Source organism: Myxocyprinus asiaticus, chromosome 26 (assembly GCF_019703515.2).
Source record: "Myxocyprinus asiaticus isolate MX2 ecotype Aquarium Trade chromosome 26, UBuf_Myxa_2, whole genome shotgun sequence".
In the NCBI taxonomy this organism is placed as follows: domain Eukaryota; kingdom Metazoa; phylum Chordata; class Actinopteri; order Cypriniformes; family Catostomidae; genus Myxocyprinus; species Myxocyprinus asiaticus.
Genome location: NC_059369.1, coordinates 8,900,811 through 8,967,958, shown reverse-complemented (window position 1 = coordinate 8,967,958; position 67,148 = coordinate 8,900,811). Strand labels below are relative to the sequence as shown.

The following is a 67,148-nucleotide window of genomic DNA, read 5'->3' as shown; positions in this document are numbered from 1 at the left end:
TATCCCTCTCGGGCTTAATCAGCCTAATTCGGGGCCGGGTGTGCAGAATCATGACTCGGCTCCGCCCTCCGCCCTGCCACATTAAGTAATAAAACTTCAACTGAACCAGATATTCATCGCAGCACAGTTGTAATGACTTTATGAATTTCTTTACTGATAAAATTGAACTCATAATTATGCATCTGTCTGCCTTTGCACCTCAGAAGACAGTGTCTCAAATTATTTCCTATGAGCAACTTCAATCCTTTGCTGTTATAGGTCAGAAAGAGCTACTGTAACAAAACTTATCAAAACATCAAAAGCAACAACATGTATGTTATACCCAATACGACTAAGCTCCTAGAAGAGGTGTGTCCTGTAATCTCAGAACCTCCTCTTAATATTATTAACTCCTCATTATCTTTAGGGCATGTCCCAATAAATTTTAAGCTGGCAGTTATCAAAAAGCAGCTTATCAAGAAACGACAGCTTGACCCAGGAGAGTGTGCTTATTATAGATGATCTCAAATCTCCAATTTATTTCAAAAATACTATAAAGGTAGTGTCCTCCCAACTATGTTCAGTTTTACAGAGAAATGGTTTACAGTATATGAAGAATTTCAGTCAGGATTTAAGCCCCATCAGAGACAGAGACTGCCCTTATCAGAGTTACAAATGACTTGCTTTTATCATCTGATCACAGCTGCATTTCTTTTCTAGTGCTTTTAGATCTTAGTGTTTCCTTTGCCACCACAGATCACAACATTCTCTTGAATAGGCTTGAGCTATGCTCTCTTTTTCTGATGCGGAAAAACTAATTCATGTGTTCATGACCTCAAGACTAGATTATTGTGTTCATGACCTCAAGACTAGATTATTGTAATGCATTAGGGGAGGATGTTCTGCTGGTTCAATAAATAAACTTAAATTGGTTCAAAATGCAGCAGCTAGACTGCTAACTAGAACCAACAAATATGATCATATCAGCCCCATTTTATCATTGTTACATTGGCTACCTGTTAAGTTTCGTATTCATTTTATAATTCTGTTAATTACTTACAAAGCTTTGAATAATTTAGCTCCACAGTACTTAAGTGACTTTCTATCATGCTATAATCCATCACATTCACTACGATCACAACATTCTGGCCTGTTAATAATACCTAGAATATCTAAATCCTCAACAGGAGGGAGATCCTTTTACTATTTGGCTCCTAAACTATGGAATAGTCTCCCTTGCAGTGTTCAGGACTCAGGCACACTCTCTCAGTTTAGGTCTAGACTAAAGACTCATCTATTCAGCCAGGCATACACCTAATGTATCACTTAACTCATGGTTATGCTGCTTTAGTTAGGTCTGACGGAACCAGAAACACGTCTCTTATTCTATAACCCTGCTTTAAAGTGAATGGCATCTACGATAATATTTTTCTATTTGTTTCCCTATCTCAACCTCGGGATATATTTCCCAAGGATACCAGAGCCTGCCGTATCTAGCTCTGGTCCTGCCTGATATCTGACTCCCACTGCTATGTGTCGCTGAGTGATGACGACTAACTGCAGCATGTGCCAGCCAGTCGTCACTTCAGTCTACTATGATGGACTTCACAGAGGTTGAATTGATGCCAACTCCAAGACATGGAATACTTCATGTGCCATTGCCTGAACCTTGGACTCAGGATGGACTTCACCAGAATTACCTGCCATAAGCTTCCAGCTGGACTGCGATGCCCCTCACAGACTGTTGCTTGTATCGTCTTGGTCAAAGGATGGACTACACGCTCTTAAAATGGAATACATAGACAATAAATTAATTGCCAACTAAAGCCTTCATCAACCAAATAACAAAGGACACTGCATTTACGTGCACTTTCACAGTTAATACAGGATGGACTTCAAAGACTTTGTCACTAAACTTACAGTTCATAGAAAATAATTTGTTTAAACATTGGCCTCTAACATTTACTTTATTAATTTAAAGGAGACCTATTATTGCCCTTTTTAGAAGATGTAATATAAGTCTCAGGTGTCCCCAGAATGTGTCTGTGAAGTTTCAGCTCAAAATACCCCACGGATCATTTATTATAACATGTTGTAAATGCCTCATTTTGGGTGGAATCAAAAACACGCTGTTTTCTTGTGTGTCTCTTTAAATGCAACTGAGCTGCTGCTCCCCGCCCCCTTTCCGGAAGAGGGCTGTGGCTTTACAGCTCATGCTTCGGATTCTACAGCAACAACAAATCAGAACCACTTTTAGTACAACTCTCTTATGTTCACAGAAAACGTACATAGTTTTCAAAAAGACAATCACCTTATTGTATTGTGCATAATAAAGGTGCGGTTATGAATTACGTGAATACAATCAGAGAAAATGGTAACTGACAGTAAGCGTTTTCGGGTTAGAAATTTAAAATAACGGCATACCTCTGTTCTCCGTGAATACATGCATGAGAATAAAATTTTTGGAAAGTCCTGCTTTATATTGACCCTCATTCACAAAGCAGTCCGGTGTAAAATGATTTGCATAAACATACACAAATTTTGGTATGTTTTGGGGCACATTTGCTTCAGAAACAAAACTTGTCCACTGCGTCTTCAGTGGCTCTGATGCTGGGAGTACATGAAGACACTTATGTTCACTTTTACAGCCAACAACAGAACACTTATGACGCTTACGAAGCTGAGACATTATTCTTCTCACCGCAGCTGCTCCAGTGCGGGAAAAAAGTGGCGGACTGTGTGTAGATCACTCAGGGGAGGATCTATGATAATAGGGTAGAGTCCGTCACCAGTTGTGGGCGAGGCCTGCTCTAACGTGATGTAACGTTAGAGCAGAAACGAAAACCAATCACTCTGAGACACTGTTTTAGATTAATAGAAATATAAGAAAGAGGAGTGGGTGGACTTTTAACATTGTAGGGTGGTTGTGTACACACACTGCCGACTCACATTTATGTTCAAACACCATGTAAAAGGTCCCCTTTAAACCATGACTTCTGAGCCTTGATTCTCCCAAGGATATTTTTCTCCATTAACCAACATCTTATGGATTTTTTTGTTCCTTGCCACAGTCGCCTTTGGCTTGCTCAGTGGGAGTCTAAATACAACTATTATTTACTTATTAAGGCACAACCTACAATCACATTTTTATCAAATCGGACAATGACGACTTAGACATTACAGCTTTATTTTCTGTTAAAGCATAATTTCCTATGCAACTGCTTTGAAACGATTGAGAGCTATACAAATAAAAATGACTTGACATGACTTGACCAGACTAGAACACATGCTTTCTTTTATAGAATATTTATGTAATGTGGCGATATTTTATAATAAACCTTGTGTTTTGTCTAAATGTACATTATTTAATATGTATTTATATAACTGTGACTGTTATATATCCTTCTACTAAAAATAGCAGTGAGGTCTGGCTATTTTTGGACTAAGCGCATAGTAAAATATTGCATGAAAAGATTTGTTTTCAATCAGTGGTGTAGTAGTGTCTGAAGAAGTGTGCATACTGTGAATTTATGAAGGACCCCTCATGAATATATAAATAAATAAAACATGCATCCGGTCTCTAAAATTCATATATTTACAGTTATATACAGTACATATGTAAAATGTGTAAGAAGTATATTTTTCCATAAAAAATAAATAAATAAAAATTTACTTGTAACTATAGTCCCACATCAACTTACAAAACATACAGTATATCAGGGTAAGTTTCTTGTTGGCAAGGTGTACAGTACACTACTAAGAACCATGGTGTTAAATATGTATGTAAATTAATAGGTGTCATTAATGTTCCTTTCATTAGGCTACTATGAAAATTGTTAATGCTTTATAATTACTATAATTAATAAACTAATACATGCATTATACGCAATAAACTGTTAACTAGTGTATAGCTAATATGAGTGAAATAATGTTCACGTTATCTTGTAATTCCATATAAAGCATACATAAGAATAAATGGTTATTTGTGTATAATGTGCTTTTCTGTGTATAGTATATATATATAAACTCAGCAAAAAATGAAACATCCTCTTACTTTCAACTGCTTTTATTTTCAGCAAACTTAACGTGTAAATATTTGTATGAACATAAAAAGATTCAACAACTAAGACATAAACTGAACAAGTTTCACAGACATGTGACCAACAGAAATGGAATAATGTGTCCCTGAACAAAGTGGGGGTCAAAATCAAAAGTAACAGTCAGTATCTGGTGTGGCCACCAGCTGCATTAAGTACTGCAGTGCATCTTCTCCTCATAGACTGCACCAGATTTGCCATTTCTTGCTGTGAGATGTTACCCCACTCTTACATCAAGGCACTTGCAAGTTCCCGGACATTTCTGGGGGTAATGGCCCTAGCCATCACCCTCCGATCCAACAGGTCCCAGACATGCTCAACTGGATTGAGATCCGGGCTCTTCGCTGGCCATGGCAGAACACTGAAATTCCTGTCTTGTAGGAAATCATGCATAGAACGAGCAGTATGGCTGGTGGCATTGTCATGCTGGAGGGTCACGTCAGGATGAGCCTGCAGGAAGGGTACCACATGAGGGAGGAGGATGTCTTCCCTGTAACGCACAGCATTGAGATTGCCTGCAATGACAACAAGCTCAGTCCGATGATGCTGAGACACACCGCCCCAGACCATGACGGACCCTCCACCTCCAGAGTACAGGCCTCGGTGTAACGCTCATTCCTTCGACGATAAACGCAAATCCGACCATCACCCCTGGTGAGACAAAACCGCGACTCGTCAGTGAAGAGCACTTTTTGCCAGTGCTGTCTGGTCCAGCGAAGGTGGGTTTGTGCCCATAGGCGACGTTGTTGCCAGTGATGTCTGGTAAGGACCTGCCTTACAACAGGCCTACAAGCCCTCAGTCCAGCCTCTCTCAGCCTATTGCGGACAGTCTGAGCACTGATGGAGGGATTGTGCGTTCCTGGTGTAACTCGGGCAGTTGTTGTTGCCATCCTGTACCTGTCCTGTAGGTGTGATATTCGGATGTACCGATCCTGTGCAGGTGTTGTTACACGTGGTCTGCCACTGCGAGGATGATCAGCTGTCCTTCCTGTCTCCCTGTAGCTGGAAATGTCCCACCCCTTACTGAAACAGAAAATATGATTGGTTAAAAAATATCCAATCTCGTCTGAAATAAACGTTCTGATTGTTGGATAAGCTTAGTCGGACTGTCGGTCTTACCCGTGCCATCAATTGTGCTACTTACGTTTTAACAGAGAATCTCTGTATGCTTTAAAAAAATAAATACAATTAATTCACTCAACAGTGCTGCGGCATCAAGTTAGTAGATTGAAAAATTTCTGGGTCAAAAGCTTACTTGTTGTTCTGGTTGGCCATAAGTATAATCACTTATTTTAGGTGGGCATCCGCAAAATCCATATGAATGCGTATGCCCTAGACTACACTACTGTATTCAATTTATATGCAATATTCTAAAACAAGAGTAGTTCAAACGAATTGCCTAAACCACAATGCTACTTTTAATGCTAAGATAACACCACACAAGGATTTCTGTAACAGTGCTCTTTTACTCGTCATGCACAAGAAACCTTGAATTCAATATACATATGCAATAATTAAATAACGCAAAAGCTGTGTAAAAAAAAAAATAAGACTGTGAACCCGTGTTTTTTTTATTTTTATGATTTTTGTAATATTTTGATGCATCCAGTGCTTTAAGTGGAAGAAAAAAAGTGCAGGTACTCTCCTTGTTAGTATTAAACTTTTATTTGTATTATTTTGGAAATAAAATTTACTCCGAGACTGTTTTTGTTCGCAACATATGTTTATTTAAAAATAAACGTGGGGTTTTATAATCTGAACTGGGGCCAAAATATCTTTTCTGTATTTATCTTACTAACACTTTTATTGTAACTAACATGTTAACATGTAAAAACAAAACTGTTACTAATGTGTTTATTTACATTAAAATATTATTTAATTACATTAAAAGAGGTATTTAAATAACATTTTCGAGGTCTGGCCGTACATTCCTTCTTAAGATCTGGCTGAAGAACAAATATGACCTCACATTCTCAACTAACAAATAGGTTTTGATTAACTTTACTTTGAAAATAAAAACATACAATGTAGGATTATTGTTTATGAAAACTGAGAAAGAATATTTAGACCTGCTAAAGTCTGTATCTTTGACAATATCTACACACATAAGATAACAATGGCAATCTAATGTAGAACTCTCTTTTTACACAAAATAAATGTTGCCTAAAACTGAAAAAGAACATTGTCTTTTTTAAATTTTTATGATCCTTCCATTCAATGAGGGCAAAACTTGCCTTCCTTGTCCTGCACACATGCATTTGCACACAGGAGTCAGATACTTGTGAAAATAATAATCTTTAGAAATGGTGAACAAACTAAGTTTGTAGTTTTTACTACACCCAGCAGCTAAGCAATTTGCATAAATACATGTAAGATGCAATAAAATATGCTCGCCCAAAAGTTGCTGGTTCATGTTTTGGAGAAGAGTGTAACTGAACTACGCCCACACAAGCTTAAACATGTGGGCTCTTCTGGAACTGGACCACGCTGATGCTGTTGCACGTGTTGAGTGTTGTTAAACTCACCACTGAGTTTTGCTCAGAGAGCGTTCGGATGTTTACTGCGATTTTATCAAAATCATTTGGAAGGTCAGATAAAAGTGATTGGTGGGCCGCATCAAATCACTGACTTGCATTAAATAAAGACATTACAGTACATTGTACTGGAAGACTCAGAGAAGTGGTGGTAGCCTGCAGAGTAAATTAGAGAAGTGCAGATACTGCGTACCGTAGAGTACCCACCCACTTCAAGCACTGGATGCATCATACTTTATCTACATTATTCTATATGTATTTATATCACTATAAATTGTGTTATATTATCCTGGAATTAAATATAAGAGAACTTGGGTTTGTGTGCTTGTTTGGAAAATAGGCTGCTTGTAGCAATAAACAGTATACTGTGTATACATATATAAAGACACTGCAACAGTGCTCTTTACTCATTTTATTCACACCAAAAAAATTTATAAAAATATAACACAAATTCCATATTCCTCAAAATGCATAAAAAAATAAAAATAAAAAAAAAAAACAAAGAAAAACAACATTAGTAAACAGTTAAATATATTAATCTCATGCATTGGCAGCTGAATGCTGAATGGTACATGGAGTTAAAACAGAATATACTGTATTTGTTTGTAGAACAATGCCACTGTAATGAGGTAAGGTGGGCAAGGAGGAGGCGGGAACCGGCTAAACAGTCAATGTAAAGTTTAAAGATAACACTCAACATAAAACAAACATTAACAAACAAAGACACACATGCAACATACGTCTCTCTCGAACTGGCACCTTTCGGCTAGTCTTTATCCCCCTCCCGGCTGATTAGCCCGATTCAGGGCCGGCCATGTGTCCTCATGGCCTGGCCCCGCCATCCTCCTCATCACAGCCGCCTGCTATACAGATGTGAAATTGTTTTTAATTTTATTCATTTTGGACTCGGCGTGGATCGACATTTTGTCAGCAGTTTGTCTCGCAAATTTTTCTTGGATTTGATGTGAACAGGCCTTAACACATACATTATGGTCCAGAGAGAGTGCACACTGTTTATCAGCCATGCCAGCTTTGCTGCAGCTGCCAGTGTTTAGAAGATATGCATGCTGACTGAGTTAAGTTTGAGTTACTCCAACGATTATAATTAAAGGATTTAAAAATTCCACTCCTGCGTCTCCTCTCTTCCACTCAGACACCAACGTTACAACAGCAGATATTCTGACATGACTTTTCTAAAGGTTGATTCTGAGGTACAGTAATTTGATAACATTTAATAACTTTTAAGTGAGCAATGCTGCACAAGAATGAGGGCTAGATGTGAGAATGTGAGTATCCCTGAATACTTTGTCATTTTCAGTTTTGTTCAAAGTCAAAAGTTTTTCAATAACTGTCCAAAGAGTGAAATAATAGTATTTGGAGTAAAAAGCCCCTTTGTTGCAGGGGCTAAAGACCCTGATTAAAACAAATTTTTATTTTTACCTAAGTTTAGGGGAAAATATCTGTTATGAATGTTCAAAATGGATATTCTTTTTGTTATTAAAGTTTTTATTGATTCCATATAACATATAAAAATAACAGAATATTTGGAATCGCATATTTTTTACAACCCTTCCTCATGAACATTAACCACCCCAACACAAACAGATCCCCCAGTGGTCAAATACAATTGACAAAGACACACAAACAAAAAATAAAACAGAAGAAAATATTTAGAAATACATAAAAAAAAAAAAATTATATTCAAAAACAAAAAGGCTACAAACACATTTAGAACAACACGTCTCCCTCCACTACCCCTCCCCAACAGCACTCCAAAAAGGCCAAATAGCTGCCCCACCTCCTGATGAAAATATCCATGTTGCCTAGCCTTCTATATGACAACTCTTCCCAAGCTGCCACCCTGCCCATCTTTTCGCACCACTTGTGAAACGAGCGGACTCCAGCTGACTTCCATCCTCTAAGGATAACCTGTCTGCCCACCATAACACCGGCCAGGATCCAATTCTTCATGTATTTATCTCCTACATCAATGACTGCCACGTCACCCAAAATACCCAATACGTCGGCCATAGAATTCTGAACCTTCAACTAGAACTCCTGTATCTTACGACACCCCAAAATAACATGGGTGGTGTCTCCATCTTCTAAATGGCATCACCAGCAGGTGGGTGTGTCCTTAAGACCAAGCCTATAGAATTTAGAAGGGGTCCAATAAAATCTATGTAGCATCTTAAATTGCATAATGCGCACCCTTGCATCTCTAGATGCAGACTTGACGTTTCTAAGAATCCTATACCACACTCCCTCCTCCAAAAACAAATTTAAATCTTTCTCCCATAATCTTTTGAGGGAATTTAAAGCTCCGTCCCCCAGACTCTGAATTAGCAGGAAGTAGTACACTGATGCCTCATGACCTTTTCCAAAAGCAGTAATCACCACTCCCAGAGTATTTGCCATACTAGTGGGGTGCATGCCACTCCCAAAAACAGTGCAGAGTAGGTGGCACAGCTGTAAATACTTATAAACTTGAGATATGGGAATCCCAAAATTTTGAACCAAATTTTCAAAAGGTCTCAATGCTCCACTCTCATATAGGTCACCGAGTGTATTAACCCCCCCACAATCCAACCTGACCAACAGAAAGGGGACTTATTAATGCATAGTTTAGGGTTCTGCCATATGCTCGAGGCTACATTTAAATAAATATCCGAATTAAACGCTTTGAACACTTTTGTCCATATTGAGTGTATATACAAAATAACAGGGTGTGACTTAACTTCTCCGATTAATTTGATCGAAAGGCTATGCAGAGGCGAGATAGGGGTAAGAGCTTCCTTTTCAATACAAAACCAGGGAGGGGTCTCTCAGGTGGAAGCGACCAATGAGCTAAATGTCTGAGACCGAATGCATAATAATAAAACAAAATCTTGGTTAGGCCTAACCCACCTTTGTCAATCGGCCTATGTAATTTATTGAAATTTAATCTGGCACGCTTACCATTCCAAATGAAGGACTTCGCTATGCTATCAAATTGCTTGAAATAAGAGAGGGGGACATCTGTAGGGAGAGATTGTAACAGGTAGGTGAATTTTGGAATAAAATTAATTTTAATTACATTAACCTTACCAATCATTGATGTTTAATGAAGCCCACCTGTCCACATCATTCGAAAACCTTTTTATTAAGGGATCAAAATTAACTCTGACTAAATCAGACAAATTGGCTGGAAATAAAATTCCCAAATACTTAATGCCCTGTTTGGGCCACTGGAAGGCGCCCGGCTGAAAGACCGTTAGTGGACAGTATGCTGTCAAAGCCAAAGCTTCGGATTTAGACCAATTGACTTTGTATCCTGAGAACTTGGAAAAGGAATTAATAAATCTGTGGAGGCAAGGCATAGATCTAGTTGGGTCAGAGATGAATAATAAAATATCATCTGCGTAAAGCAGAAGCTTATGCGCCACACCTCCTGCAATCACCCCTGGAAAATCATCCTCCTTTCTTATCGCAGCTACTAATGGTTCCAGGGCAAGACAGAACAATAATGGGGAAAGAGAGCAACCCTGATTAGTGTCCCTATTCAGAGTAAAATAATCTGAAATTAATCCATTTGTTTGTACCGCTGCTACAGGGTGTTTATAAAGTAACTTAATCCAACCAATAAATGTACTGCTGAACCCATACATTTCTAAAATCTTAAAAAGATAATCCCATTCTACCATATCAAACGCCTTTTCGGCGTCAAGTGAGATGGCAGTGACCGGAGACTGATCATTCGCTACTGACCGCATGATATTGATGAGACGCCTGATGTTATCAGAAGAGCTGTGACCCCGAATAATCCCCACCTGATCTATATGTATAAGAGATGTCATAACCTTACTTAATCGGTTAGCCAAAATTTTTGACAAAATGTTTACATCTAGTTGGATCAGGGAGATTGGACGGTAACTTTTACACTCGCTTGGATCTTTGTCCTTTTTAAGAATCAGACTGATCCGGGCTTGTGTCATGGTTGGAGGAAGCTTTCCATTCTTTAATAATTCAGTATAAACTTCTAACAAAAGTGGAGCCAGTTATGTAGCATAGGATCTAAAAAATTCTGCGGCAAAACCATCTGGCCCCGGAGCCTTGCTAGAAGGTAGGGACTTAATTACCTCGTCAAGCTCCTCCAAGTTTATCTCAGAATCAAGAGCTTTTTTTTTTTGCTCAGTCTTCAGTTTAGGAAGATCTAATGGTTCCACAAAGTTTCTAATATCTTCATCAGTAGACAAAGACATGGAACTATAAAGATCAAGAATTCTTTAAAGGCATTATTAATATCAATGGCTGAGGTAAAAATTTCACCACCAGCAGATTTCACTGAGGGAATGGTAGAAAAAGACTCTCTGCTTTATATATCTAACCAAAAGCTTCCCTGCTTTGTCCCCCGACTCAAAGTATGACTGTCTTGCCCTGAATAACCAAAACTCCACTTTCTGTGACAAAATAGTATTATATCTATATTTCAAACAGGTCAATTCTCTGAGGCCATCAGATGACATACGGCGCTTCAGCTCTGCCTCTGCTCTTTTAATATTTCCTTTCAACTCCACGAGTTCTCGTGCTTTGGATTTTTTGATGAATGAGGCATACTGTATGATCTGACCCCTAAGAACCGCCTTAAGTGCCTCCCAATCCACACCCACAGAGGATACTGAGGACCAGTTGGTCTCTATATAAACACTGATTTCAATCTTTAACATTTGTTGGAAATCAGGATTTTGCAAAAGGGATACATCAAGGCGCCAACTATATGATTTCTTTTTCTCCGTATGTGGCAACACTTCTAAACTCACCAGGGCATGATCTGAGACTAAAATGTTTCCAATTGAGCAATCAACAACAGATGAAATGAGGGATTTGGTATATATATATATATATATATATATATATATATAAAAATCTATTCTAGAATAAATCTTATGGACTGATGAAAAAAATTTATAGTCTCTACCAGATGGGTTCAAAAGTCTCCAAATATCTGTAAGACCAAGATTTTTACACATCCTGTGAAGTGTCAGTGTTGCTCTAGGGGGCTTACACACTTTTGCTTCACTATGATCAAGGACTGAGTCCATCAAAAGATTAAAGTCTCCTCCCAAAATTATATCACGAGAGGTGCCAGCAGCTTGCAACATCCCTTCAAGATCTATAAAAAAGCCCTGATCATCAGCATTAGGTGCGTAAATATTAGCCAAAATCAGACTTTGCCCCTGAATTTCTGCTAAAACAATAATGACTCTTCCTAATTTATCATTAAACTGTTTGAGAAATTTGAATTGTAAATGTTTATTTACTAATATAATGACTCCCTTGCACTTACTTGAGCCAACACTAAAGAAAACATGTCCACCCCATATCTTTCCAAATTTTTCAGCTTCCTGTGGGGAAAGATGTGTTTCTTGAAGAAACATTATATCATATTTCTTACGTTTAAGAAAAGAAATAACCTTCCTTCTTTTTATGGTGTGCCCCAACCCATTCACATTCCACGTGGAGAGAGATAGTACACTCATACCAACATTCGACATTTTGATATAATAGAAAAAATAAATTGTGTGCCAAAAACAAAATTATGAAGACCACATTTCAACATCAATGCAACAATAAAACCCCGAACTTCCCCACGAACCAAAAAAAAAAACAGAAAAAAAACAAAACTTGCGCATTATCCCCGCGCACGAAAGCGCCAACCGGAGTCAATCCCTTTAAACTCAAAGAGTCCATGTACGCCTACGAGAGCCCCCACGACAACTTTGCCATCGGATTGCTCAATTTTACCTCACAAATTTGTAAGGCAAAATTACATAACATCAAATATTTTGTAAAACAAACCCCAGCCAATAGGCAGAATAAACACAAAGAACGTGTAGACTCATTCACTGAACTGTCTCAAAGGTGAGTTCCTTCACAAAACATATTCCAGCCGATATAAAGCCGTTCAGTTTCCTCGGTCAGACAAACAAATCTTCAGTGAACCAGCTGATGAGTGCAGCAGATGACATAATCATGCCAATGTCCCACGAAAATACTCCACAAATCATACTCCAGCCAACAGGAGGCATAAGCACAAGGAACTGAAAAAAAAGTATATCCCATGATTTACACTTATAAAAGACATCCTTTGTGTGGGCATGTAGATATTTTTGCAGTCATCCGTTCATTGTAAAAGTGATCTTCCGTCGATGCAAATGTTTCTTTAAGGAAAAGTGTTAATCCACAAAACAAAACAAACTCCAGCCGCTCGGCGGAGCCAACGCAAAAGGAAACAAAAATGCCGCCCAGAGTGTGTATAGTGAATCAATCCACTCACAAGAAAAACACCCAATGGTTACTCACCCATTGTGTCAATAAAAGACATTGCCTGATTGGGACATGTAAATACTTTGCTGCCATCCTTGGTGTTTATTCCCAATCTGTCTGGAAACATCAGAGCAAAAGTGATCTTCCGCTGATGTAAGAGTTTCTTGCATTCCTTAAACCGATCACGTTTTTCTCGTCGCGTTCGCAAAGTCCGTGAACAAGAAAGTATTGTAATTCTTCCAAGAAAGCTTTCCTTTGCTCCTTCGCGCAACATGAGATCTTCATCAGATGATTTCAAATATTTTGCCAGAATCGATCGGGGCCTTCCTCCCCCAGCAGATCTGTGAGCTGGGACTCTGTGAGCTCGCTCAATTTCCAGCTTTTGGCCTGTTATGTCGAGCAGACTTGGGAAAAGCTCGTCTAGGAATTTCACCATATCTCTGCCCTCCTCATGCTCAGGAATTCCAACAATTCAAATGTTATTCCTGCGGCTTCTATTCTCAAGATCTTCAAGCTTTTCAAGAAACATGTTCCAAATCAACTTTGGTCGCGGGCGGATTAGCGGCTAATTCCCTCTCTGATGACTCCAAATAATCGATTTTCAACATCTGTCACTCTTGTGACTTGCTCAGAGAATTTTTTTCCATCGCCGTAATCAATCGCCGTATTACAGCGAGATCCTCCAAGTCCGCAAATACCTTCGTCAACATCACTGACATGTTGGACAGTTGACGCTGGATTCCTTCTCCCGCCACGCCACCCAAATCGAGGCCTGTCTAGGCTTTCATCTTGAACCCGTAAGTGTCTTTTAATGTCTCCAGAGCCTGAGGATTTTGACTTCTTTGCCATGTTTACCTCAAACAGTAAATGTGTAACTGGGTGTATCGAATTTCATTGGATTATATCATGAAAATAATAAAAAAAATTAGCGAAGTGCACAGACCTGTCTCTCACACATCTGCCCTTCGCATGGCGTCACCCCTCCTGCTTTTTTCAATACTTAATGTTATGAAATGACAAATGTGATTGAAATTAACAGAAAATGGTGCACCCTTTATTTTTAATTTTGAATTATGTTATTTTGAATAAGCATTTTCTTAATTTGTCACTAAAAAGCATCTTTGTGTTTGTGTGTGCTAATTTTGCTTTATAACTATTGCCCTTACACTACAGTATATATATTACCCCTACAGTATAAGCCTAGCCATAATCAATACCTGACAAAAGGAAACAGACAAGTGACACGCTGATTAGAATGTAGATAATCACTTGCCTGGCCTATGTGGACCTGAAGAAGGCCATCCTTCAGCTGGTAGGGTGTACACCGGAACAACATTTCCAGCGGTTCCATTCCCCGAGGCTGGAGGAGTTCAGCCCCCCGTTTGTTTATGCTCAGCTGCTCCGCGATGCCTGCCGGAGGTGGGTCCTGGCCCAGGAGGGTCACAATAGTGTGTGTGATAGATCTGATGGTACTGGAGCAACTCGCTGCCCATTTACCGAGGAGAACTGCGGAGTGGGTCCAGTGTCATCGCCCGGCGTTGCTGTATGACACTGTCCAGCTGGTGGAACCATTTGGTGGCCTTTCTGGGGGCTGACGAGCACCCCTCTTCATCTTTCTCTCCCTCTGCCCCCTTTCTGTTTCCTCCCATCCAATCCCTCCTCCCCGGAGACGGAGAGTTCCTCCTCTGAAACCTTACCACTCTCCACTCTCCGGGTCGACAGATTTGACGCCGCGGGTGTGGGCGTGGAGTCTGGGCCGGTTTGCTTGGGCTTTTCCAGGACCAATGCCCATTGATGGAGATGGTATTGTATATTTTTATTTAATCATTCTGTTAGTCCATTTTGATAATTGCATTAACATGTATGAAATATGGAATGATCTAAAAATGATAATGTGTAATCCATGTACTACAAATAACTGCAATACGAAGGTTATTCAATATGTTAGATATTTAATCATTCATTTATTGATTTAATTATCATTTACTCAGTTTAATAATCAAAAGTGCAAATCAATGGAAAAATGCAGCTTAGCTTTTCGAGGGAGAATTACAGTCTCTCTCTGTGTCTCTTTGTAAGGCCCTTTCTGTGAATGTTTTTTTTTTATAGAATAGAGTCAGACAATGCATGATTTGATGCAGAACATTTTTGGAATTGGGAGTGTTGGAATGAATTGAGGAGCATGCATTAAGAGGAAGTCTCAAGGATAAATAAACACCACCTGTGGCATCACACACTTCTCACAGGGATGTGTTGTGTGTGTGACCAATAAACTGAAATAAGGGAAATCATTTAATATACTAATCAAATTAATGCAGAAAGTAATGATTGTTAGTTAATATAAAATGTAACCATATGAAGTGATTAGTGTGTTTTATGCATATAAAATAAAATGGTTATGCATTTGCCACCACTGAAGTTAAGCCATGATGTCCTGTTAGGAGTGATGACAAATAATCAAGGCATAAGATTTTATTAGATATTATTGAATGATATCATGGGTTAATTTTTGGACAAAGAGGCCATCCTCAAAGAGAACAGAAACTTTATATATAAAAAAGGCATGTTCTAAAATGTAACTTCAGATGCTTCATGAACCATCTAGGCTTTATTTTTATAATAAAGTCTGTTTTTGGAATCAGAACTTTGCGCCTCCGAGAAATCTTTGACTCGACTGTGCTTCGATGGCTGTTTTGGAGAATCTGTGGTCCAGCTCACCGATGTGCCACAAGCCGCCCCCGATCGAGCTGAGACGTATCGCATACCTGTGAGTATCAAGGGGGGTACATACCAGGCCTTGGTGGATTCAGGTTGCAGCCAAACATCCATCCACCAATGCCTGGATCAAGACGAGGTTTGGGTGCGAGTCACAAGTGACCTATTCAGTTTATTTGGGGCCCTGGATACATTTCAGACAGAGTCCTCAGACCACACTCCACGTATGCCGCTGCCAGTCTGGATGACATCATATATATATATATATATATATATATATATATATATATATATATATATATATATATATAATGTATATATATGTATATGTATATGTATTAGTAATGATTGGCAGTGGTACATGCAGCATCTGACTCACTCGTGCAATTGGACGGGTGGAGGTATGTTATCTGGGGTTCTACTTGGGTCAAGGTCAAGGTCAAGCCTCAAATTGATTAGACCGCATCGATTGCGGCCTGCCTGAAACCCAAGACCAAAAAGGAGGTAAGGCAGTTCATGGGGCTGGCTGGCTACTATAGAAGGTTTGTGCCTAATTATTCGGACGTCACCAGCCCACTGACTGATCTTACTAGAAAGGGAGCCCCAGACCCGGTCCAGTGGATGGAGCCGTGCTAACAGGCTTTTATGCAGGTGAAAGCTGCGCTTTGGCTGGCCGATGTTACATGCTCCTGATTTCTCCCTTCCTTTTGTTTTACAGACCGATGCGTCAGAGAGAGGGTTGGGAGCTGTGTTGTCCCAGCAGGTCGAGGTGGGGGTATGTGGTAGTAGGCCGTGGTTGAGTGCCGGATTGTGAATGGAGAGTGAGATCGGGAGATGAGAACAGTAAGGATCATTACCTGTCAATGATTGTCTCTAACAGCTGTTTGTCATTGCAGTGAGGGTGGAGATAGAGTTAGCAAGCCAGATGCCATTAGAGGAAGAGACAGAGACCAGCACACACAACATACCATTTGAGTTGAAGTTCACCGTTCCTTATCCTCTCTCACTCCAAGAACCCGATTCTTTTACACAATCTTAATGTAATTCATCCTTTTATTTGTAGTTTACAGGTGAATTATAGTAAATTTGCTTGCTTGAATATTAAGTATATACAGTAAGATATTTGCATGTGAAATGAGCATAGTTCAGAAGTTTACATATTAGAAGCATTAATTATATTTTCAATGCATTTGTGTCAGATTTATGTGATTAAATTTACATTGTTGTAAAAAATGAAAAGGCAGTCCTAGGTAAAAATCTGTATTGCAAATGAATTGCAATAACATGGTTTGACTAAATATGTAACCCTGCGGCCTCTAGTCTGGGAATACATTCAGCCAACTACTGCCAGACAATTTAGACTTCTAACATGTTCTAACATTTAACTGACAAAATCCTGATATACCTCTCATAAGCAGTAGAACAGGTGCTATCAAAACAAAGCAACTTTGATTTTTATTTTTAATATGGCAAATGTAAAGATGAATATTGTGTGTAAAATGTGAATAAATCATTATGTAGCCCTGTTGTATATTTGGTGTTATGGTTATTTCCCTATGTGAGCCTTTATAAGGATGTTTAAATCACATAAGATCAACAGTCTGATTCTTCCACGTACAGTAAGTGATGTGTGAATCAAATCACAGAGATATTATGTTCTACTATAGAAAAGCAGTAATGTCTTACCTCAGTGAAAAAAATAAATAAAATACCATCAGAAGATTAGCTATGAAACCAAAGATGTTATCTTATTGTCATAATTTCTAAACTCCATGTAGTGAAACATTCCTTTTATTAAATCTGCACTATGTAAGATTTATTTGGTTAAAAATGAACAAATTACCATTATTGATTGTTTTGAACATTGTTTATGTACTCAGTGTCCTTACCTTACCCCGATTCACTACGGTAAGCCTATAAAAATTATTTGTATTTTGAGTTGTCTGATTCGATTTGCCGCAAAATCACTGGCTTATGATGTTCATCTTTGCGTCGTTATGTCATGTCTGTACACACAGGAAAGAAGTGCCGGCTGTCTCATGTTCTGGCTAGAGTAACTAACTATGCTGTTCAGTTCAGTCAGTCACTGTCACAAAGTTCAGGACAGCATTGCTGCAGTCTAGATGGACGTTTATCTGTTAATCGTTTGGTGAAGTTGTTTACCTGCTATAATGCTTGGATATGTTTTCTGATAGGGTTGTTGAAGCTTATATTGCTTGTCATGCTTTTATGAATCAAACATAACTAGTGTGTTAACCGATCGCGATGTATCTATGTTGTCCAGGTGAAGTTACTATTACATGTTTAATATGTATGACTTCTGAAATTGACTTCTTGTAATTGTTATATTGCATATTTAAGCATATTATTTGTAAGTTTAATAAAGTATATTTTATCCACATCATTATTAAATCCTCATTTATGTTTTTAATTTACAGTGTTATTGTGTGCATTGCAAAGACATGATATTGTAATAACTGAGGCTGGACAATATAAGTGGCGCCTGCAGCTGTACGGCCGTGCACACTGTGCGTACCTTGAGCGCTCCGATTGAACTGAGAAACACTTGCTCTAAGAATATTTCACCAATCATGAAATGTGGCCTGTATTTCTGTTGGCTGTTTAAAAGAACTAGCAATGCCCAGTTTGCGAAAGAATAATTATTTTGAGTCGGTTCTTTTCAGTGAATTGCCCGAACGGGCTTGCAAAACTGTCTGAATCATTTCATGATTCAGTACAATTCGTTCGGAGCACTTTCTCACTGAATCATTTGGAGCAGTTTCTCACACAGTAAAACAGTATCGGGATATTTACGAACACAGAACAAACAGCACTGGATAAAGTGAAAATTTACCTACAATCAACTGAAATAAAAAACTCCAACTGATAAAAACACACCGAGTTACCTGCGTTCTCCTATATGCGTTGTTGTGCGTTTTGCTTTATTTGGAGCGAGAATGTGTTACTGGAAGAAATGCTTTTAGTCAATAGTTACATTGAATGCTTTGTGTTGTTTTTGCAAAAAAAATCTCCTGTGGGAGCATGCCCCTGGACCCCCATAGATATAAAGTTGTATTGGACAGATTTCTGTGCGTACCCTCTGATGAAATCCTGCAGGCGCCCATGGACACTATAGTATAAAAATAATAATGTATTCTATTGAACTCATATCAGCCATATCACGTGTTTAACCTCTTTAATTCAAAACTGTAGTACAATTCAAACATTAATAGTAGATAAAACAATTGAATAATCATATTAAGATATACTGGTGGTAGCTGAGGAGAGTCTCCTGTTCTCTATTTAAAAGTGCTTTGAGTGTGGGGTTAGAAAAACGTTTTAAGGGTAAAATTAAATCAAATATGTAAACAAGAGTGTTGTTTAACTTCATTAAAGCAATAAATATTTCTGTTTCAAATGTTTTATCATATAACATAATATCAACATGAAAATAGCACATCATGACTCCGGCTCCAGTCACGATCACACACAGTCGATGTCTAGGTCAGCACAAATTGGGAGATTCTTCTGCCAGAAGAGCAGTGCCAGAACATGACTGACGTAGTCACTTAAGAGCACAAAGTTACAACTGCAGCTTTAAAGGTGCAATACATAATATATTTACTGTACTAAAGCATAAAATGATCATCATATGCTATCAGAGATTTAGGAAACATGCTTGAAATGCTGGCTTCTCCAAAAACAATGCTACAGCCAGTATATTCTACTTTGAAATCTCCGTTCCGGTACGGAATTTCTGTTTGTGTTTTGGCCTGTGTGATCCCGCCCACTGCCCATTTCCCAATAGTATTTCGACCCCTGGTTTGCCAGATTTGAAACAAGTTAGCGGGCAAACACAGCACGCTGCAGCCATGGAAGCCAGCAATACATCTAGCTAACATTGACAGAGTTATAAAAAATCCACATGAGCTGGTTTATGATTTACAAACAATAAAAACATTGCAAAGGTATACATTAGCTGATCACCTTACAGTATAAGCTCATCGCTTGCCATTGTCAGCTTGCTCATTCCTGTTGCGTGTGCTTGACCTGGCAACCCACGTGAGCTTTGAGTCTGGGGTGGAGGGGGCGGGGGAGACAACTCTCTCCAATATTTTTAATTTGAACTGCAGGACCCATTTTAAATGCTTGATGTCAATGTTACATATTGCTCCTTTAAGCCAATATGTCTGAAATATTTAAGTAATTGTTAAAAACGGACTGTTGAATTGTATAAAAATAATGCACACCCTGAGAAGATGAAGTTCTTAAACGAAAGTTCTTGAGGAGCTTGCTCACCCAATCTGACAATCAAACTGCATGCTGCAGAGTATATAAACTGCCACTTACCTCACTCTATCAACAGTCTTTCCGGCATCACTCCACCTCACTACCTCCTTCCTCAATCTTCTAAGAGTTCCTGCCCATAGCTTCCTCTATATATAAAGCCTCTTTCTCGAGCCCCTCCTTTGCAGACAGAAAGCCACATAAGTTTATCCTTTATAATCCCTATCCTACATATTGCTCCTTTAAGCCAACATAGATATTAAAATTTATTTTGGACACTATAGAAACTGTTGTATTTATCAAGTTGCCAGGTGCGTTGACACACAGGCTCTGTTTGTTTCTCGTGTGTGTGAGAGCGAAACGGAGAGAGAGAGAGGGAGCGCAAGGGTGCCTTTCAACTGATATTAGAGACATTGTTTGTCATTCTTATCTGATTTACTAAGCCAGTGTCTTTCTTTTAGTTGGTTATTTTGCTTAGGTGGCCTGTACGAGTTATATGAAATAACTGAAATAATTTGGCAAAGTGATATGAAACTGTTATGTGGTCAACACCTGGAACTACTTTATAGCCATGCATTTACTGAAAAGTAATTCCACACCTTAGAATGCCTGTCAACCAGAGAATTATACAACTATAGTATTATAGTACTGGCCCTCAAATCTGATTGCACGAGAGGTGTTCCAAGAGTGCTGGGACACTACACTGTTAAGATTACCCCACTTGTGTTTGTGGCATTCTAAACTAAAGTGTAAGAGCAGTGCAGATGTGTAATTGCAGCTAGATGTGTGAATTTTCATTCATCCCTGTGAAATTAAAGATTTGAGCCTGTAGGTGGTGAAAAAAAAAGACTTTATTGTGTGTGCTATGAGTGAGTTGAGTTGAAGTTGAGACAGCATTGTCAGTCAGTTCGTGTTTTTTTGAAGTCATAAGGCATTGTCTCTTATTCGCTCGGATTACTGCTACACTACAGCTAAGAAATAGAGTTAAATTAACAGCTTCAGTATTCTGCCTATAACAGCTGAGAGTTGTGACAGAGAGAGTAATCACACATGTTCAGGATACCAATGTGATACCCTAGTTTCTGAGTTGGGAGAAGATGGAGTTCTGAAACGAAAGTTTGTGAGGAGCTTTCTCACCCAATCTGCCAATCAAATTGCATGCTGCAGAGTATATAAACCGCCGCTTACCTCACTCTATCGACAGTCTTTCTGGCATCCCCCCACCACACTATCTCCTTCCTCAATCTTCTAAGAGTTCCTGCCCATAGCTTCCTCTATATAAAAAGCCTCTTTCTCGAGCCCCTCCTTTGCAGACAGCAAGACACATAAGTTTATCCTTTATCATTCAAAGATTATATGGGCAATCGAACTCATGAAGTAAACTTTTAAGATGACGTAGGGGAGACAGCTTTTCCTGTTGGTGTCAAAACAGTTCCTCAATGGAAGAATGAAACTGGCGTTCTCCACGTTTTCTCTCCGGCAACAAAACACTTGAATGTGTGTGAAATACTGTACTTTTAGGATAATTCCGATAGCATGTTTGGCAGCATCACTCCACATTCGGAGCAGATTACTACCACACAACAGCTGAAGAATAGAGTTAAACTAACAGCTTACTGTTCTTCACTTCAACAGATGCAGGTAATCACACACTCAGTCTCTCTCTCTCTCTCACACACACTCTCACTTACACACACACACACACACACACACACATCCTTGTCACTCCAATAACTTATTAGAAACAGCCCAAGCTGTCATTACTCGTTTTAAGGTGATGTTTGTAACGGAGGCTTGTGTCCATCTTTCAAACTAGCAACAGCAGATCCTGATCCGTGGTATTAGAAAGTAGTTCCATGCACAAGTGTGTTTTTGGTATAAGTATATGGTGCTTTGAAATAAACAATGAATACCACAAAATAGGTTATGCAAGTGAAAAAGATAAAAATAATTCTTTTTTCATTGGGACAAAAATGTTTTAATGAAAAAATAAAAAGCAAAAACAATTTCATGGCTTTACTGAAATATTTTTGGTTGGTATTTTCTCAACTGACCCAACATTTTGCAGGTGTGGCAAAAAAATAAAATTTGGACCTGGACATGTTATGGAAAATATAAAAACTAAAGAATAGTGTTTACATTTTTCTTTCAATATCCATTGCCATGATTTTATTATACAGAAATTTTTATTTTCTTGCATACATGTTTTGTCAGTTTTCCTTTGTGCTGCTCCTGACCAAATCTTCCATCTCTGTGGTGAAAGTAATTTCCTGTATTTCAGCTGGTTGCTTACAGGTGAGCGGGAGGTTTGTGTCAGGACTGCACAGGTGAAGCCAACGCTGTCAAGGAACACAGACACAGGGAAACAACATTACACTTGTAATGATAGTGTATCAGTTTGATAGAACTGAATTCATGAATAATTTACTCTTGGTTAGTTATGCAGATTATTATTATTATTATTATTTTAAACAGTAAAACATTCACATCCCTGCCTTGGTAACATTTCAGGGATGAACATGTTTTCATGCTTTACCTGTTTCAGGCTCCCTTTGCCAGCAATAAGTTGGCCCAGTGCCCATCCAGGCACCAGCAGAATGGAGGACAGGGCCAGCAGCCATCCGAGTGCATACGCCCAGCTCGGGTACACATATGAGCGGTTGAAAGTCAGGGGCTTGAATTTAACCAGAGAGCAGATGAGAGAAACCTGAGATTGGTAGAAAAGAAAGTGAAAGTGGGGTGGGATAAGTTTAACTGAAGCAGATCAGCTCTGTGTCAAATTAAATGCTTCAGGTAGGCATCCACATATAAATAAATATATAATACATTTATTTAAATAAATATTTATTAATAAATATGTTATTTTCTATTCACAGTATAAAAACAATTCTCCAATCCAAGCATCACGCTTTCAAAACATTTAAAGGGATAGTTTACCAAAAACAAAAATTGTTATCATTCAATCAACCTCATGTTGTTTCAAACCCATATGACTTTCTTCTGTTGAACACAAAAAGAGATGCCAAGCAGAATATTAGTCTCTTAGGCACCATTTAATTTAATTTCATCTTTATTCCATACAATGGAAATGAACAGTAATTGAGACTAACATTCTTCTGAACTTATCCTTTTGTGTTCAACAGAACAAAGAAAGTCATGATTTTTTTAATAATATTTTTACAGTATTTTTCATTTGTATATGTGTGTCTATGCTGAATATGTTATGTCATAAATAGGTAATACATCTATACTGTTGAGTTCAATGTTAGTATTTGCATTTTAGAAAATAGTTCACCCCATGCCATCCCAGATGTGACTTTCTTCTGCAGAACACAAATGGAGATTTTTTGAATAATATTTCAACTCTGTTGGTTCTTACAATGCAAGTGTAGGGTGACCAGAAATAAGAAGGTCCAAAAAGGACATAAAGGCAGCATAGAAGTAATCCATATGACTCCAGTGGTTAAATCCAGATTTTCTGAATCACTATGATAGGTGAAGGTGAGAAACAGATCAATATTCAAGTCCTTTTTTACTATCAATCTTCACCTTTGACCAGTAGGTGGCTGAATGTGAAGTAAAAGTGAAAATTTTCTTTAAAAAAGAACTTAAATATTGATCTGTTTCTCACCCACACTTATATCACTTCTGAATATATGGATTTTACCACAGAGATTTATTGATTACTTTTATACTGCCTTTTTGTTCCCTTTGGTCTTTCAAAGGTCTGGTCACCATTCACTTGCATTGTATGGACCTACAGAGCTGAGATATTCTTCTAAAAATCTTAATTTGTGTTCTACAGAAGAAAGTAGTAGTAGTTTATTATGCCATGCAATTGAACTGATTTATTAAATTAAGAATCTGTTTTGATAGCTGTGTAAATTTGTTTTGAGAACACTGACCTATGTTTGAAGAAAAATTCAGTTGAGAAAAACGCTATTATTGACACTTCTGACCAATACATGGCATCCGTGAAACTCAAAGAGATGTACTTACCAAGGACACAAATGGAGTCAGATATTTCCAGCACAACATGAATATGTAGTTGGGTCGAGATCTTGTCATGTCTTCAATGATGTCAAACATTCTCTTAGCCCCTGTGGTAGAGGTACTTATGTCATAATTGAGCATCACTCGCTTTCAGGACCAGTCAACCAATCTCTTGGAGGGTGCCGATCTATCGTGTCAATTTCAGCTTGTGTCGAACCCATCTGCTGTGAAAACATGTAGTGGCGCCCTCCACAGAATGTCATGGTTACTTGTGTAACCTCCGTCCCCTGATGGAGGGAACGAGATGTTGTGTCGATGTAGTGACACTAGGGGTCACTCTTGGGAGCCCGAGACACCTCTGGTCTTTGATAAAAGGCCAATGAAAATTGGTGAGTGGTATTTGCATGCCACTCCCCCGGACATACGGGTATAAAAGGAGCTGGTATACAACCACTCATTCAGGTTTTATGCTGAGGAGCCGATATAAGGTCCGGCCATTTCAGTGGGTAGTTCAGCGTAGTAGCAGGAGGGACACAACGTCTCGTTCCCTCCATCAGGGAACGGAGGTTACACAAGTAACCATGACGTTTCCTATCTGTCACTCACTCAACGTTGTGTCGATGTAGTGACATTAGGGGTCCCTATACGAAACGCCACAACTGGCTGAACTGTGTTTCGTGAACTGGCGGAGTGTGGTGGGCAGACTACTGTGTGCCTCATAGCCAGCACACCAGGTCGACACGTAACCTCCCCCAACATAGTTATGAGTGTCGAACGGCCCTTTTTGGGGACACGTCGACTACCCAAAAGATAGAGACAGGCTTAATCCAGTCGTGGCCTCTTTTCCCCTTCTTTTTTTCCACTCCCTAAAAAAGAAGGGGGATTATCCGACTAGGCCGCCAGGTCTAGTCGGAGGGTGTCCCTCCCAAGGGGAAGACACAGCAGAGACCACACCTCGCCTAAAGAGAGAGGGGGATATTTAAGTGGAAGGATACGTCACATGGTCTTTCCAACCATGTGGAGAGTCTTCAAGGTAGATCCTGCCCAATGGGGGAGGAGTTACTACAAACATGGAGACTGGGGCAGAGGGGCTCTGCCCAAGGAAGATGCAGTTTTCCAACAGGGAAACGAACTAGCGGAAGATATATATCATATGGGGTTAGCCTTACAGGGAACCGCCACATGCGGAGCACCTACCCCAGAACAGGACTCTTAATTAGCACGTGTACTGGGCCGGCAGCGAGTCTCTCCAAAAACTTGACTGCCACAGGGTTGGAGGAAGTCAACCAGGGAACAAAGTTTGTGAACACTACTGGGAATTAATGGCGCACGTCTTCAGCTCCAAGGCAGGTGGAAGGCACTATGTTCAGTGATACACCCGGCCAGCTATCTCGGGCTTATCCGCTTGTGTTGCGTGCCACTACCTGGGACGAAACCGGTTCCACCCAGAGGTTGTAGAACCTTGCAAAGGTGTTGGGTGTTGCCCAGCCCGCTGCTCTGCAAATGTCTGTTAGAGAGGCACCTCTGGCCAGGGCCCAGGAAGCCGCTACACCCCTGGTAGAATGGGCTCGTAGCCCTACCGGGGGCGGCATGTTCTGGACGAGATATGCCATAGTTATGGCGTCAATGAGCCAGTGGGCGATCCTCTGCTTGGAGACAGTGCTTCCTTTCTGCTGTACACCAAAGCAGACAAAGAGCTGCTCAGAGATTCTAAAGCTATGCGTGTGATCCAAATAGATGCGTAAAGCGCGCAACGGACACAGCAATTACAGGGCTGGGTCTGCCTCCTTCTGAGGCAGTGCTTGCAGGTTCACCACCTGGTCCCTAAAAGGGGTGGTGGGAACCTTGGGCACATAGCCCGGTCAGGGTCTCAGGATCACGTGAGAGTAACCCGGACCAAACTCCAGGCATGTTTCGCTGACAGAGAACACTTGCAGATCACCTACCCTCTTGATGGAAGTGAGCGCAGTCAGGAGGGCAGTCTTCAAGGAGAGTGCCTTAAGCTCGGCTGACTGCAAAGGCTCAAAGGGGGCTCTCTGTAGACCCTGAAGAACTACGGAGAGATCCAATGAGGGAACGAGGCGCGGTCTGGAGGGATTCAGCCTCCTGGCACCTCTTAGGAACCTGATGATCAGGTCGTGCTTCCCTAAGGACTTACTGTCGACTGCGTCATGGTGTGGTGCTATGGTGGCAATGTACACCTTCAAGGTGGAAGGGGACAGCCTCCCTTCCAGCCTCTCCTGCAGGAAGGAAAGCACTGATCTGACTGCGAATCTTTGGGGATCTTCGCATCAGGAAGAACACCACTTAGCAAACAGACGCCACTTAAAGGCATACAGGCACCTCATAGAGGGGGCCCTAGACTGAGTGATCGTGTCTACCACCGTGGGTGGTAGACTGCTTAGGCCTTCTGCGTCCCGTCCAGGGGCCAGACATGGAGATTCCAGAAGTCTGGGTGCGGGTGCCAGAGTGTGCCCCGTCCCTGAGAAAGAAGGTCCTTCCTCATGGGAATTTGCCAGGGGGGAGCTGTCGCGAGGAGCGTGAGGTCCGAGAACCACATCTGGGTGGGCCAGTAGGGTGCTACCAGGACGACCTGCACTTCGTCCTCCCTGACCTTGCACAGGGTCTGTGCAAGCAGGCTCACTGGGGGAAACGCATACTTGCGTAGGCCAGGGGGCCAGCTGTGTGCCAGCATGTCTATGCCGAGGGGAGCCTCGGTGAGGGCATACCAGAGTGGGCAGTGAGAGGATTCTTGGGAGGCAAACAGGTCCACCTGTGCCTGTCGGAATTGACTCCAAATCATCTGGACCACCTGAGGGTGGAGTCTCCACTCTCCTCTGAGGGTAACCTGCCATGACAGCATGTCCGCTGTAGTGTTGAGGTTGCCCGGGATGTGAGTGGCTCGCAGCGACTTGAAGTGCTGCTGACTCCAGAGGAGGAGACGGTGGGCGAGTTGTGACATACAACGAGAGCGCAGACTGCCTTGGTTGTTGACATATGCTACAGTTGCCGTGCTGTGTGTCTGAACTAACATGTGCTTGCCCTGGATCAACGGCCGGAACCTCCGCAGGGTGAGCAGAATTGCCAACAACTCGAGGCAGTTGATGTGCCAGTGCAGTTATGGGCCCATCCAGAGGCCGGCGGCTGCGTGCCCATTGCAAACAGCTCCCCAGCCCGTTTTGGAGGCATCTGTCATGACCACGACGTGCCTGGAGACCAGTTCTAGAGGAACACCTGCTCGTAGAAATGAGAGGTCGGTCCAAGGGCTGAAAAGACGGTGACAGACCGACGTGATGGCCCCGCGATGTGTCCCGTGGCGTCATGCCCATCTCGGGACTCGAGTCTGGAGCCAGTGCTGAAGCGGCCTCATATGCATCAACCCAAGTGGGGTGGCCACCGCCGAGGATGCCACATGCCCCAGGAGCCTCTGAAAAAGTTTCAGTGGAACCGCTGTTCCCTGTTTGAACGCCTTCAAACAGGCCAGCACTGACTGGGCACGCTCGTTCGTAAGGCGTGCCGTCAAGGAGACTGAGTCCAACTCCAATCCGAAAAGAGATGCTCTGAACCGGGAGGAGCTTGCTCTTTTCCCAGTTGACCCGAAGCCCTAGTCGGCTGAGCTGTGAGAGCACCAGGTCCCTGTGTGTGCACAACATGTCTTGAGAGTGAGCTAGGATCAGCCAGTCATCGCCCTTAAAGGGAAAAGGGCAGCCTCTGTGATCTTCGTAAAGACGCGAGGAGACAGGGACAGGCTGAAAGGGAGGACTTTGTACTGATACGCCTGACCCTCGAACACGAACCGCAGGAAGGGTCTGTGTTGAGGAAGGATCGAGACATGGAAGTACGCATCCTTCAAGTCTACCGCCGTGAACCAATCTTGATGCTGGATGCTCGCCAGAATGCGTTTTTGCGTCAGCATCTTGAACGGGAGTCTGTGTAAAGCCCGGTTCAGTTCTCTCAGGTCCAAGATTGGCCGCAACCCACCGCCTTTTTTCGGTATGATGAAGTAGGGGCTGTAAAACCCTTTCTTCATCTCGGCTGGAGAGACAGGTTCTATTGCGTCCTTCCGTAGGAGGGTAGCGATCTCCGCGCACAGGGTGGCAGCATTTTCGCCCTTGACCAAGGTGAAGTGAATACCACTGAACCTGGGTGGGCACCTGGTGAACTGAATCGCGTAGCCGAGTCGGACGGTCCGGATCAGCCATCGCGACGGATTGGAAAGCGCGAGCCACGCGTCCAAATTCAGCGCAAGGGGGACCAAGGGGACAACATCATCGTATGTACCGGCAGGTGGGGCCTTGTGGTGGGGCCTCGCACGAGATGCCACAGCACATCGTGGCTGTGCTGAGTCTAGGGAAGCACTTACCTGGCTCCTTGTGACCACCCCCGGAACAGCCTGGGACGGGGGAGGAAGAGACATGTCCTCATAACCCGTGGAGACTGCCACATCAGGGGCGGCTGTGTGCCACAGCTGGGCACTCAGGGACGGAAATTCCACCGCTGGAGTGCCAATCCTGCAAGAAAAAGCCTGTGGACGGTAGTCGTGGTGACAACCGTACACACCGGGTATGTGACCCAGGGAGGAAGGAAGCCGCTCTTTTGCTGAACTGTTGGGTACCACAGCCACTTGGGCGTGCGCCGAAATCAAACAAAAAGGCAACAAAAGATTTTACACGCGGCCCTCCACCGGGGGATGGAGTGGTCTTTTTACCAGCTCCACGTGAGTGGGTTCCCTCATCCCTGGGTCACCCGTCTCAGGGGCGCTTCGAGGACCTCCGTGGGTTTTTTGGTGACGTCTGTGAGACGGGTGGCGTCGGCTTCCTGCGGTGGGCTCCACGCCGGGGCCGGGCCGAAGGGGCGGGCTGCGGCGGAGCCGGTGCGGTTACTGAAGGGGGATGCCCTTGGCGACGAGCAGACGGGGTGTGGGATCTTGAGCTGCGCTGGGGCAGGATGTGCCGGATTGCCTCTGTCTGCTGCTTCACCGTCGAGAACTGCTGGGCAAAGTCCTCGACAGTGTCACCGAATAGGCCCGCCTGGGAAATGGGGGCAGCAAGGAACCATGCCTTGTCGGCCTCGCCCATCTCGACCAGGTTGAGCCAAAGGTGGCGCTCCTGGACCACTAGTGTTGCCATCGTCCACCCGAGAGACCGCGCCATGACCTTCGTCACCCAGAGAGCGAGGTCGGTCGCCGAGCACAGTTCCTGCATCAAATCTGGGGTGGAACTACCCTCGTGCAGTTCTTTCAGCGCCTTGGCTTGTTGGATCTGCAGGAGAGCCATGGCATGCAGGGCTGATGCTGCTTGTCCAGCAGCACTGTAGTCTTTAGCCATCAGGGATGACGTGAGCCTACAGGGCTTGGACGGGAGCTTAGGGTGTCCACGCCAGGTGGCGGTGCTCTACGGGCATAGGTGCACCGTGAGCACCTTATCCACCAGGGGAATCGCCGTACAGCCCTTGGCCAGCCCGCCATCAAGGGTAGTGAGAGCGGGGGAACTGCAGAGTCAGGGCCGGGCAGTAAAAGGTGCCTCCCATGACTTCATCAGCTCCTCATGCACTTCCGGGAAGAATGGCACTGCAGCGGAGTGTGGCTGCTTTGAGCGGCGCCGCGAGCCCAGAAACCAATCATCAAGCCGTGAGGATTCAGGGGAGAGCGGAGGGTTCCACTCTAACCCGATGCTCACGGCCGCCTGGGAAAGCATGTCCGTCATTTCGGCATCGGCCTGTGACTGGCCGATCATCCCCAAAGGGGGAAGCCCAGCTGAGGCTTCTGCGTCCGACTGGACAAGCCCGCTCTCCGATGCTGCGCTCGAGAGCTCATCATCTTCGCGGGCTCCGAACAAGAAACCAGACTCGCCGTGAGACGAGCCGGCGAACTCATCCGGAAGCCTGATTGGGGCAGATGAGTGTGCTGGGGAATGGGAGGTTCGCGGGGGGATACCCGGCGGAGACGATCCCATTGGGGTCCCCAAATCGCCCCCAGTGCTAGCCGTGCTGGCCCGCGCTGACCTGTAGGTAGAAGGACCGAGGTGGGGAGCCACTGGGGTGGCTTTCTATCTTATGAAAGCAAGCAGAGACCGCAACGTTGCCATGGTCATGTTCTCGCAGTGAGAACATGAACCATTCACAAACGCTGCCTCCGTGTGGGTCACGCCCAGACACGAAAGACAGCGATCATGACCATCCGAAGTTGAGAGATAACGACCACAACCAGGAATAACACACAATCGGAAAGGCATCTTTAAAAAGACGTTCCGTGTGTGTGCTCTTTTAGAGAAATATATGCTCTTTTAGAGGGGAAAAAAGCTCTTTTCAGAAAATATACTCTCTAGTTTTTCTGCCGAAGCACCCAGGGGCGTTCTCTACAGTGCACCAGTGCAGAGGAGGGAGAAGCCGCTGAAATGCGCCGTCAGATCCAGCAGAGGTGAATGAACAGTAGTATTCAGCTCAATGAGCATGACCGTTCGGCTCCGAAGAAAAAAATCTTAATGAGTGGTTGCATACCAGCTCCTTTTATACCCGTATGTCCGGGGGAGTGGCATGCAAATACCACTCGCCAATTTTCATTGGCCTTTTATCAAAGACCAGAGGTGTCTCGGGCTCCCAAGAGTGACCCCTAGTGTCACTACATCGACACAACGTCGAGTGAGTGACAGATAGGGAACATAACTCACGAGCACATGGCTATGCTCGCTGCGTAGAATTAGAACTAGTAACTCTAGTAAGTCAGTTCTTTTCAATGAATTGGTCGAGTGTGCTAACAAAATGGCTTGAATCAGATCGCAATTCAGTCAGTATCATTTGGAAAGTTCACGCACAGGCTTAATCGTTTGAAGCAATTTATAAAACAGTAGCTGGATGCTTTTAAAAATAGAGACCAAAATAGCACTGGATGAAGTAGATATTTACTATTATCCATTAAAGCAAAACCTGCAAATACATCCTATAATTTTCCAGTGATGAAGAAGGTCTTGTGTGTGTGCAGCCTGTGAATGACTCTGTACTGCAGGTCAAGACATTTTCCAACCAAAAGTATTTTAAAATACTAATATTACACAGAAGCACTTAAAAGTACCAACTATTTACCATGCATAACAATGTTTATTGGACTTGCACCTTGGAGTACCACGTAAATACCATGGTATATTATCAAAGTGCCATGGTTTTAGCATATTTTCCCATGGTACTGTAACAGCAGGCATTTAATAAGTAATCTGATAAACTTCATTTTGTGCTGTGTATGCACAATGTAAACCTAACCTTTACAATGTAAAAAGTGTTTTTAGTCCATAGTTACATTAATGCTACACAATATACACTGGAGGGTCTTGCCTAGGGTGCCAAATGGGGCAGGACCAGCACTGTTGCCTTTTCAATCCTGTCTTGTAGTTTTGTGACATTTTGTCTTTTATACTACAATATGTGGAGATTGATTAGTATACGATGGGTTTCTGTTAAGCTCACTTTCTGTTACTTGTTTGCGACTCACCAAAGATCCAACCCATGGCCAGAGACTCAAACACAGACATGAACAGAACACTGGCTCCACTGCAGGAATAGTAGTCAAACAACTGGAATACATATATCCCGCCCTGAAGGTCACAATACAACATTACAAATCAAGATTAAATGTCTTGTAAATTTAATGAGTGTATGACAAGCCATTTTAACATTTAATCAATTGCTAGATATGAATTATAGACATCTAAAATAAAATGTTCATAAATTAAAATTAGAGGTAGACCGATATATCGTTTTTACAGATTAATCGGTGCCGATAGTTGCTTTTTTGGAACTATTGTTTCAGCAAAAATCTATGGCAATAGTTGCCGATAGTTTTTTCATCATTTCATAATTTCTAAATAAGAGTCCCCGATGTGTTTCAGGCTTGTTTATACTTAAAAGTCCCATGTTATGTACCAAATCTTCATTTTTTCTGGTTATTTTGGGGATTTTGGGGAACTGCATCTCGGATTTTATTCAGTTAGGACTCTTTTTCTGTGCCCTTCATAGTATGGCAAGAATATTTTTTTTACATTCTATATATAAAATTTAAAAACTAGGGCCCGATTAATTGGTTTTCAGCCTTTCCTACCACCACAATTATTGTTATTGACAAAATCCACTATCGGTCCACCTCTAATTAAAATGCTAATTCTTGGTATTCATATTACTTATTAATGCAACAGTAATTGCACTAGTAAACACTTCTTGATGATCTTGATTCAACATTCTTGATATCAACTGTAATATGTTTGCAGATATTTTTTATCAAATTTTTGTGTTACACATTAATTGCTTTAAAATTAAATAAATATTTAAATAAATGTTTTAAATTCTTCAGAATTCTTAAACATTCTCTTTATTTCTCAGTTTTAATTAGATTTTGAATCCAAGATTTTTGCACGTGGACTCAGACTTTCGAACACATTTTGCTATTTCTTTCTCTCTCACACACAACACACTCTCCTTTGACCTCTGTGACCATGACGAGTTGGCCAAAGAAGCAGATGAGACAGAAGAGCAGCAGTAAAATTTCTCGACGTCCAGCTTTTCGCAACACCATTGGGAACAGGTCTGTCACTGATGTCATAATAACCTCCATTCCAACGAACTTTGAGTGATGAAGCACAATGCAAGTGCATTAGAACTGTGAAACACTTCATTAGATAAAAGACATTCTAGAAATTACTGTCCAACATATCAATTAAATTGATTTAGTATTCTACATGCTTACAACACAAAAGCCTGTAGGAAGACATACTGTATCCCCCTCAGACAGATTGTGCTTAGTACTTGTATTTGTGAGTTAATGAACTATTCTAGGTTACTTTCAACCTTTTCTCTTTGCCACATTTGTAGCATGCAGTCAGATACCACCACCAATTATTATGTCCAAACTGATTTTGGAAACACATTTACAGCAATTCATTTGTAAAGGCCCTTTTACAACAAACACAATTCTTCACTAAATAAAGACTTTGAATAGAAACAGTAAATTCCTTTGGAACCTTTCACACCAGGAGCAAGCATTCTCACGCAGACAAAGCAAGGTTTTTAATGGTGAGTAATTTTGGTGAGACATGACATGTGAGGGAGCTAATGGGCCAAAACTGTTATAAACTGGCATTAAACACCAATGGATAAAGAATCCATAAATTATCCATAAATAATGAATATATATATATATATATATATATATATATATATATATATATATATATATATATATATATATCAATTTTATTTTTTTTAATTTTTTTTTGCATGAATATATTACATTTATTATATATGTTTATCCTGTTCTTAAAATGTTAATATATATATATATTTTTTTTTAGTTTTTAACAACTTGCCTTTACAAACACCAAATAATCAGTTATCAAATATATAGATATATCAAATGATTGGTTTAATGAGCATTAAAATCAGTTAGATTGAATGTTAGTTTAAAATATTACTTGTGTTTAGTCAATTATTTTGTTTGAGTAATTTCACTGTTTGTGTAGTAGATTGAGGAAGACCTTTGGCAGACAAATTGCAGACAAATTGCAGAAATAAAAAAATAATTAAATAAGAAATAAAGTATAACTGAGCTTCTCAACTCTTGAAAAAGTTCAGCAGCCACTGCTATGTGTATATGTGTAAGTTCAAGCTCACCTGCGTATCTAGACCGAGCAAAATGATCATGATGAAGAAACATGCAGCCCACAGCTGAGGGAGAGGCATCATAGCTACTGCCTGTGGATAAGCTATGAAAGCTAAGCCTGGACCTGAGAGAGAGAGAGAGATATCTGATGCTGAGTATTCAGAATTTTTAATCATTACTTAATATTGTCTGTTTGCAAAATGTTGCTAATTTAAATACTTTTTAAGGGATAATACACGGCTAGGTTTGCATTAAACTATTTTAATGCACGTCGTGGAGGCAAAGAACCACCCAACGCAAGTGCTGTATTCTTGCCCTTTTCTGTTTATTTTGCCATTGCAATGTGGAGAACAAAGCAAACACCAAAGCCTTGCAATCTTGTCACCCGAACAATGAACAATATCCCATGAATTATTCCATTAGGATACACTTGGATATACAGGTGCATCTCAATAAATTAGAATGTCGTGGAAAAGTTCATTTATTTCAGTAATTCAACTCAAATTGTGAAACTCATGTATTAAATAAATGCAATGCACACAGACTGAAGTAGTTTAAGTCTTTGGTTCTTTTAATTGTGATGATTTTGGCTCACATTTAACAAAAACCCACCAATTCACTATCTCAAAAAATTAGAATACATCATAAGACCAATAAAAAAAACATTTTTAGTGAATTGTTGGCCTTCTGGAAAGTATGTTCATTTACTGTATATGTACTCAATACTTGGTAGGGGCTCCTTTTGCTTTAATTACTGCCTCAATTCGGCGTGGCATGGAGGTGATCAGTTTGTGGCACTGCTGAGGTGGTATGGAAGCCCAGGTTTCTTTGACAGTGGCCTTCAGCTCATCTGCGTTTTTTGGTCTCTTGTTTCTTATTTTCCTCTTGACAATACCCCATAGATTCTCTATGGGGTTCAGGTCTGGTGAGTTTGCTGGCCAGTCAAGCACACCAACACCATGGTCATTTAACCAACTTTTGGTGCTTTTGGCAGTGTTGGCAGGTGCCAAATCCTGCTGGAAAATGAAATCAGCATCTTTAAAAAGCTGGTCAGCAGAAGGAAGCATGAAGTGCTCCAAAATTTCTTGGTAAACGGGTGCAGTGACTTTGGTTTTCAAAAAACATAATGGACCAACACCAGCAGATGACATTGCACCCCAAATCATCACAGACTGTGGAAACTTAACACTGGACTTCAAGCAACTTGGGCTATGAGCTTCTCCACCCTTCCTCCAGACTCTAGGACCTTGGTTTCCAAATGAAATACAAAACTTGCTCTCATCTGAAAAGAGGACTTTGGACCACTGGGCAACAGTCCAGTTCTTCTTCTCCTTAGCCCTGGTAAGACACCTCTGATGTTGTCTCTGGTTCAGGAGTGGCTTAACAAGAGGAATACGACAACTGTAGCCAAATTCCTTGACACGTCTGTGTGTGGTGGCTCTTGATGCCTTGACCCCAGCCTCAGTCCATTGTGAATTCTTGATCGAATTTGCTTGACAATCATAAGGCTCCGGTTCTCTCGGTTGGTTGTGCATCTTTTTCTTCCACACTTTTTCCTTCCACTCAACTTTCTGTTAACATGCTTGGATACAGCACTCTGTGAACAGCCAGCTTCTTTGGCAATGAATGTCTGTGGCTTACCCTCCTTGTGAAGGGTGTCAATGATTGTCTTCTGGACAACTGTCAGATCAGCAGTCTTCCCCATGATTGTGTAGCCTAGTGAACCAAACTGAGAGACCATTTGGAAGGCTCAGGAAACCTTTGCAGGTGTTTTGAGTTGATTAGCTGATTGGCATGTCACCATATTCTAATTTTTTGAGATAGTGAATTGGTGGGTTTTTGTTAAATGTGAGCCAAAATCATCACAGTTAAAAGAACCAAAGACTTAAACTACTTCAGTCTGTGTGCATTGAATTTATTTAATACACGAGTTTCACAATTTGAGTTGAATTACTGAAATAAATGAACTTTTCCACGACATTCTAATTTATTGAGATGCACCTGTATTGTCTCTCTCCTCAAATCCCTACTTGCTTGTGTTTCTCTCCTGTTTTCTAATCAGTATGTGACTCGCGTGACACACAAGAAACCAGGCTTCACTCACGTGTTTCAGATGAGAAGCATATTTAGCACTTACAAAGTGGAAAACATGACATGAATATCATTACATTTACTTAGGCGACTCAAAATATAACTTTGGTTACCGCCACAAATTGTTCATTGAAGGAAAAACTCTGACTATCAAATTGATGGAAAGTATTTGAATTATTCATCAATGTTAAAATTTGATGAAAGAAAGAGAATTTACAGTTACCGCTGCCTCTGGTGTAATATATTAGTAGCTTTTCCATTTTGCACTGGTAACTTTGATCGGATCTCTATTGTCATGTATTTGATGGCAAGTTGTAAAAACCATCCTGCTAAAGAATATCCAGATACTATCCGGATATGAATATTATACGCACGTTAATGCATGGTGTTAATGGGGCTCATGATTTTTTGTTTCTAGATGATGCTCCAGGGTCAAGTACTCACCCCATCCTCGTCTGGCTGGACACTGAAAGACATTTAATAGGTCCCAGTTTCCTTCTCTCTATCTCTCCATGCAAAACATGGAGAATGTCAAACCATACTTTCCCTTCAAGACTGAATTATGTAAGAGAAAAGTGCAGGTGCATTTCTAATTATTTCCAGGTCGGACTCAGTAATACGGAGCTAATGAACACTGATGTCTTTTCGGTTTTTCCTGTAGTGCTTCACAATTGATTTAAAGAAGGCATTGCATAATTTATGCTGTGTGTTTATCAGTTCTGAGACTCATCTGACTTGCTACACTATATTTGCGTCCAGAGGTCATTTGAACAAAGGCAAACTCTCGGAATGTCTAATAACAGAGGACAGCAGAGAACGCACATTAATATAGAACAGTGATTAAAACTGACTGGAACTACCTGTGCATTTAATGGTTTTAACACACACATTCCAGCCAATCAGAATCAAGTATTCAAATGGACCATGGTATAACTTATAATTCATAATTTTATATTGAATATTGCAGTACCTGATTCTGCAACTTCTTTAATGGGGATGCCCTGCTTGTGGGCCATGAATCCCAGAACTGAGAACACAGCAAAGCCAGCCACCACACTGGTGCCACTGTTCAGTAGGCAAAGTAGCAAGGAGTCCCTGTTAGGGCACACATAGATTAAACAAACACATACACACATATTAAAGTCATTAATTATCTGACATCTGCTAGCTGAGCATTTTAATAAATCACAAGAAGCAGTACAAATATATTTGAAATAAATAAATAAATATTGCCCAGAGTTCTCTGTTCTCTCTTCTGTGTTCTTACACAACAAATTGTGCTGTTCATCCTTTATTCAAACATTTGTTTGTTCACTCACTCTTTCTTTCATTCTTCATAGAATGTATTAATACTAACCTGTAGCAGTTGTTGTTGTATTTATTGTAGCTGCCAAGTGCAATGAGAGTACCACCACACACACTGTAGGAGAAAAAGATCTGAGTTCCAGCCTCCATCCAAACCTACACACACAGCACCCTGATTTCAATATTAACCAATATTAATACTAGTTTTTAACAGAATTTAGACTCTGTTTGAAAGCTTACATTTCTATTGATATTTAAAGAAAAAACATACTCTTTACTGGTTGTGAAAAAAAAAATTTGCAAAAAATGTTATGTATAAATATTTGTTCTTTTTATACTAGCGACTGACGTACACTACTGGTCAAAAGTTTTGAAAAACTTACTCGTTCTTTATTTTATATATATATATATATATATATATATATATATTTTTTTTTTTTCACATTTTAGAATAACAGTAAAGTCATCAAAACTATGGAATAACATAAATGGAACTATGGGAATTATGTTGTGACTAAACAAAATCCAAAATAAATCAAAACTGTATTATATTTTAGCATCTTCAAAGTAGTCACCCTTTGCCTAGAATTTGCAGACATGTTCTTTTGACATTTTCTCAACCAACTTCTTGAGGTATCACCCTGGGATGCTTTTTAAACAGTACTGAAGGAGTTCCCATCTATGTTGGGCACTTATTGGCTGCTTCTCTTTATTATTTGGTTCAAGTCATCAATTTCAAAAACTTTAATTTTTTTTTAAATAAAATGTTAGTTTTTATAATGAAATAAATTAATATGTTGGCACAATTATATTTTTGTCTACAAAACTAATTTCAAATATTTAAGCATGCTTCTTCAGATCAAAAGATTTTTAAGATCATGAGAAACATTTCAGTCAAGTGTTTCAAAACTTTTGAAAGGTAGTGTATATGTGGTTCAAAGGCAGGGGTGGACTGGCCATAGGGAGAACCGGGTGGTGATGAGCTGAAACAGGCAGCAGCGTTATAATGAACGGGCTGCGACTGGCTGAAGAGGGCCATAAAACGGAGCCGCGATATGCAGAAAAGGACAGCGATCGTCCCCCCCACCCCCACCCAGCTCAACAACTTTTGGGCCAACGACAGGGCAGATTATGGGGGTTACCTGTGGGTCAGAGAGACGGGCCGGTTCAGGGTACAGGTAAAACACAATCCCCTGCAGGGCTCCAGGCAGAGTCAACCCACGAATCAACAACATCAATAACATCACATAAGGAAATGTGGCTGTGAAGTACACCACCTAAAAGCACAATACAAGAAATGGATAGATATCATCATTTTAACAATGTAGATGTCGAAAAATATTTATTTTGGGTTTAATAGCAAATAAGAAGTAATTTGTTTTCATTCTGCTGGATGTTATTAGTTTGCTCTGGCATTTCCTTGAAATGAAAAATGAATGGACGCAGACTATTATATTGCATTTCTGCCTTTAGCGTAAATCTAGCAAACATCATTATATTTTCATTTTTCTATTTATATTTACAATTTTATCCTGGCATGTATTACCCTGGCATTAAGTACAAAAACAACAGGTTGTCACAGGTTTCTAATACAGATCTTGAGGGAGTGACAGTAAATTTGGCATATTTTCTTTTCTCTTTTAAAAGGTTGTGGAAATGCAATAGTGGATTTTCTCTTTAGCTGTTAGAGCAAATGGGAATGCAAAAATAATACATGCAGTGATCACCTATTCACTGCTATAGAAGTTGACCCTACAATAGTTTATAAAAAAAAAGGAAAATATTGACGTTCACAAATTAATAATGAATGCAAACACAATAACTGATATATACATATATAAACATTATATAAGTCACTTAAAATGGCCACAGTCTATGTGTCAAAAGTCTATTTATATATGGAAGGACCAATTAGGATGGACTCTATGGACATGAATGAAATTTACATGGCTAATGAGAAAAGGATCCTTAGGAAATGCAGTTGCGGGTGGATGAGGATAACGACCTATCAAGGCTTACAGATTCATCAAGGAAGGATGAAATGTGGCAGGAAGAGCCAGCTACAACCTTGCACTGAAGCAACAGGTTAGACAAGAAGGACACAGAGCCAGGTTGAGCACTACAGCACTACTGTATCCATTGTTGTGGAGGGGCACCAAGAAGACCTGTACCACCAACAGGACAAGTCAAACCAGTGAGGTAAGCTGCATGATGATTCAACCTTCAATTCACAGATGAAGAAATAAGAAGAAACCAGGGGTAAGGATGCTAATCAAGTGGCCAAGATAAAATAATAATGATGCATGGAGCAGACTAGATTGGGACATGTGTTCCACCTTGAAGAATGCATTTTGTGGAAGTGTGGAGGCCAAGCTTAACATGTTTAGTGACATTTTTTAAGAAGTACAATTAGGTAGATTTGGTGAAGCATTAGTGGTGAGAAAGAGTGGTCCCAGGGTGATGGTGATGGGTAGGAGGGTGAAGGAAATACTCCAACTGGTGAAAGAGGGAAGGCAGCTTCACAAGGCATGGAGGAGCATAAGAAGTAGGGCTTGAAGGTGTTGTGGGATGGTATAAGGGCTACGTTAGTGGTATTGAGAAGGGGAAAAGAGACTTCAACAGTGGAGAAGGAGGAAGGGCATAAGAGGGTGAAGTTCATCAAGGAACCTTTTAAGTTTACCAGAAACCTACTGGAAGAGTAGAGGAGAGGGAAGCTGGTGATGGTGGAGGAGGAACTAGAAGACAACAGCAACTTTGTGATTCCCATAAACAACCCCACCCCACCCACGGTTATTAAACTGCTATAGAGATTTCTGAGAGTTGCATGGACAAAGTAGTGCATACCCTTTGAGTGGCAAAGAGCAGAAGCCATCTTTATACCCAAGTAACAGGAATCCACCAACATTGGTCAATTCAGGAGTATTGCTCTACTGAATGTGGAGGGAAATATTTTCTTTTTGGTGGCAGCAAGCAGGATGACCTCCTGAAGAACGGATACATAGACACAAGCTGCCAGAAGGCAGATGTCCCAGGTTTTCTTGGTTGTGTGGACCATGCATCAAATAATTTGGGAGCAGATACAGTCTGCCATAAACTCAAGAGAAAAATGATCCGCACTCCTTTTTTCATTTTTTTTGTCTTTTTATTTATTACAAGAAAGGTTACAAAATTTTGTTGGCTTAACCCTTTTGCACATGTGTTTTTTCTGACTAATCCACCAGCGTGAGTCAGTGGCATGTCCAGACTTTTTTGAATGGGGTGACCCATGTGGGGCACAGACTCATTCATGGGTGGCATGAAGCGTAATTCAACATCCTTGATAATAATAATAAAAAGAAGAATATATGTACATTTTCTGGAATTTCAATAGTCAAATATTGTTTAGTTAAAGGTTAAAGATTGACAACAATTGTTTGAAATAGGTACTACAATCCAAATTCAAAATATTGGAGTTGTCTGCCCCGCCCCACTTCAAGTATCATCGTATTGTGCTCCTTGAAACAACCACACCATCTTTTTCCAGAGCAGTCTGTATTTCTCCTGAGGTTACCTGTGGGTTTTTCTTTGTATCCCGAACAATTCTTCTGGCAGTTGTGGCTGAAATCTTTCTTGGTCTACCTGACCTTGGCTTGGTATCAAGAGATCCCCGAATTTTCCACTTCTTAATAAGTGATTGAACGGTACTGACTGTCATTTGCAAGGCTTTGGATATCTTTTTATATCCTTTTCCATCTTTATAAAGTTCCATTATCATTGTTATCATTATGATTTTAAAAGGAGCCAAACAACTATGTGATGATAAATGGCTTCATATGATCACTATCCTTAAATAAAAGACATTTCTTTTTGCATGATCAGTCATATTTTCAAAATCAATGCCAGAATTTCATAATTTCTGCCAGGGTATGCAAACTTTTGAGCACAACTGTATATAGGAAATAAATATAGGTTATATGAAGAAGCAAATTCCTGAAAGTTCAAGATTGATGCACCTATTAATTTTGTTATCTCCAAAACACAATTATAAATTATGTCTGTAGAAATCGTTGAGCTGGGTGTGTCACACGTTATTGATCTATCTGAAAATGTATTCAATGAAGCTGTGCTGATTAATTAAAAATATTAAACAAGTATACTGGTATTATTAGAAGAAACCGATAGGAATATTTGCCAAAATACAACTAAACTGATGATTGTAATGCTTACACTGTAGAATTAAAAATATGGATTTGGCTAAGATTGATTATGGGGACAAAAGTTGTCCTGATTATAATACGGCTTGAAAAATCTGGATTGGATTACGGACATGGCACAATATGTTGAAAAAACACTCAAGGTGTCTGCAAAAGATTTCCAGTTTTTCTTTTTGGCCTGCGATGAAACAATGGACATAACAAATACTCCCCAATTGAAAATTTCCATTCGTGGGATTACTATGGAGTTTGACATGAGAGGACCTGCTGTCGTTGGAAGCAATGCATGGCACTGCCAGAGGTGAGGACATGTTTAAGAAATTCATCTTTGCCATGCAAAAACTGGAGTTATCATTTGAAAAGTTAATTGGGCTTAATACAGATGGAGCTCCAGCCATGGTTGGTTCACAAAAAGGGTTAACTGCATTAGTCAAAAAAGAAATGAGTCGTCTAAAGCTTGAACCAAATGATTTAATTGTATACCAATGCGTCTTACATCAGGAAAGCCTGCGTGCACATTTGCTGACGCTAAACAATGTCATGTCAACTGTAGTGTCAAGCATAAACATTATCAAGAGCAGACGACTAACAGTCGCCAGTTTAAGGAGTTGCTGGATGAACTTAAATCAGAGCATGGTGATCTTGTGTACCATTGTGAAGTGTGATGGCTGAGCCGTGGAAACACGCTGATGTGGTTTTATGAACTGAGGGAGGAGGTTAAAATGTTCTTGGAGATGAAAGGAAAACCTGTCATAGAGCTCAGTAATAGTAAGTGGCTGTGCAATCTGGCCTTCATGGTTGACATCACCAAGTACCTCTCAGAGCTTAACATCAAGCTCCAAGGTCCCAACCAGCTTCTCAGCACACTTGATACACACTGTATCAAACGTCAAATCATTCGAGGCCAAATTAAAGTTATGGCAAGTGTAACTGGAAAGGGGTAACATGATGCATTTTCCCACTCTGCAAGCAGAGCAGCCTGCTACAACAACAGAATATGCAAATGAGTGTGCAAAGCTCCTTGAGTCATTAAGCACACTGTTTCACAACGTCAGAAGCAAACAACTGGAGTTGAACCAGCTGATCGACTCCACTCAAGACTCACTGACTCTAACTTGGAAAACCAGTTACGAGTAGCAACATCCTCATGTTCAGGAGATATCACATAACTTTCAAAAGAGAAGCAGTTTCAGCCATCACATTAAATGTAAGTTATATGTTTTATTAATGTTTTGATGTAAGAAATGTATTCAAGTAATTGTATGGCCCGCAAATAATTTTTTAAATACTTGAATGGCTTGATAGGAAAAAGGTTCCTCACCCCTGGTCCAGAGGTGGCAATCTAACCCAAGACTGTGCAAAGATTCTTTGGGCCATCTGTCTTGCACCAATTAGGATGACCTCAACTGCGGCTGTGAACAGGAAGGGAGAGATAGAACACTATTCCTTTTTCCAGTTGCTGCCAATCATTTGTGTTCTCCTGTGTTGTGTGACATATCTTCAGGTCCCCATAGTAACTGTCTACCAAGCTTCTAATACACTCTGATACATGGAAAAACTCCAGGGCATAGCTGACAAGCTGGTGTGAAACTGATCCTTAGGTATTTGCCAGTTCCAGCCAGAATACATGGAGGTCTTTCTTGAGGAATGCAGTGAGGCCGAAATGTCTGTGTCCCCTGACTATTCGTTAGGGACTTTGGAATGACCAGATATCATTTAAGGTGGATGAGGAAGAATCCTGGCCAAATGGGCTTGTCACATTTTCTTTCAGAAGTAGCATTGTTTAGAAGAAATGCATTTCAGCTACCTCTAAAATTCATCACCCTGGGCTACAAGCAAAAGAAGGCCAGGCTGGACAGTGAGGCCCCAAAAGTAAATCTGAGGCACATGTTGGCAAGACAACCTTGGCACAAGGATGGTACAGTTGGAGGCATGATCAGGTCCTGCACAAGCTGGCGGAGATCCTAGAGATGTGTAGAGTAAAAGCAAATAAAGGCCAGCATGATCTGCAGAGGCAGTTTATTGATTTTGTTAAAAAAGGGAGGGGTCTTACAATGCAGTGCACAGAAGGAATCCAGATCAGTCCTGGCACCTGGAAAAGATTGTGCAATGGAGGTCGATCTTGGCCAGCAGCTGAAATGTAGTGTTATGATTGACATCAGCTAAAAAAGTCATGATGATTGAGCTTGCCATCCCATGGGAATAGGGACTGGACGCAGCCCATGAGAGGAAGAAGTTAAAATATGCTGATCTAGCCGCAAAGTGCCGGGAAAATGGATGGAGGACTGCCACTTACCCTGTGAAGGTTGGGTGTCGAGGATTTATAGGAACATCAAAGCAATGCCTAATGAAAGAAGCTGAGAAAAGGAGCTTCAGGCCATGGTTAAGAAGGAAGGACAAAAAGTGGGGGGTGCAGAAATGAGAAAGGCAGAAGGGAGAAAGTAGGGAAAGGAAACATGTGTGAGGTTTGAGATAATGTGTGGAACAATTACATTGGGGGAAGGAGTACTAGTGCTTGTATCTGTTTAGTATGCTAGCTAGGGTTATTGGAGAGACTGGTGCATAGGTTTGTGTGGTGTAGTAGTAAGCCATATGGAACAGGGAGCACTGAGCACGCATTAACGGAACCAGTGGGGCTACCACAGCCTTAGCCTCCATTTGGTGTATGTAATCGTATAGTAGGTTATGCCATATGGAACCAGGGTTACTGAGCATGAATTAATGGTGCGGCAGGCAATAATACCCAGCAGGTTTTGACAGCTACCTGTGCACCTGATCTTTCATGATTTATGGAATGTAAAAGGCAGTCAGTGCAGAAGAAGACAGAGAAACTGAACAATAAAGGACTTATAAAGTAATATAATTTAATAATATAAAGATCTATAAAGTAATATAATTTAGTATATATATATATATATATATATATATATATATATATATATATATATATCACACACACACACACACACACACACACACACACACACACACAGTACTGTGCAAATGTTTTAGACATTTGTGAAAAATGTTGCATAGTGAGAATGTCTTCAAAAATAATGCCATAAATAGTTTTCATTTATCAATTAACATCATACCAGTTCCAGTAAACATATAAAAGCTAAATCAATATTTGATGTGACCACATTTGCCTTTAAAACAGCACCAATTCTCCTACTTACACCTGGACACAGTTTTTCTTGGTTGTTGGCAGATAGGATATTCCAAGCTTCTTGGAGAATTCACCACAGTTTATCTATCTATCTTAATTGCTTCTGTCTCTTCTTGTAATCCCAGACTGACTCGATGTTCAGTGGGGGGCACTGTGGGGGCAATGCCATCTGTTGCAGGGCTCCCTGTTCTTCTATTCTAATCTTTTCTATTTGCAAAATAAATTTTTGGGAGTATAAAATGTATTTTTCCTATTGACACACTAAAGCTGAAGATATAAATAACCATCTTGAGACAAATGCTTTTGTGAAACATCTTAAGTGCCTAAAACTTTTGCACAGTACTGTATATATATATATATATATATATATATATATATATATATATATACATATATATATATATATACATATATACATATATATAGGTCAAATATTTAAACAGGGTATTATAGACAATAACTCAAATGACGTTCTTGCACACCTTGCCTGTAGATTTGACTCCTTTCCAGATACAGAAATAACATATGATCCACATTGCAATGAGACACAGAAGAATCTCCCAGTTGATCTTACCCAACTCCTCAATGCCTCCAGAGATCGACAGCACTCTGCGTCTGTACATTGTCAGGAGAGAGACAGACAGAGGGGGAGAGAGAGAGAGAGAAACAGTGAGTTTTGTTGTTTTTAATGAAACTTTTTGTTTCAGGGACAGTTATAGGGTGATGACTTCCTTTAGCACCGCTGTATATTCTAGATGTTCAGAGTAGTCTCTGAAATATACAAAGGTTATTACTTCTGGAGGGATGGAAACTTTTACTACAAATCAATAAACAGGTACATTTTCTTTGGTGATGTCTGCAGAACAGATCACAGTGCCATACATTAAACAAGCTCATTGTGTCCACTTTGTTTGCGCAATAAGCTACAAAATGCAGAAACTGTATTAATGATGTTGTATCAATTATGCGGATAGAAAGTCTGGCATGAAAGATTATGTCTAAATTTTAGTGCTAAACAACTTAAGTTATCGTGTGAACATGCAAATTACTGTTAATGAGCGTCTCTCATAGCACATGTGAATGCACAAAAGATGTCAAGATTTTCACTGAAAAATTACTTTCATGCTTTTTTTTTTCTCACCAATACCTGTTGTATGCCTTCAGAATGGCTCATTTAAAGCTTTAAAATGATTTACTATCAACTGCCATTGTGTTAAATACAGTTGTGCTCAAAAGTTTGCATACCAGCCTCCAGGTCATGCAAAGTCTTTGGTCGTCTTACATGAACCACACGTTTGAGATCTCCCCAGAGTGGCTAATGATATTAAGGTCAGGAGACTGTGATGGCCACTCCAGAACCTTCACCTTTTTCTGCTACAACCACTGGAGGGTCAACTTGGCCTTGCGCTTAGGGTCATTGTCATGCTGGAAAGTCCAAGAGCGTCCCATGCACAGCTTTCGTGCAGATGAATGCAAATTGTCTGCCAGTATTTTCTGATAACATGCTGCATTCATCTTGCCATCAATTTTCCCCGTGCCTTTAGAGCTCACACACCCCCAAAACATCAGTGAGCCACCACCATGCTTCACAGTGGGGATGGTATTCTTTTCACTATAGGCCTTGTTGACCCCTCTCCAAACATAGCGCTTATGGTTGTGACCATAAAACTCTTTTTTGGTCTCGTCACTCCAAATTACAGTGTGCCAGAAGCTGTGAGGCGTATCAAGGTGTTGTCGGGCATATTGTAACCAGGCTTTTTTGTGGCATTGGAGCAGTAAAGGCTTCTTTCTGGCAACTCGACCATGCAGCTCATTTTTGTTCAAGTATCGTTGCATTGTGCTCCTTGAAACAACCACACCATCTTTTTCCATCTTTTTCTTTTAATCCCGAACAATTCTTCTGGTAGTTATGGCTGAAATCTTTCTTGGACTACCTGATCTTGGCTTGGTATCAAGAGATCCCCAAATTTTCCACTTCTTAATAAGTGATTGAACAGTACTGACTGGCATTTTCAAGGCTTTGGATATCTTTTTATATCCTTTTCCATCTTTATAATGTTCCATTACCTTGTTACGCAGATCTTTTGACAGTTCTTTTCTGCTCCCCATGGCTCAGTATCTAGCCTGCTCAGTGCATCCACGTGACAGCTAACAAACTCATTGACTATTTATACACAGACAATAATTGCAATTAAAAAGCCACAGGTGTGGGAAATTAAACGTTAATTGCCATTTAAACCTGTGTGTGTCACCTTGTGTGTCTGTAACAAGGCCAAACATTCAAGTGTATGTCAACTTTTGATCAGGGCCATTTGGGTGATTTCTGTTATCATTATGATTTAAAAAGGAGCCAAACAACTATGTGATAATAAATGGCTTCATATGATCACTATTCTTAAATAAAAGACAGTTTTTGCATGATCAATCATATTTTCAAAATCAATGCCAAAATTTCACAATTTCTGCCAGGGTATGCAAACTTTTGAGCACAACTGTTATAAGGACCAGAATATTCATTAAAACATTTCCTTTTGTATTCTGCAGAAGTAAGTCATACGGGTTTAGAACTCATGAGAGTGAGTAAATTATATTACTTACACTATACTTTTAGGGCACAGAGTTAGTTCAGCGCTGATTGCATCTGTTTGAACTGGCACATAGGTGGTTTGTGAATGGACACAAGTTTTTGTGCTGAAACACCTTGTCTAAAAGTGAATTCACCCCTTAAAGGCAGACACCATTTATGCCAGAAATTGTAAGAATAGTATGGTAGTATGCAATTCCAAATTTAGCCATAGACAAGTTTTAAGCCCTGAAAGCCCAGCCATCCCCTAGGGCCTCAAATATATTTTATCAAATGTATTTTGCCAATTGCTATAACATTTTTTTTTCATCCAGCATGCTCTTGCAAGTCACAATTTGTATATTTACTCCCAGAACTCAGTAACTGAAGAGGTTGAGTTAATTTGTGTTGTCCAGATGAGGGTCAGATTCCTTTTTGCAAGATTTACACAGTCATCTAAGACAGAGAAAAAAAGAGAGTTACCTTTTTGTTGCAGCTTAAGCCAGCGCCACACTAGCTGATTTTTCCAATAATTTTCAGGTACGATCTTCAATTACATAATCGCGGCCAGGTGGAGGGAGAGGAAGAGCGCATTAGCATCTGCCAGCGGGAGGTTGTTAATCACTTGACTGTAGGGACTCACTGCTGAGTTAATAGTTCTATCAGGAAGACTTGCAGACTTGAGTGAAATTCAAGATGACATTTATTTGATGAATATAAAACAGAAATGTAATGTCTCTCTTTGGCATAAGCCCCGTATGGCAGTCCGAAGAAGTTGTACTCGGAACCGTCATATCCTGCCGGAGATAGGAGGCAGGGGCGAGGAGCCTACCCCCGTGCAGGACAGGACTCAACTGGTGCTGGTGGGGTGGTGGAGGTTGCCGTGTTAGCACACTGAAACAGCAATGTGATAGATTGTGAGCAGACTTATAAAGCAATGGCTTACATGTGTTTGGCTAGGAGTTACCTAGCTAATGGTGCGATGATGTACAGCTGCTAGTCTTCCTTCTAGAACTACTCTGCACTTACATTTCCAGCAAAGCACATAAAAACTGTTGGAAAAAATCATTCTCTCACCGAGACGGGGTCTTGTGTTCTCATCAAGTGACAAATAAGCTTTTTCTGAAGAGCTGACAAGACGTTAAACATTTTCATCACACTCAGCTGCATATCATCCCAAATGCTGATTGTAATCCATAGTGATTTTGTCACCAACCATTTTTCCTGCCTTTTTTTCATACACTAAAATGACATCAGAAAGAGGAGCCACACCAGTCTAATTTCTTCACTCACTGAAAGATGCATATGGACATAAGCATTCTATGACAAGCCTCAAGGGGATAGATACACAATCACACACTTTCACAAGGTAAAGTTAGTCCATTAAATGCTCGTTTGGAGCATTCGTTTCGGAAACCTGGTGTGTTTTGTTATTTTGGCAAGCTCCATGTGACAGGGATTAAGAGAGAGAGAGCAGTGAGTCTGTAAGTTTGTCACCACTCCACCATTATGTATCGGCAAGTGTGTCATACCTCCAACTGAAGAGAACGAGATCTCAGCAAAACAATCTGCATGTGTGAGACCCTCAGTCAAAATCGAGTTGTTTGGAGTCTGCTAGTGTGGCACTGGCTATATTCAGATATTTTGATATTCAGCTGGTGCTGATTTTTTATTATTTTGGTTTGATTAGTTAAATGGGAGTCACGTTATTACCTGTGTTCCAGGTGTTATCACAGCTGGCCCATGGAAGTTGGGATTTGAAAGAGAAGATGAGATAGAAAAGTGCCCAGGCCAGAATGATGATGTAATATGTGCAGCTGTACAGTAACATCAGTTGTCCTGCATAACCAATACCTGACAAAAGCAAATAGACACACTAACCAGAAGGAAGGAAATAAAACTTTAGAATTAAAAGGCACCTGATTAACACTCATTAAATCAGAACAATTGCAACTGAAGATGACAAAATATTATGCCAGATACAGTACAATCAATCAACTGAATCTTATTTATTTTGCATAAAGCAATTACAATTTTACAAGCAAATTTTGCATGAAGAAAAAAAAAAAGTTTGAAAACCTTTTAAATCCTTATTGAGGTGATTTTGCTGTTTTATGATTCTCACCCACAGCCAGCAATTACAATTTTGGTAAAGGCAAAGTTTAAATACATTTTTGGCAAAGGCGATGTTTTCATGAAGAAAAGATATGTCAATAAAAAGTTACATCCTTCATGAAGAGATTTAGATTTTTTTTATGATTCTCACCCACAGCTAATGGACAGAGACGTTGCCAACATGTAATGCCACCTTCCTGTGTGTACTGCCCCATTGCCATCTCTAGCAGAAACAGAGGCACTCCACAGGTAACCACAAACACCAAGTATGGAATCAAGAATGCCCCTAAAATCACACCCGTGCAAACATATATTATTCAGATACCACTGACATAATGCCAAGGCAAAACATATTGTTGAATTATAAATATTTAATTCAGAGTAATCAAATGAAAAATGATTCTTGTAATTGGCAAACAAACTTTCTGGTTCCTGTCATGCATATGTTGTGAAATCTGAATAAAGCAATTTCTGTATTTAGGCTGCCTCATATCATACCTCCTCCATTCTTGTAGCAGAGGTAGGGAAACCTCCACACATTACCTAATCCAATCACATTTCCTGCCACAGCCAGAAGAAACTCCGCTTTACTCCCCCAGTACCCTCTCTCCTCTATTGGTTCATCTATCCTGTTCATACCTACACACGGTTTTTACCAGTTCTCTCTTGACTCTGTTGTCCAGACTGCTGTTATTCACAGTGATGGAGGATGTATTGAATTCAGGTTGGCTGTAAGTTTATATAAGTGCATCAATGAACTCAATGACTGATCCCTCCCACCCCAACCAAAGGCATGAATGACAACCAAAGGCATGATTTGAAAAACAAATAAGTCTAAAAAGTCTAAAGTTGATACAAATTAAGTTATATAATGGGCATGTTGTCCTGATGTGAAATCTTTAATATAAAGTGATTAGTTTCAATAACATGATCCGATTCAAAATATGTAAATCCTATAGCCTCCAGTCTGGGAATATGTGAATTCTCAAACTGGTTAATTCATTAGCTGCACTAACTTTTATTAGAAGTTAAAGAAATCAGGCTGTGCTCTGAAGATCAAGATGATTTAAAATATTATTTTACCAATACTGTTTCACACTGAATATGATATCATCTACAATATGCAGAGTTGTCCAGTGTTTATGATATACCAAATCTTGTGAAAATTATCTGGACAAGAGTCCTGCCTGTTGCAAACTGCATCTGTCAATTCAGTTACGTCTTATCAGGTGGATCTTGACCTTTTAAATATGGACGTGCAGACGTATCATGGTCCATAGGAACAGTTGCTAATGCGCAGTGTTGGGTAGATTACTTCTGCATTGGTATCGATAACAATCTACATGACTAGAATTGCAATCAGTTTGGATTACCTCTGACCTAACTTGTTTATCTGTTGTAATTTGCATTTGAGAAGTATAATCTATACTATTTTGACATAATGTTGCTTAAATGGATTTAAGAACTTAATGCATCAAACATATATATTTGTGTTTTACTTGTTATTTGTCTGTTACTCAGTGAAATAAAAAAGGCACTTACAGGGTCATAAAACACAAAAACAACTGATATGAATGTTTTGTCAAAGAAGGCAGGAAAGGATGGTGTGAATTAATTTTATTTAGCAGATCTTTTTTTAGACCATTGTCATCCATGTTAGATTTTTTTCCCAGACTTCTACAATCAAAAATGTGTGAAGGCTACTGGATTTTGATGTAGACGTATTTCACATACATCAGCAGTGTTTAGTTACTTGCATAATTAGTCATCATAAGAAGGCATGGTCTAATCATTTGAGTGGTGCTTTTGTCCACAAATTCATAAGCATGGAGCACAAACGTCATGGTTACTTGCGTAACCTCCATTCCCTGATGGAGGGAACGAGATGTGTCGATGTGTCGATGTAGTGACACTAGGGGTCACTCTTGGGAGTCCGAGACACCTCTGGTCTTTGATAAAAGGCCAATGAAAATTGGAAAGTGGTATTTGCATGCCACTCCCCCGGACATACGGGTATAAAAGGAACTGGTATGCAACCACTCATTCGGCTTTTATGCTGAGGAGCCGATATAAGGTCCGGCCATTTCAGTGGGCAGTTCAGCGTTGTGGCAGAAGGGACACAACGTCTCGTTCCCTCCATCAGGGAATGGAGGTTACACAAGTAACCATGACATTCCCTATCTGTCACTCACTCGATGTTGTGTCAATGTAGTGACACTAGGGGTCCCTATATGAAACACCACAATTGGCTGAACTGTGTTACCTGAACTGGCGGAGTGTGGTGGGCAGACAACTGTGTGCCTCATAGCCAGCACACCAGGTCAACACGTAACCTCCCCCAACATATTTATGAGTGTCGAACGGCCCTTTTTGGGGACAAGTCGACTACCCAAAAGATAGAGACAGGCTTAACCCAGTCGTGGCCTCTTTTCCCCTTCTTTTTTTCCACTCCCTAAAAAAGAAGGGGGATTATCCGACTGGGCCACCAGGTCTAGTCGGTGGGTGTCCCTCCCAAGGGGAAGACACTGCGGAGACCACACCTTGCTCAAAGAGTGGGGGGGATATTTAAGTGGGAAAATACGTCACATGGTCTTTCCAACCATGTGGGGAGTCTTCAAAGTAGATCCTGCCCAATGGGGGAGGAGTTACTACAAACATGGAGACTGGGGCAGAGGGCTCTGCCCAAGGAAGATGCAGTTTGCCAACAGGGAAATGAATTAGCGGAAAATATGTAATCGCATGGGGTTAACCTTACAGGGAACCGCCACATGCGGAGCACCTACCCCAGAACAGGGCTCTTAGTTAGCGCGTGTACTTGGCCGGCAACAAGTCTCTCCAAACACTCGACTGCCACAGGGCTCGGAGGAAGTCAACCAGGGAACAAAGTTTGTGAACATTATTGGGAATTAATGGCGCACGTCTTCAGCTCCAAGGGAGGTGGAAAGTGCTATGTGCAAGCGATACACCTGGCCAGCTATCCCGGGCTTATCCACTTGTGTTGCGTGCCACTACCTGGGACGAAACCGGTTCCACCCGGAGGTTGTAGAACCTTGCACAGGTGTTGGGTGTTGCCCGGCCCACTGCTCTGCAAATGTCTGTTAGAGAGGCACCCCTGGCCAGGGCCCAGGGAGCCGCTACACCCCTGGTAAAATGGGCTTGTAGCCCTACCAGGGGCGGCATGTCCTAGATAACCTATGCCATAGTTATGGCGTCAATGAGCCAGTGGGCAATCCTCTGCTTGGAGACAATGCTTCCTTTCTGCTGTGCACCAAAGCAGACAAAGAGCTGCTCAGAGATTCTAAAGCTCTGCGTGCGATCCAAATAGATGCGTAAAGCACGCACCGGACACAGCAACGACAGGGCTGGGTCTGCCTCCTCCAGGGGCAGCGCTTGCAGGTTCACCACCTGGTCCCTAATGGGGTGGTGGGAACCTTGGGCACATAGCCCGGTCAGGGCCTCAGGATCACGTGAGAGTAACCTGGACCAACTCCAGGCACGTTTTGCTGACAGAGAACGCTTGCAGGTCACCTACCCTCTTGATGGAAGACATACAATGAGTTATGACATACAATGAGAGCACAGACTGCCTTGGCGGTTGACATATGCTACCGTTGTCGTGTTGTCTGTCTGAACTAACACGTGCTTGCCCTGGATCAACGGCCGAAACCTCCGCAGGGCGAGCAGAATTGCCAACAACTCGAGGCAGTTGATGTGCCAATGCAGTCGCGGACCCGTCCAGAGGCCGGTGGCTGCGTGCCCGATGCAAACAGTGCTCCAGCTCATTTTGGAGGCATCTGTCGTGACCACGATGTGCCTGGAGACCAGTTCTAGAGGAACACCTGCCCGTAGAAACGAGAGGTCTGTCTAAGGGCTGAAAAGATGGTGACAGACCGGCGTGATGACAACGCAACTTGTCCCGTGGCGCCATGCCCATCTCGGGACTCGAGTCTGGAGCCAGTGCTGAAGCGGCCTCATATGCATCAACCCGAGCGGGGTGGCCACCGCCGAGGATGCCATATGCTCCAGGAGCCTCTGAAAAAGTTTCAGTGGAACCGCTGTTTTCTGTTTGAATGCCTTCAAACAGGCCAGCACCGACTGGGCGCGCTCATTTGTAAGGTGCGCCGTCAAAGAGACTGAGTCCAACTCCAAACCGAGAAAAGAGATGCTCTGAACCAGGAGGAGCTTGCTCTTTTCCTAGTTGACCCAAAGCCCTAGTCAGCTGAAGTGTGAGAGCACCAGGTCCCTGTGTACGCACAACATGTCTCGAGAATGAGCTAGAATTAGCCAGTCGTCAAGATAGTTGAGAACGCGAATGCCTCCCTCCCTTAATGGGGCAAGGGCAGCCTCTGTAACCTTCGTAAAGACGCGAGGAGACAGGGACAGGCCAAAAGGGAGGACTTTGTACTGATAAGCCTGACTATCGGACACAAACCGCAGGAAGGGTCTTGTCGAGGAAGGATCGAAACGTGGAAGTACGCATCCTTCAGGTCTACCGCCGCAAACCAATCTTGATGCCAGACGCTCGCCAGAATGCGTTTTTGCGTCAGCATCTTGAACGGGAGTCTGTGTAAAGCCCAGTTCAGAAGTCACAGGTCCAAGATTGGCCGCAACCCACTGCCTTTTTTCGGTACAATGAAGTAGGGGTTGAAAAACCCCTTCTTCTTCTCGGCTGGAGGGACAGGTTCTATCGCGCCCTTCCATAGGAGGGTAGTGATCTCCGCGCAAGGTAGCAGCATTTTGGTCCTTCACCAAGGTGAAGTGGACACCGCTGAACCTGGTTCAGACGCCTGGTGAAGTGAATCGTACAGCCGAGTCGGACGGTCCGGAACAGCCCTCGCGACGATTGGAAAGCGCAAGGCATGCGTCCAAGTTCCACTCAAGGGGGACCAAAGGGACAATGTCATCAGACGTACCGGCAGGTGGGGCCTCGCAGCGGGGTGGAGCTCGAGGTGCCACACCACGTTGTGGCCGTGCTGAGTCTAAGGACATCGAAGCACTTACCTGGCTCCTTGTGACCACCCCAGAACAGCCTGGGATGGGGGAGGAAGAGGCCTGTCCTCGTGACCCATGGAGACTGTCACATCGGGGGTGGATTTGTGCCACAGCTGGGCGCTCAGGGGCGGGAGACCACCGCTGGAGCGCGAAACCTGCCAAATAGTGGTGGACGGTGGTCGTGATGACAGCCGTGCACACCGGATACGTGACCCAGGGAACAAGGAAACCGCTCTTGCTGAGCTCTTGAGTACTGCAGCCACTTGGGCATGCAGCGCAATTAAATGCAAAAGGTAACAAAAAGATGGAGAGATCTGCTTACCAGCTCCAGAGCAGCGGGTTTCGTTGTCGGGTTTCGCCCATCTCAAGGGCGCTTTGAAGCCTTTCATGGGTTCTGGGCGGCCGCGAGACGGGTGGCGTCTACTCCCTGCGGTGGGCTCCATGCCGGGGCTGGGCTGAAGGGGCGGGCTGTGGCGGAGCTGGTGCAGTCACCGCAGGGGGACGCCCTTGGCAATGAGTAGACGGGGCAGGATATGCCGGCTAGCATCCGTCTACTGCTCCACCATCGAAAACTGCTGGGAAAAGTCCTCGACGGTGCTGCCGAATAGGCCCGCCTGGGAAATGGGGGCAGTAAGGAATCATGTCTTGTCGGCCTCGCCCATCTCGACCAGGTTGAGCCAAAGGTGGCGCTCCTGGACCACTAGTGTGGCCATCGTCCGCCCGAGAGACCGCACCGTGACCTCCGTCGCTTGGAGAGCGAGGTCGGTCGCCGAGCGCAGTTCCTGCATCAATCCCAGGATGGAACTACCCTCATGCAGTTCCTTTAGCGCCTTGGCTAACTTGCAGGAGAGCCATGGCGTGCAGGGTGGAGGCAGCTTGTCCAGCGGCACCGTAGGCCTTGGCCGTCAGAGACGACGTAAACCTACAGGCCTTGGACGGGGGCTTTGGGCACCCACGCCAGGTGGCAGCACTCTGCGGGCATAGGTGCACCGTGAGCACCTTTATCCACCGGGGGATTGCCAAATAGCCCTTGGCCACCCCACCATCGAGGGTAGTGAGGGCGGGGAAGCTGAAAAGATCGGTAACGGGCAGTAAAAAGTGCCTCCCGCGACCTTGTCAGCTCTTCATGCACTTCCGGGAAGAAAGGAACGGGGGCGGGGCGATGCTTTGAGCGGCGCCGCGAGCCCAGGAACCAATCACCGAGCCGCGAGGGTTCAGGGAAGAGCAGTGAGTTCCACTCTAGCCGACGCTCGCGGCTGCCTGGGAAAGCATGTTGTCATCTCCGCGTCAGCCTGTGACTGGGCAATCGTCCCCGAAGGGAGGAGCCCAGCTGAGTCTTCCGACTGGACGAGCCCGCTCTCCGATGCTGCGCTCGAGAGCTCATCACTTTCGCGGGCTCCGAATAAGAGGTCGAACTCGCAAGAGACGAGCCAGCGGACTCATCCGGAAGCCCGATCGGGGCAGACGAGCGTGCTGGGGAATGGGAGGTCCGCGGGGGTATACCTGGCGGAGGCGATCCCATTTGGGTCCCCAAATCGCCCCCAGTGCTAGCCGCGCTGGCCTCATACCCGTGGGTAAAAGGACTGAGGCGGGGAGTCTCTGGGGTGGCTTGCTTTCTTATTAAGGCGAGCTGCGACCGCAACGTTGCCATGGACATGTTCTCGCAATGAGTACATGACCCATCCATGAACGCTGTCTCCGCGTGAGCAGTGCCCAGACACGAAAGACAGTGATTGTGACCGTCAGAAGGCGAGAGATAACGAGCGCAACCAGGAATAACACACTATCGGATAAGCATCTTAAGAAAGACGCGTCTTTAAAAAGACGTTCCGTGTGTGCCGCTCTTTTAGAGAAATATACTCTTTTAGAGAAATATACTCTTTTATTTCTGCCGAAGTGCCCAGGGGCATTCTCTGCAGTGCACCAGTGCAGAGGGGGGAGAAGCCACTGAAATGCACCGTTAGATCCAGCAGAGGTGAATGAATAGTAGTATTCAGCTCAGTGAGCATGACTGTTCGGCTCCGAAGAGAAAATCTGCATGAGTGGTTGCATACCAGCTCCTTTTATACCCGTATGTCCGGGGGAGTGGCATGCAAATACCACTCGCCAATTTTCACTGGCCTTTTATCAAAGACCAGAGGTGTCTCGGGCTCCCAAGAGTGACCCCTAGTGTCACTACATTGACACAACGTCGAGTGAGTGACAGATAGGGAATGTATTTTACATGGTATAAAAATACGAAGGGAGTTAAGTGTATTCCCCATGATGCTGATATAGCTCTGAAGCCTCCATCAATGATAGACTGCCATATTTACATTTTACATGTATTTATTTAGCACATGCTTTTATGCAAAGTGACTTACAAATTAGGAATACAGCTAAATTCATCCTAAGGAGGCAATAACATAAGGAGTGCTGCAATACAAAATTTAAAATTGCTCAGAGAAGTACAAGTAAGAAGGAAGGTGGGAGACAGTGGCGAAAGGGTGGATTGATAATTTTTTTTAAGAAAGAAAGAAGACAGTTATTACATTAGTAATACAACAACAACAAAAAAAAGTAAAAATAAAAAACAGTTTCAAAAGTTATCACAGAAGCAAAAGTGCATTAATTTACATTTTTGAAGCAGAGTACAAAATCAATTTACGAAACTAAAACTACCTTTACCCCACTAATGCAATTGGTTCAACATTAACAGTATGTGTGAATTACATTGTGAATATGAAATGATGTGTATTTGTGTATTTTGATGAGTTAGATGGACAACACCCTTTCACAGACATATCGACACGTTTATATGACACACAGGGTAATAATTAAAATAATAATTAAAATGTGTTCATCAGGAGTTTGTAAGATATGCAATATAAAGTTGAGAAAACATGCTAGCACATCTGTAAATGCTTCTTTAAATTTGATGTGGAATCGTTTGTAGTGGAAAAGATATTAAGTTTTGATTGCACAGCATTTTTTTGGCCTGTGTCTCCTTAAAATTGAAATGATTTTTGTAAATCCAGTGGCTAGTGTCAGATCTGTGTATGCAATTCCACAACCATCCACTTCTCTTCCCAAAACACTCGAAGACAGATTAAAAAATAATAATAAAAATTTAATCAGTAAATTTACTGACATTTAGTGATTATGTAATCATTTAATCCATAAAAAGTAACTAATCTTATTACAAGTATTTTCAAATGTAATTTAATCTAATTACAAGTACTTGATTTTTGGAATCTGATAACGTAATACAGATTACATGTAATCAGTCACTGCCCAACACTGTTATATGCGGCATAATAACTATTGATTTCTATGGTTATAAGTCACGTCTAATGATTATCTCGTGCACAAAGACATCCTCCTCACTTGTTTCACTCTACTCACTCCACTTTTCCACAGCTCACTATCCATTTCGATAAAATTACAAAACCAAATGCAAACAAATGTGTTCCTGCTAATGATATACTGTACATCCACTGACATACAGATGCAATCTTGCTTTATTAAAATAGAGTTATATTAGGGCGGACTAGAACCCGGGATGCCAGTCAGTCATACTTTTTAATACCTTGCTGATCTATGTATTTATTCACTACCTTACAGTACAAATGCCAAGACCGACAGTGGGATGACAGATAGTGAAAAGACCAACAATGCAGGGATGAAGTTTTCATATTAAATATTTAAAATATTTATTTGAGCACTTGTTTAGGTCAGCAAGAATTACTTTGAAAACAGTAAAAGATTATTTAAAATGATCTGTGCATAACCTAATTAATATTCATAATTCAAAAAACTGCCCACACCACTTTTTGAAAAAATAAAAAATAAAATAATAATATACAAATAAACACCCATGCAAACTGTATCTCCAGATTTCCATGTGTTGGAACATTCCTTGTGTTGAGGCACCCAAACAAAAATATAGAGAATTATATCACAAAAAGGTTACAGTAGAAGCCTTTATGATGCTTGCTGGTAAATTTTCTTTATGCACCTACCATTGGCAGGTGGCAAAAAGTTTATTTTAGTTCCTGGTTAAACTGGCTACTAATTAATCATCATTGCTGTGAACTAGTATAGGAATGATTCACCAGTGTTTTAATTGTTCTTACAGTGTCCACGTTCCTCTATTTTTCTCCTGACCAAGTCTTCCATCTCTGTGGTGAAAGTAATTTCCTGTATTTCAGCTCGTTGCTTAAAGGTGAGCGGGAGGTTTGTGTCAGGGCTGCACAGGTGAAGCCAACACTATCAAGAAACACAGACACAGGGAAACAACAATCGAGTAGTACTGAACTCTGAAAGCATTTTAGATAGGTTTACTTGATTAGTTAAGTAGATTAGCACTGTTGAAAAAGCATTGTTGAAATGCCAGGGATAAACATGTTTTCATCCTCACTTGTTTCAGGCTACATTTGTCAGCAAACAGTCGGCCCAGTGCCCATCCAGGCACCAGCAGAATGGAGGACAGGGCCAGCAGCCATCCGAATGCATATGCCCAACATAATGATTAAAAGTCAGGGGCTGGTAGTCCACCAGAAAATAAACAAAAGACACCTGGGAATGGGCAGAAGAGTAACTGTGAAGAAAGGATTGGAAAGCAAAATGGGAACACGTTTTAACCACCAAATAATAGCATTTACAACCAAATAATAGTCATTAAGACATTATTTGATTTTAAAAGGCATCTTTGAAGCCCTAACAGATGATTAGAATGGAGAGGCACTTACCAGTGATGCAAAAGGAGTCAGATATTTCCAACACAACATTAAAGTGTAGTTGGGTCATGATCTTGTCATGTCTTCAATGATGTCAAATATTTTCTCATTCCCTGTGTTATGTAGGGTACAGCTAAGCATTGCTAACTTTCACATAATTTTCTTATAGCCTGTTAAAATTTTGTGTTTTAAGGTCATTGTCTGTAGCTTGTGTGCGACTTCAACCCATTGTCAGATACTCAAACATTGTCAGGGACAGAACACAGCTCCATTGCAGGCATAATAATAAAATAATTGGAACATGTACACTGGCAGCCAAAAGTTTGGAATAATGTACAGATTTTGCTGTTTCGGAAGGAAATTTGTATTTTAATTCAAAGTTGCATTCAACTGATCACAAAGTATAGTCAGGACATTACTGATGTAAAAAACAGCACCATCACTCTTTGAAAAAAGTCATTTTTGATCAAATCTAGACAGGCCCCATTTCCAGCAGCCATCACTCCAACACCTTATCCTTGAGTAGTCATGCTAAATTGCTAATTTGGTACTAGAAAATCACTTGCCATTATATTAACACAGTTGAAAGTTATTTGGTTTGTTAAATGAAGCTTAACATTGTCTTTGTGTTTGTTCTTGAGTTGCCACAGTATGCAATAGACTGGCATGTCTTAAGGTCAATATTAGATCAAAAATGGCAAAAAAGAAACAGCTTTCTCTGGAAACTTGTCAGTCAATCATTGTTTTGAGGAATGAAGGCTATACAATGCTTGAAATTTAAGTTTCATACAAAGGTGTACACTACAGTCTTCAAAGACAAAGGACAACTGGCTCTAACAGAAAGAGATGTGGAAGGCCAGATGTACAACTAAACAAGAAGATAAGTACATCAGAGTCTCTAGTTTGAGAAATAGACAACTCACATGTCCTCAGCTGACAGCTTCATTGAATTCTACCCGCTCAACACCAGTTTCATGTACAACAGTAAAGAGAAGACTCAGGGGTGCAGGCCTTATGGGAAGAATTGCAAAGAAAAAGCTACTTTTGAAACAGAAAAACAAAAAGAAAAGGTTAGAGTGGGCAAAGAAACACAGACATTGAACAACAGATAATTGGAAAAGAGTTTTATGGATCTTAACCCCATTGAGCTTTTGTGGGATCAGCTAGACTGTAAGGTGCATGAGAAGTGCCCGACTAGACAGCCACATCTATGGCAAGTGCTACAGGAAGCATAGGGTGAAATGTCACCGGACAAACTGACAGCTAGAATGCCAAGGATCTGCAAAGCTGTCATTGCTGTGTGTGGAGGATTTTTTGATGAGAACTCTTTGAAGTAGTTTAAGAAGTTAATAGTTTTTCAAATTTTAATAGTAATTTTTTCACATTATTAATGCCCTGACTATACATTGTGATCAGATGAATGCCACTTTGGTAAGAGCAAAATCTGTACATTATTCCAAACTTTTGGCTGCCAGTGTATATCACACCCCTTTTTTTTTTTTTTTAAATACATTAAATCATGTTTAAATACTAGGCTACTAAAACAATGGAAGGTTGTTTTTTTATGTACAAAACATTTAATGCTTTGTTTAGTTTTTCTTCTTCACATGGTCTGTCGCTGAAAATGACAGCAAAATGCTGTGCCTGCAGATAATGATATACTGATCTGTAAAATCATACATGTTTATAAGTTTTGATGCAGCATTTTGTGTTTGCTGGGATTCAAGGAAATCTGCTTGCCAGTTATTAGTCTTACATATTCAGTTGAGCAGAGGTGTGCGATTATTTTGGTACAGGGGCCACATCAGCCGTTAACTAGAACATGGAAGTGAGAAGATAAAAAGTTCTGCATATTTGTATTTTTTAAGCCCAGAAGTAGAAGTGCACTCATGCACTTAATGAATGATGCACAATTTTTTGAAGTGTGTACTGACTGATGGGACCATTCTGTGATTGCTTGAAGTTTTGCTGCTACTATCATGTGTTAATAAAACTGAATAAAGGCTGAATAAAATAATTAATTGTTTATTTTACCATATTTCACTGCAGTGGTAATTTAGTATTCAATTTAACACTCTACATCAGGAGTCTGGTTTAATAGTAAAATAAAATATTCTAAAAATATATATTCTAAATTTTTAGAAATGTTTTTGTTTTGTTTTTTTCCTTATTTTAATGTTTGCCACAAAGTGGATAAAGTTGTTTTATTCTGAAAATGTTATCAACCTGTTTACATGCTCATGGGTCATGATGTGGGTCTCGTCAATGGTTTGTTTGGCATCCCATTCAGCACACAACTGAATAATACAGGCTGCATGACACTGATAAATGATTACTGCCAGAGTAACATTCAAATATAGGTGTGAGGGACATTTTACAAATAATACAAAGAACAGTCCTTTTCCTCTCTCATTTGGTTTTGCTCGCGTGTCCCCTCTGTGTGCGAATGATGCGAAGATCTATTGGGATTTTACTAAAGATCATCACTGAAAAGGTTTGCTTGCAGACTTGCCACTAAACAGCACACACAGCCTCACGAATGGACTACATGAGTGGCTACATCACACTTTTCTTTGAGCAGAATATTGCACTATTGAGTGCTAAGTATTTTATCTGTATTTTTTCGAAGAGGAGAGAGAAACCGCACACTCGCATACATGGTTGCCAGATTGCATAAATGAAGTATGACATAAGGCGAAATATTTCCAATTTGTGCAAGTATAAATCTCTCATTGGGATGTTGCATCTATTATCTGGCAACCCTGAGCATATTAAACGCTTGTGGATGCGCGATAGGTCCCAAAGCCAGATAAATGAAAGATCTAATAAAAAATGTTCATGATAAATCGACCCGCGGGCATTAGTTTGCCCTGGTCTTCAATTAAGGGTGCTCTAAGGTTCGTTTTAGGGTGCTTAGCACCCTCAAGCACCCCCGTAGAACCGGGCCTGCCTGCGGGTCACAACTCAACATTACAACTCAAGATAAAGTGTCACTAACCCATTATATATTATGCTGTCTAGAATAAAGGACTCTCAAATGGAAAGTTGGGCTCATATCTATACTTTTTACTTTAACATGAGGTCTAATCTTTATATAATTAGTTCATTTTTTTGCGTTATAACTCATTTTGTTCAGTTCACTCTCTGACATACAAACACACTGTCCTCTGACCTCTGTGACCATGACAAGCTGACCAAAGATGCAAGTGAGACAGAAGAGCAGAAGGAAAATTTCTCAACATCCAGCTTTGTGCAGCACCATGGGGAACAGGTCCATTACTGATGTTGTGACACATTCTATTGCAACAAACTTAAAGGGATGCAGAACACAGGTACTTTAGAAAAATATCAGTCAAATCAATTTAGAATAAATGGAAAGTATTACAGTATATTTGTTCTAATTGCACTTCTCATTTGTTTATAAACACTGAATCAAAATTCTTGCTTGTAGTAGTTGACAGCATGCCACATTTGTGGTATAGAGATATTATATTAGGCTGAAAATAACCCAGAGGATTTGAGGTGCCTAGACATAGCGCAGCGCTTCAGGCAACAACTGTGCGCTATGTCTTATTCAATTTTTGTGAGACTGCTAATTCTAAGTGCAATTTTCATGCTAGTGCAAAGTCTAAGTGGCCGTGGGTGGGATTATTCGTGCTATCTGTGGGTGTATGTGTGCAAACTTTGGGTGTATTTTATGGTAATGTAGTGGTGCAAAGTGCATTTAGCTATTTTCCTGAGAAATAGGTCGGAGCGGTGACATTTTCAGTGCAATGTTTAAATTCAGTCCCTACATTTGCAGTTTGGAGATTCCACCAGCAGGTGGTAATAAAGTTCATGTCCAAACTCTTAAGATTTAGTGGAACATCTAATTAAGTCCCTGACAATCACTGTTGTAGCCTTTTTATGAAACAAAAATGTATGAGATTTGTGTTAAGCTACCTACTGTATAGGTCATGGTTTAATTTTCAATTATTATTATTATACACACGCCCAGCCCTGAATTGTTCTAATCAGCCGGGAGGGAGATAAAGATGAGCCGGAGGCACCAGTTAGAGAGAGAGAGAGAGAGAGAGAGACATGCGGCCGCTGTGTGTGTGTCTGTGTGTTTAAGTTGATTTAAGCTGATTTATGTCATTAAAAGTTTCGTTGACTGCTCAGCCAGTTCCCACCTCCTCCTTGCCCATCCTTACCAGTTACATTATGTTTATACAATTTACAATTGTATTTATGATCTAATTTGTATTGGTATTTTTCCACTTGTTGTTGAAGAGTGATTTTTAAGTCACTACAAAAGGTGCCGGTGAAAGAAGTTGGGAGAGCATAAAATGTTTGGATTTGGTATGATTGTTTTTTGACAACTTTGTTATTTTGATTATATTATAGTTTAGTTTTGAGAGTAATTTGAATTTAGAAATATTTTTGGTTTAATTTGTTCATGTTTCAATAAATCAATTAAACATTTTTAAATCAATATTGACCAGTAGAAGTGAAGTGCGTGCCGATACAATCACTATTAATACTAGCCATGGTTTGTGTCAGTAGATGAAAATGATTAATATTACTTACATTCTCTATAATTTAACAGAGCGTACATCCAACTTTTGTTGGGAATGCATTTCATGCTTATAAAAGGAGCATGCCACTGTCATTGAAATATGCCTGACATTCATGAAGGACGCAGTTAATGCACAAAATAACTTCATTTTCTATTCTTCTAATTCATTGCATACAGTCCATTTACACTACCAACTTCTTATGTGCTGTCTTTGTTTATATCACTGGGGCTTGAGAGGAAATGAAATATATAATAGGACGCAGACAGTTCAATAACCAGAGAAAAACCTGAAATTGCACTTGACCCAGCCCATTAGTGCATTGTGCGAGTGATTTTGCCAAACCCACTTGCCCACTGCCCACTGATTTAACACCTTCAGTTGAAGTCAGAAGTTTACATACACAGGTTGAAGTCATTAAAACTAATTCTTTAACCACTCCACAGATTTAATATTAGAAAACTATAGTTATGACACAAGTAATTTTTCCAACAATTGTTTACAGACAGATTGTTTCACTTTTAATTGACTATATCACAATTCCAGTGGGTCAGAAGTTTACATACACTAAGTTAACTGTGCCTTTAAGGAGCTTGGAAAATTCCAGAAAATGATGTCAAGCCTTTAGACAATTAGCCAATTAGCTTCTGATAGGAGGTGTACTGAATTGTGTACCTGTGGATGTATTTTAAGGCCTACCTTCAAACTCAGTGCCTCTTTGCTTGACATCATGGAAAAATCTAAAGAAATCAGCCAAGACCTCAGGAAAAACAAAACTGTGGACCTCCACAAGTCTGGTTCATCCTTGGGAGCAATTTTCAAATGCCTGAAGGTACCACGTTCATCTGTACAAACAATAGTATGCAAGTATAAACACCATGGGACCACGCAGCCATCATACCGCTCAGGAAGGAGACAAATTATGTCTCCTAGAGATGAACATAGTTTGGTGCAAAAAGTGCAAATCAATCCCAGAACAACAGCAAAGGACCTTGTGAAGATGCTGGACAAGTATCTATATCCATAGTAAAACAAGTCCTATATCGAAATAACCTGAAAGGCTGCTCAGCAAGATAGAAGCCACTGCTCCAAAACCACCATAAAAAAGCCAGACCACAGTTTGCAAGTGCACATGATTTTTTCTCTTTCCACTGATAACATATTAAACCATATGAGCTTTCATGAGTCATTTTCTACTGCATTGTGTGTTAACATTTTTCTTACTTAACTAAAGAGTACCAAATGTTATAGCCAATATAATGAAATAACATTTCTTATTTTGCCACTAACATGAATAGTATACTCAAGGAATTACATTTGAATAGTTTGCATGAAGAATACAGAAATTTATATTTATATATATCTTCTATAAAATAAATTTTATTTCTTCATGACTCAATGGACAGAGGTGTTGCCAGAATGTAAGGCCACAGTGATGACCGGGGGGGTGGGGGGGTTTGGTTGTGCTGCCCCACAAGATGCCGCCCTGTACAACTGCCCATGTCGCCCATGCCTAAATCCGCCACTGACTGGATCATTCTTATTAAATTCATCATGTTATGTGGTGTGTAGGTAAAATTGGGTACAGTCTGTAATACTACTGTGTGATTCATTTTTATATTAGGATTAAAATTAAACAGTAAGTAAAACCTGCAGGCTACAGTCTAGGAAAACATTAATTCAGTCCACTGGCTCTTCAAATTAGTTTTAACATTTAACCAAAAAGCAACATGTTAACATTTAAATGTAAAAAAGAAAAGCCTTTGTTTTTCCTCTGAGGAGCTGCAGTTTAGCATTGAAGGCAGGGCCGTAACGACAACAGACAGGGTGGGACGTATCCCCTTCAATAATCAGATATTTCCAAATTGCCCTTACCCCTGTGTCTGTCTTTACACAATAAGGTAAAAGGCCTCCCTGGGGCAGAGAGAGTGAGTCAATCTGAAAAGGGTTACAGAGCTAGCAAAAGTATGGCAACCACTGATCTAGGCTGTACAATATAAAGAACATTTCATTAACTATCTAAATCATTTCTCTATTAAATCATAGGCGTAAATTTTGATAGGGTATGTCCCTACACTGTTAAAAATGTTCCTGTCAAAAAACTATTAAGAACTGGCAGCAGCATTGCCAGCAAGTTACTGTAAAATTAATGGTGTCTTGCTGTTGCTGAAATTTACAGTTTGTTTATGTTTTTGCAAATACGGCATAAAGCTGTAGTCACCAGCATCATACTGTAAAAATACGGTGTTTTACTGTTGATCAAATTAACAGCTAGATACTGTTTTAACAGCTACAGTATACCACTGTAATTTAGCAGCATATAGCTGTCAAATTACATACTATCTACTGTTGAAGTTAACAGCATGCACTGCGGCATACAGAAATAATAATTTTTTATTATTTACTGGTTTATTTTGTCGTTATTTTTGTTGCAGTCTACTTGTATTTTAATGTTCAGCTTTTACTTTTTTACTTAAACATGTTTATTAATTGTCACCATTTTTGCGTTTTGTATGCCGGGAGTTGATTTCTGTGTGTGTCTTGTTAACAACTCATGTTATACAGTAAGTTCATCAAAATCATCAAACACTCAATTTGCCGATATAATTTTTCTGCAATATCATTTACAGTTTTTGCTTTTATGTGTAATGCCACATATAGTGCCATTTGCAAGGTAGGATAAGACATTCAGTCTGATCTTAGGTTTTGCCATCCAAGTAGTACAACAACAACTTGTGTTCTACTTAAAAGCAAATTGACTGGCTGGAAGAAAATAATATAATAGTAAAGACGGTCCAAGGTGCCAGCTCAACAGAACACTAATCACCGTAATGGTGACTTCAAACAAAACACAACTACTGATAGCAAAACAACAACACTAAATAAAACTAAGACTTCTATTAAGTCTGAATAAAAACTTTTGTACTTTTTTTTTTGTTTTTTTTTTTGGCATTGCCAAAGCATACATACTTATTCAAACACAAAGGCTTATGGGTATTTCACCATTATAACCCACAATGCAGTGCTATACTGTTATTTTACTATGAACAGTTTTTTTGTTTGTTTTTGTTTTTATCCATAAAAAATATACTGTTCAATCCTGGCAACATTTTACATTTAATATGTACATTGCTTCAAAGGTTGATTTATACTTTTTTTTATTTAACTTCTCATTAGACAGACAAGTGAAGGCTGATGGCGGTATCGCAGCATCAGGACCCGCACCAGCCGACTTCATGACAGCTTCTTCCCCCAAGCAATCAGACTTTTGAACTCTTGATCTCTCACGATCAATATGCATTAGCACTGCACTTTATTAATCTTATATCTCACACTGGACTGTCATAAATTATATTCTCTTAACAACACACTGGCAACTGACTATCAACTGACAGCCTGAATGTCAATACAGTACAATACTGTATATTTTATATATACTATATATACTATTTTTTATTGTATAATGTGTATTCTATATTGTGTGTATTGTATAATGTACATTGTATGTTATTATTTGTATATTGTGTTGTGTGTAATTATGTGTATATTAGATATGTAAATTGTGATGTGTAAATCTGATGTTTATTGTAAATTGGTATATGTCTCATCTATGTCTCATCACTGTCATGACTGCTATGTTGCTCGGAACTGCACCCAAGAATTTCACACACTATTGAACTTGTGTATATGGTTGAGTGACAATAAAAGTGAATTGATTTGATTTGATTTGATGTGAGATGATAAAGAACAGATGAGTTGATCAGAAACATAAAGAACACTAACTATGTGCCAAAAACTTGAATTTTCATGAGGGGTTTCAAAATGTCACAAGCTTTCACCAAGGTGATACCATAATTTTGAATGTTCATTTTCCCCTAATGCCTTGCAAACA

General features: G+C 40.8%; 1 protein-coding gene and 1 long non-coding RNA gene across 2 annotated transcripts; one reads left to right on the top strand and one right to left on the bottom strand.

Annotated features, from left to right (window-relative positions):
• The first annotated feature begins 21,235 nt into the window (after positions 1–21,235).
• On the top strand, positions 21,236–23,348 carry LOC127416871 (uncharacterized). Its single transcript, XR_007893200.1, has 4 exons — positions 21,236–21,559; positions 22,200–22,351; positions 22,464–22,711; positions 22,795–23,348. It is a non-coding gene; the product is annotated as an uncharacterized LOC127416871 (long non-coding RNA).
• LOC127416868 (sodium- and chloride-dependent GABA transporter 2-like) lies at positions 21,569–49,627 on the bottom strand. The gene is made up of 14 exons (XM_051656454.1): positions 49,489–49,627; positions 49,142–49,276; positions 48,589–48,729; positions 47,244–47,331; positions 44,795–44,927; positions 38,093–38,227; positions 37,003–37,106; positions 36,616–36,740; positions 33,566–33,678; positions 32,382–32,519; positions 31,395–31,497; positions 23,918–24,018; positions 22,455–22,625; positions 21,569–22,257 (listed from the first exon to the last, which is right to left on the bottom strand). Exons 1-14 carry the CDS (start codon positions 49,625–49,627, stop codon positions 22,129–22,131), a joined length of 1,755 nt encoding a protein of 584 aa, XP_051512414.1. The 3' UTR covers positions 21,569–22,128.
• Positions 49,628–67,148: the final 17,521 nt, after the last annotated feature.

Bases quoted from the DNA above. Each gene is read 5' to 3' on its own strand.
- LOC127416868 (XM_051656454.1), bottom strand. From the start codon at position 49,627: ATGAACAGGATAGATGAACCAATAGAGGAGAGAGGGTACTGGGGGAGT. The intron at 38,228-44,794 runs GTGTGCAAGAAC...TTGTGCTTTTAG, and splicing joins GAGTCAAATCTACAGGCAAG to GTGGTGTACTTCACAGCCAC. The intron at 32,520-33,565 runs GTGAGCTTGAAC...CATCACTCAAAG, and splicing joins TGCTCGGTCTAGATACGCAG to TTCGTTGGAATGGAGGTTAT.